The 58,019-nt window shown below is 45.3% G+C and overlaps 2 protein-coding genes across 4 annotated transcripts; both read left to right on the top strand.

Annotated features, from left to right (window-relative positions):
* The first annotated feature begins 10,026 nt into the window (after nt 1-10,026).
* On the top strand, nt 10,027-37,841 carry SLC12A3 (solute carrier family 12 member 3). Of its 2 annotated transcripts, none has more exons than XM_081872416.1 (26): nt 10,027-10,383; nt 13,171-13,317; nt 14,251-14,326; nt 14,546-14,641; nt 15,390-15,529; nt 17,014-17,124; nt 17,473-17,584; nt 18,284-18,414; nt 19,822-19,906; nt 21,314-21,468; nt 22,879-22,986; nt 23,848-23,971; nt 24,192-24,293; nt 25,726-25,881; nt 26,204-26,303; nt 26,834-26,945; nt 28,349-28,489; nt 29,104-29,210; nt 29,583-29,665; nt 31,216-31,278; nt 32,622-32,723; nt 33,659-33,770; nt 34,167-34,253; nt 35,028-35,163; nt 36,371-36,438; nt 37,135-37,841. In XM_081872416.1, the coding sequence occupies exons 1-26, from the start codon at nt 10,081-10,083 to the stop codon at nt 37,274-37,276; spliced, it is 3,099 nt and encodes a 1,032-aa protein (XP_081728542.1). In that variant the 5' UTR covers nt 10,027-10,080; the 3' UTR covers nt 37,277-37,841. The 2 variants fall into 2 exon arrangements, with proteins under 2 accessions (XP_081728542.1, XP_081728541.1); XM_081872415.1 differs by having other exon boundaries at nt 31,216-31,284.
* A 5,215-nt stretch (nt 37,842-43,056) lies between these two features.
* On the top strand, nt 43,057-57,026 carry HERPUD1 (homocysteine inducible ER protein with ubiquitin like domain 1). Of its 2 annotated transcripts, none has more exons than XM_081872466.1 (8): nt 43,057-43,297; nt 48,539-48,616; nt 48,728-48,790; nt 49,911-50,038; nt 51,024-51,131; nt 51,414-51,770; nt 54,400-54,505; nt 55,443-57,026. In XM_081872466.1, exons 1-8 carry the CDS (start codon nt 43,118-43,120, stop codon nt 55,596-55,598), a joined length of 1,176 nt encoding a protein of 391 aa, XP_081728592.1. In that variant the 5' UTR covers nt 43,057-43,117; the 3' UTR covers nt 55,599-57,026. The 2 variants fall into 2 exon arrangements, with proteins under 2 accessions (XP_081728592.1, XP_081728591.1); XM_081872465.1 differs by having other exon boundaries at nt 43,058-43,297; nt 55,440-57,026.
* Nucleotides 57,027-58,019: the final 993 nt, after the last annotated feature.

The following is a 58,019-nucleotide window of genomic DNA, read 5'->3' as shown; positions in this document are numbered from 1 at the left end:
GCTTATGGTCACCATGTTGGCAATTCTTTTCCTAGGAAATTGATGAAGCTTAATTTTCTACTGCTATGAGATGCGAGAGATGTGTTGGTCCTAAATTATATCATATAATTAACTCTTATCTGCACTGGCTGCAGGATATTTGAATCCCAAAGTGCTCTTGCACAAATGACATATCTACTAGCTGAAGCCCACCCCCTTCTTGCAGCAACCCCCCCCCCCACCTGTGCATCTCTGGTGGATCTTCCAGCCCTCAAGGGTGGCTTTTCAGGGGGTACAGAGGATGGCAGTGTGGAGAGGGGCAGGCAGGGACTCCTTGTTGCATGAGTAGAGTCCCATTCATGCATCCTTGGGTTCAAGCCATCCTGCTGCTTACGTTCTGCAGCATTCCCTCACATGCAATGGCATCTACTCCTTTGGAAAGCAGGGAGGTGCAGTTGAATATTTCTAGAGCATGGGTAGGCAAAATAAGGCCCAGGGGCCTGATCTGGCCCAATCACCTTCTAAATCCGGCTGGCAGGCAGTCCAGGAATCAGTGTGTTTTTACATGAGTAGAATGTGTCCTTTTATTTAAAATGCATGTCTGGGTTACAGTGGTGCTTCGCAAGACGAAATTAATCCGTTCCGCGAGTCTCTTCGTCTTGCGGTTTTTTCGTCTTGCGAAGCACGGCTATTAGCGGCTTAGCGGCTTTTAAAAAAAGAAAAAAAACTCGCAAGAACTTGCAAGACGTTTCGTCTTGCGAAGCAAGCCCATAGGGAAATTCGTCTTGCGGAACGACTCAAACAACGGAAAACTCTTTCGTCTAGCGAGTTTTTCGTCTTGCGAGGCATTCGTCTTGCAGGGCACCACTATATTTGTGGGGCATAGGAATTCGTTCATTTTTCCCCCTTCAAAATATAGTCTGGCCCCCCACAAGGTCTGAGGGACAGTGGACTGGCCCCCTGCTGAAAAAGTTTGCTGACCCCTGTTCTAGAGGCTGTTTAGGCCCATGATTCTCGAACAGTGGGGTCAGCGTCTCCAATTTCAGTGTGGGAGGCAGCATCCTCCCTGCCTCCTCATAGTCTAGACCTTGTGTCTAGACTTCAGTGCTTCTGTAGATCAGGAAGGTGTAGAGTGAAACTATAAGAACTGCCATTGAAAACATCGGCATCTGGGGTTCCATTCTTCCCCTCCATAAGATATAGTACAACTGGTCCTGGTAGCATTTCATGCCAAGCATTTCTCCACTTCTGCTAGTGATGACTAGTGATCCTTAGCAGGGAGGAATGCTCATCGCCATGACATTAGGACACAAGGTAAGTTACCAACTTAGTGCCCCCTGAATGCTTAGTAGGTGGAAACTGTAGTCTGAAACATCCAGAGGGCACCAGATTAGCAAAGGCTGTTCTACCTATTATGGAGGGAAGGGAGGGAATTTGAGGTGGGGCTGCCATAAAAAAAGCAGGAGCCCCACTTCATACAGAGTTGGCTTCTCCCTTCTTTGTGGGTGTTCATGGGAAACCCAGAATCAACAATCAGAATATGATTAAGCAAATCAGCCTCAATTTCTCTGTTGGTTTGGTTTATTTAAAATATATCTTAACCACCTTCATTAAATGATTCCAGGGTAAAACACAAGTCGAAACATACAAATAGATTTTAAAACCAACAAACTTAGCAAAATGCAACGAGTCAAAAGCAAACAGAAATCCAACAAAGCCAAAGAGTGGAATAGGGCCAACAAAAATCATCACTAATCTACAGCGTGATTTGCTAATCAGCTGCTTTGTCATGGCTTATTCCAAAAGTGATTTTTTAAAAAGTCAATAACTGAGAAAACATAAAGAAAAGGGGGAGGGATGGGATTAAGAGCTGGAGAGAATATGATAGGAATTCTTGAAGGGAGATCTGTGCGAGTGCTGTGGGTGCCAGTCACAGAAAGAAAGTTGTGTATGGAATGACATAATACAAAATGGCTACCACACCTAAAAGAGCAGAAAAAGGGACAAGTGTGCCACCTGAATAAATGGGGGAGGGAGAGATGTGAATGCCAGCCTCTGCTACTCTCACAAACAAACAATTTCCTTTTTTCAGAAGGTGGGGAGCGGGGAGCATCCCTGGCATCCAGTGATATGAAAGCATGTTTAAGGGAGCATGTTCAATGGAGGAGAAGTTGAGATAGGGCAAACAGCCTTTTTGGCAGTGTGGATTTTGGAGGATATATTTACTGAGACCTTTTTGCAGATGCCAAGAGCTGCTGGTGAGCACATTGGTGCCCATGGGCACCATGTTGGTGACCCTTGGCCAAGAAGTCATGGCTGTGTGGCAAGTGACAGTAAGTTGCTAAACCCCATCCACATGTACGTACATACATACATACATGGGGAACCCAGGTGCACAAGAAGTTGCCTGGAGTAGCGCCATGTTTCAGATGATGCTTGGGCACAGCTCTTGGGATAATACGATACAGGCTCATGCAGTGTCAGGTGTCTTGGGTCAGCCTTGCACATGCACACCCCAAACCACATTACATTTTTACAGTAAAACCACCATTCTTTAAAGGTGGACTAGTTTATTGAGACATGAACTAGGCAACAGCCTACGTAGGTGCACTGGGGTGGGTGGTGAAGATGCTGGACAGATAGATACCCACACAGGTCAAGGTGGGCAGGTAAGGTGAGACGAAAACCCGACTGCAGTACCTGTGAGTCAATCAGCTGCTCAGAGCTTGAATCACAAAGGATCAATAAACCCCATAGCTGGGGTCAGTTGAGGATTAATTTCCATGACGCCCTCACGTGTGAGATGATGGGTCTTTGTAGGAGAAGACAGGCCAAAACCATGATTTAAGTCCTGATAAAATTGAGTTGGATCTGTCAATGAGCCCAGTGTGTTGAAAACTCATATTTGTGCCATTTCTACTGTCAGGAAAAGCGCAGCATAATAGCCTGGGGTTGGAGCTGGATATTCTGAGCCAGTAATTTATTGCAGTCCTACTCCCATTGGGTTTTAGCAAAGGCTTTGAAATAATGGCTGCTTGTGTTCCATAAAAATGATTCTAAAAGCATTTAAGATAAATACAGAGCTAAACCCACTTTGGGTATCTCATAATAACTTGTTTGCCTGGTGAAATAATGCAGGGTGACATCTGGCTAAATCATTGTCAAATTGACCTGTTGAAAGCAATGGATTTAAGTTACTTGACTAATAGGCTCTTTTTAATAGGTCCTTCTGCAAACAGAAAAGCACAATTACACACACACACACACACACACACACACACACACACACACACACACACACATATATATATATATATATATATATATATATATATATAATTGCTAGAATACAAACCAAAATTAAAATATACAATGGCAAACTGTTCAGTGAAAAAAAGAAATGTTTACTTCCAATCAGTCAACAAGCAACTATCTCAAATCTCAGTCTGGAAATCTACCCATTCTTCTCTATTGACTGGAAAATATTAGGATTACTCCATCCAGTAACTCAGTACCAGTATAAAGGGAACAAAGGGAGGGTGTTAACTTACTATTTGCATCTTCCATGTTTAAGCCAGAACTCCTGCAGGCCTTTCCCCCTCACTCACTCACTCACACACACACACACACACACACACACACATGAAGCTAATTCTTAGCTAATAATAATTGAGCAATAATGTACATGTGTTCCTTTCAACCCTGCGTGAACTACAACTAGCTCCCAACCACCTGATTTCAGTAAAAACTGGCACGCATCACTGGTGTGGCCCCTGTCCATTGAGACATCACAGGGCAGGACCAGTTAGTGTGGATTGAACTAGTCAGCTCAGCTTTGCACAGCCTGCTACTCTCCAGATGTTGTCAGACTGGAACTTCCATCATCTCCCACCAGGCACTTTCACTGCATGCTCACGACAGCATCTTCCCTCCTGATGCCAAACAAATGAATAATGCTTCTTTAATTTCAAAGATGTATGAAAGGTTCTGCTGAAAGAAGAAATGGTCATTCACAGTCTGTCCTCTAAAATGTTTTCTGTGCATTTTTCAGGGAATGGGACCATGTTCCTAAGGTCTTCTAGTAAATTTATTTTGGCACAACATCTCCACAGTGGCTGGAAGCGGATTTGTGTCACCTGACTGTTCTCATTGGATTTGGGAAGAATTTGGTTCTTCCTTTGGCAAAAGGGAATTGGGAGGGTCATTTATCCCACGGTAGCTTAAAGCAGGCAGGATGTAGCATCCATTTTCTTTATTTCAACCATTCTAAGTTTAATTTTAACCATATTGAGGCTAATAGCCCTAAAACTTGCTTCATTCTGAGAAATTAAGAGACATCCCTGCTTTAGGTAACAATCCTGTGCATTTGGTGGACTGGGCACAATCCACTCATGACTGAAGCCCTTTTCGGGTCCGTTGATTTCAGTGGGAATCTTAAATGTGTGCATAAATCCCTCCCATTGAAAACAATGCAGTGCCAAAGTGCCTAATTCTGAGTGGGTTGTGCCCTTTTCTCTGGGATAAACCCTACAAATATCAATAGGTTCAAATAAATGTTCATAGAATTAGGCTGGATATTGATGGAGGTCAGTATAATCACCAGCAAAGGAAAGTTGGTGGGTTTGGAAAAGGAAATATTAAAGACTGCTTCCTCCTTCAAAAGGTAAAAGTATGGAGATTTGGTAGTGTTGTTAAAAACAAACACATATACTGAATAAATGGTAAAAGGTGGATGATCTCAAAAGGAATTGACAGTTTTAAACATATTGTTGTTTTTATCATTCACTGTTTTTTCCAACTTCTTTACATGATAATGCAGCTGTGTGGCTCACTTTGCAAAGGACAGTCTTTTGCTGCTGTTATTAACCATTTTTTAAACTTGACTTTTCCAAAATCAAAAAACAATTACAACAATATACATTAAATCATAATAGTAGATGTAAGGGAGTAGAATAGCTGGAGGTCCAGCCCAGTGCCCAGACAGTCAAGCAAATAGAGCTGTACTATATCAGAGAATTTCCCATTTTTCTTGTGGTTATGGTCACCTTCTCATTTGCTGCCGGGTGGCGCTGTGGGTTAAACCACTGAGCCTAGGACTTGCCGATCAGAAGGTCGCCGGTTCGAATCCCCGTGACAGGGTGAGCTCCCGTTGCTCAGTCCCAGCTCCTGCCAACCTAGCAGTTCGAAAGCACATCAAAGTGCAAGTAGATAAATAGGTACCGCTCCGGCGGGAAGGTAAACGGTGTTTCCATGCGCTGCTCTGGTTCGCCAGAAGCGGCTTGGTCCAGCTATATGCTGGCTCCCTCGGCCAATAAAGCAAGATGAGCGCCACAACCCCAGAGTCAGTCACGGCTGGACCTAATGGTCAGGGGTCCCTTTTACCTCTATGTCCTCTGTCTACTGTATGATTGGGAGGGATAGACATCTGATTCCAATATTGAAGTATTAGTGGTTTAGCCACCATGAGTACCCTTAGAAGCCAGCTAAATTGTCCCTCTGTCAGGTTCCAAAGGACTGGTACGTAATTCAACAGAACATTAGTATCCATAAATCTCATGGTGGTGTCCAAAACCATATTCATGGGGCTGATGACTTCTGACCTAAAGGACATTGCTCTCCTTGAAGGGCCTTCCCCATTCCAAGTCCAGTTTAAAGATAAGAAAGGAAAGCTAGAGGAACCTTGAAGGTGCCCATCAGCAGTTTAACTCCCTGACAGACTGATCAGCCACATCTGGCCTGTCTTCCCCACTATGATGAATAACATGGATTTTGTTCCTGTTTAAAGACAGTGGGCTGTATCCAATTAAATTGTATTCAGGTCAAGCCCACTAAAATTAATTAAATTACTTAGGTGTAGAATTAATCTATTTGACTTCTTCTTGGTTGTCATCATTTACCTGTTGCTTGCATTAGATCCTGTGATGTGCCTTGGGGTTTGAATGAATGAAATTGTCTAAGAAGAAGAGTAAAAAAATGCAAGTGTGTTGTTGTTGTTTTTTTTAAAAAAAGTAGTGTGATTTGTTCTTGAAACGAGACATCGGCAAGCTGTTTTCCAAGGTGGATCAAGAGCCTGGCAGCCCCCAGCCTAGAGTCACGGTATCGTTGCTGCAGCTGGTGTTGTGAATCAGGCCGACACAAAGCGCATCTTACTATCCGGCTATTTCACTACACCAGGGTTGCATCATACCACTTGCCTTCCCTACGCATCCAGCATCGGAGAGGCTGCAGATTTACTCCAGTGTCATTTCCATTGACTCTCTTCTGTTCCTCTTCTCTTTTGCCGCAGACTCTCTTCCCTACGCAGCTGGGATGTGAGTTTTAAAAATAAAGCTGCTTCAACGGCAAATGTGTGCGTATTTATATGTGTGTTGCTTCCATGATATTCTGAGTGTGAAAACCATGGACTACTCTATATCCAGGCTTTGGAGAGCCACTGGGCAAGGGTGGTCATAGTCCTCTCTCTGAAGGGCTGCCTGATAAACATCTGGTTTAGATATTGTTAAGGAGAGAGAGCAGGACCAAAAGCTGCAAATTCTGCTGGCGCTTGCATCACCTGGTCAAAGCCCTCCACACTAGGGGGAGATGGGCTGTATCTCTTATTGCCCATTGCGTGTCTATGCTCTTTAAATTAGTAAAGACACCTTTTAGGCACATCTTGCTCCATTTTGAGGAGGTGGTGGCAGTGGTTATGGTGATGTGCAAGTAATTCCTAACTCCCCAGCTTTGCTGTTCCACTGTTTCCCCGCTGTGCTGTGAGCACCTTTCAGCTGGGAGGCACATGCCACACCAGAAAGTAGAGAGAGTTCTTCAGGGAATAGACCACAGCTCAGAGGCAGAGCCCAGACACTGTACACAGGAGGTTCCAGGTTCAATCTTTAGCATCTCTGCTTTAATAAGGGACAATTCAACAAGTAATGGGGAAGACTTCTCTTGGCCTGAAACCTTTGCAGTGGGAGGAGTTAGTACTAGCCATCCTGGCTATGCACCACCTCCATAGCTATGTTCTACCTCCAATGTCAGAAGCAGTGTGCTGGGAATCACAAGTGGGGGGAGAGCTGGGAAGCTTGCAGGCTTCCAAGTGTCATCTTGTTGACCACTGTGAAAACAGAATGCATGGGGCTTTGGCCTGATCCAGCAGCCAGGCTCTTCTCACATTCTTGTGAGTGTGGTTTCCCCCAAAGCCCTAAATGAGAACAGCCTGGCATTACTTTGGATTTCTCCCCCTGCCTCTCCAATTGGTATCTAAAAGCCGAGTCCCAAAGCTGAATTGGCCCACCCTCTGAAGCCAGCTGTAATTTGCAAAGGCCATTTCCATCTGTGAGAGCAGCCTTGGCTTCTCAGTGGTTATCTAAGTGCCCCTGGAGACATGAAAAATTCAGCCATGGAGCCATGCAGTTGTAGCAGTTCTCATGATGGTGGTGACTGGCGTGGGGAGAGGCTGTGTTTGTGGGCTGGTTCTTTGGTGTCATGGGAAGTACTGTAGTTCTTTGTCCAAGGTTCAATACCCAATGGCCTCTTCAGGTAGGGCTTAATACCCAAGGTTCAATACCCAATGGCCTCTTCAGGTAGGGCTGGACCGGTGGTCTAAGGCAAGGGTGAAACAGCAATACAATCAGTAACCCCAAGTAGGAGCTTGCTAACACAACAATCAGGACTCCTTAATAAAAACTTGCAGAACACAGTAGCTAAAATATATCCTGTTTTTAAAAAAAAATAAAATAAACATAAAGCCTACTGCATTCAACAAACACCCCAGAGGAACAGCAGAAAACATTTTCCCATTAACCTGATGAAATGAGTCACAGTGCTGAATTTCAAGTGGCTTTTCCAGAGCCAGAACCGAGCTTTATGGCTGGGCTTTGACTGGCTGTCTCTCGAGATCCTTATCTGCCACTGCTTTTAAATTGCCATGTGACTTTGGAACTCAGGCCTCCCAGTGCAATGGGCAACAGCAATCTCGCTTTGCATATTTTCCTGGCAAATTTTCTTAACTAGGAATGCTCATGATAGGCTATCCAGTATGCTCTGGAAATGAAACATTTTCAATATTGCTGTTTATACTTCTAAAAGTGGTTGAGAATTGGTGTAGGAAGAAGAGGAGGAGGATATTATTATTATTATTATTATTATTATTATTATTATTTGCATTAATAGCTCACCTTTCCTCCAAGAAGCTGAAGGCAATATACATGGTGTCTGCTCCTTCCCCATATCATCCTTACAAGAGGCCTATGAGGTTGGTTAGGCTGAGAGAGACTGGCCTGTGCTCACCCCATGCCTGAGAGCAGGATTTGAGTCTGGGCCTCCCCATTCCTGGCAGCGCCACACTGGCCTTAGAATGGAATGAGGGAGGGTATGAATCTAGAGCCAAAACAATTTTGCTTCCATAAATTCTCAGTATTCCCCACCATAAATTTTGATGCAAAATATATCCCAGCTGTACTCTAAATACTGAACATTTTGTTGAATGTTTGACATCTTGATTTGAAATTGCAGGGTACTTGATTTTAAACTAGGCAAGTTGGCCTGTGCTTAGGCCTTTAAGATCTGAAAGCTGACCTGCAATGGCAAGTGATGCTTTCCAGGGGAATTAATTCAGAGGTGATTTTTTTGTGAGAATGGGGTTTGTTTGTTTTTTGCAGAGAAGGATTAATCCCTCTTCCCGCAAAGTGTGGTCCCATTCAGGATTAGTTCCCTCAATGACTTAAACATGGGAGGAAAAACAAGAGAAGCACGTTTGGCTTTTAAACTATAGCACAGAAAATGTACTTGTTATATTTCCTTTCATATCTGCTGTTTATTTTAATTCTCTTTTTAAAATCCATTGTTAGATGTAAAAGGGGGGCATTTGAAAATTGTAATTTGTTTTATTTATTATATTTTCCTACCATTTCTTGAAGGAACTGAGCACAATGTGTATGCATTTAATTCCTTGTATCTTCACAACAGCCCTGCGAGGTAAATTAGGCTGAGAAATGGTAGCCAGTACAAGGTCACCCAGCGTACTTCATGGCTGAGTAGGGATCTGAACCCAGGTCTCTCCACTCCAGGCCCAATCCACCAGGCAACAATGAAACGGAGTTTTCTAGCTCACTTGTTCTTTATTAGAGTTAATTATATCACAATATTAAAATGTTGCTGGAACTTTTCATGTTAATTGTGTTTTTTTTAAACATTTCAATAGCGAACAAATAAAGACCATTTGCTTGTTCATTGTTTCTTTCCTTCCATTAATCTTTTCTTATATTAATGTTGCAAGATTTAAGGATTTCTGCATCTCCTTTGGTAAGAATGAATGCATGGCTGTTCTGATCTCATCTGCCTTATGACACTTCCTTTCCATCTGCAGTCCAATAATTTGCGATGAAATGGGTCCGTGACTCTTATATCTGTGGCATAAAGTGAATTTAAGAGATTTGCCACAACAACCCCTTTTAAAAACGGACATTTGTGATTAGGAAAGTGATGGGGAAATGCCCCCCCCAAAAGTGAGATAATGGTCCATTGACAGGAAGACATATAACCTTCATGGAAAGAAATCAGGATAAGTGTCCATTGCTGTATAACTTCCCTGCAAACAAATCAGGGCAAATGCTTTATAAGCCTCCATGGTAAGCTTTGTGCAAGCAAATCAGGATGAACACTCAGCCAGGAGGTCAACTGGAAGAGACCCTCTTCTCCTTCCTCCAAGGACATGTCTTGCCTGACCCAATTATAAAGGAAACACAATGTACCCAAACAGAATGAATCAGAAAAGTATCTCCATTCCAGCGTCCCACCAATACTGTATTTTTAGCTGATATGTCCTCAGGACCTAATTCAAAATCTGTTATCATAGACTTGATCTAGAATGCAAGTTGGCGAGCAAGTCTTTAGAAATCCCTCCAGGCTACTCTTTTCAACAACCAGCTCAGGATGGTTTGCGCCAATTACTTCCCTCTGTTAAGAGTTAACTGAGCAGGAGGTCGGCCAGTTTTTTCTGGTTTCGCGGGGTATAAAGTTTCCATGCCCCCCTAGATGTTGCAGTAGATGCTCAGAATCTGCGCCATCCCTTGCCTGTGAGTTGAAGGAGAGGCAAAACGAAGAGCAGAGGGCCATGAAATGGCTGAATCGCAGGTGATGGAACGGACTGCCGACCCAGCAAATTCCAACGGCAGGTTCACCATCAGCACCCTGATCAGCACCGAGGACAGAGGCAGGCCTCACTATGGCCAGGGGGACACGGTTGCCTACGACGCTGCCCAAGCCAACCACCTCACCCACAACAACACTTTCTACATGCGGACCTTTGGCTACAACACCATCGAAGTTGTCCCCACTTACGAAAACTATGCCAACACAAAAGTCTCCGGTGAAGCCAAGAAGACCAGACCTACCTTGTCCGATCTACACTCATTCCTCAAGGTAAATTGAAGCCAGTTTGGTTCACAGAATGTCTGTTGCACAGAGTCACGAACATAGGAAGCTGCCTTATTAGTGTATCTATCTTAGTATATCCAGCTCAGTCAGGGGTCTCTCCTGCCACCAGGGATTCCTCTTGGGACCTTTTGCATGCAAAGCAGGTGCTCTAACTACTGTTCTTTACAGGTCTGTCCCTGCCTGATCACAATCTCCATTAGGTCTTGAGCCAGGGGGACAAAGCATTGAATCTTGCCCCACATTCTTTCCCAGCTGGAAGAAATCCTCATTGGTCTTTGGGCACTTTTCCTGATCTGCATTACTTGGATCACAGAATCATTGAATTGTAGAGTTGGGAGGTATCCCAAGGTTCATCTAGTCCAAGCTCTGCCATGTAGGAATATGCAGGTGGCCCATATGGGGATGGAACCCACAATGTTGTTATCAGCTCCACACTCTAACCAATTGAGCTAACCTCAACAGTGGGTGAGGATGGGTAGCTCAGAATGTTTTTTCTTTGGGGGACTCTTTCTTGAGGTCTTTAGCAACTCTGATTTCTTTTTTCTGCCTTTTCCCACAAGCTCTTATGGAAATAAGCAATACTGGCCAAGAGCCATGGATAATATTTTTAAAATAATAATAATAATAATAATATCATAGAGCTATTTTGCTCGTTGCACTTTAAAAAATGCATATAGAGAAGTGGCATGAAAATAGCCCCATCTCTGTGCCCTTTTGACATCTGTGGTGTAGTGGTTAAGAGCGGTAGTCTCGTAATCTGGGGAACCGGGTTCGCGTCTCCGCTCCTCCACATGCAGCTGCTGGGTGACCTTGGGCCAGTCACACTTCTCTGAAGTCTCTCAGCCCCACTCACCCCACAGAGTGTTTGTTGTGGGGGAGGAAGGGAAAGGAGATTGTTAGCCGCTTTGAGACTCCTTAAAGGGAGTGAAAGGCGGGATATCAAATCCAAACTCTTCTTCTTCTTCTTCTTCTGCATGCTTGGATCGAGTTTTCCACCTGACAGTCTGATCACACATTCATTTGAGAAGGTGGGAAAGGGAGGTTCTCAGGGCACAGATCCAACTTCTATTTTCTTTTTCTTCAAACAAAGTTTTTTAAAAATATAAAAGCAACAGCATAAACAAAAAATAATCAGTTACAAAACAGAGGAGCAGGAGGCTGCATTTCCCAAATAAACAGAGAACAGATAATTAGAAAAAAATAAAAGCAGAAAAACGCATCAAGAAAGCCAGATTTCGCAATTTGGTGGGGGAAGAGAGTTTTGTATACCTGAATTTGACACATAAGCAATCAGATCCTGCCAAACAGTGTAGAAATGTTCGGCATCTTCCTTATCCTTAGAAATGCATAATGTGTGTGTTATTTTCTCTGCTGCAGCCAGAATATCCATATTCCTGTGCCGCAACAAGAGGTTTAAGTCCTAAAGGTCTTTGACTCTGGGTCAAAGTATTCATGTAAGACTTTCCATAGATTGGGAAATTGCTTTTTGATCATCCCATAAATTCAAAAGAGCAGGATTGTGGAGAATCCTTGACATCTGTTTTCAATATCAGATTAAATCTGTGCACATGAGAAAGAAGATGATGCCTCTGAGCATGTGCAGAGAACTTTCCTCCCCCAGTGCCAATATGTATTTTTCATGGCTAACCTTCTAGAGGTGCAGTAGATGTCCCAGAGCCTTGTGACCCCTTAAAAGACTAGCTGGTTTAATGTGGCATCATATTTTCTATGCCAGCCTTCTCCAGCCTGGCACCCTTAATATGTTTTGGGCCACAAAACATATTAAACATATCTGGCAGGAGCTGAGAGGAGCCATAGCTAAGAAGAGTTGGGGCCACCAGGCAGGGCCGAGACTTGTGGGAAGTTTTAACATGCTTTCAGGCAGGTGCAAGAAACTTAACCAGCTTTTTTAACCAGGGTGAGTGTCAGCATTAAGCCTGGTGTCCTGAGCAGGACCAGGTGGCTGGTCTAGTTAAATAACAACAATAATAATTTCCCACAATGGCCAGGAGAAGTTCCACATCAGGGGCATTGTGGGAAATAAAAATGGTGGCTACATTCAGCTGCCAAGGTCTGCTTGGAACCCTGCTGTACACCATCACCACAGCCTACCAGGGTTCACTAATGTAGGACAGGGCTGGAGAACTTCATGCTGAGGGGACAAATGTGGCCCTCCAGGCCTCTCTACCTGGCCCTTGGAACACTCCCCAGGCCATGTCCCTCACTGGCCCTGTATCACATCCTGAGCTGGACTCTAATAATGCCTTCTCACTTGTCTGGATGGTGGATAGATAAAGGTTTGTAGAACCAACCTGTGGCACAAAGAGTAAAGTTTCATTTGTTGTTCCGCCCACTTTCCCCTTTGAACCTGCCCACCAATGGCCCTCAGAAGGTTACCCAGGAAGGAACATGGCCCTCAGGCTGAAAGGTTTCCCCGGCCCTAATGTAGGAGAGGGAACCCAGAGAAGGTCATTTTCCCAGGTCCCCCTCAACCCTGGAGTGGGCCTCATTCTGCACCAGCAGGGCAAAGCCAGTTCATGCAGCAGCCATTTGGGTTCTGGACACAACCAGGTCATGGCCAGACTGTCCACTATGTCCCAATAGAGCCATACTCCTCAGCCACCCAGTTCTGATGACCTCTGCATTGTCCTTGCTGGCTGAGACAGGATGTTCTGTACCTCAGGTGTCTCTTTATCCCATAACTTTTCTCGCTTTCCTCCTGCCCCCAATTTTGCAGTTTGATTGCCATCAGTTGTTGTTGTTTTGTTCCAGCAAGAAAGTAGCCATCTCCACCCGCCAGCGTACGAGCTCCACAGGGACATCATATTCCCCGAAGAAGGAACTGAGGAGGAGGCTGGTGAGGGGGATGCAAAGCCTCAGGAGGAACCTGTCCGTTTTGGGTGGGTTAAAGGGGTGATGGTGAGTACCGTTACTTAGTTCCCCACTCCTGGCTTAAAGGATGTCCTGGGCCAGGGCCTTTTCTGTAGTGGCTCCATCCCTTTGGAATTCTCTTCCCAGGGAGATATGTATGGCCCCCTCTCTACTGGTTTTTAAGGGAACCCTATTTTATTTCAGCCAGCTTCTGAGTGATCATGCCCCTCAGTTGTCTGGATGGAGGAGAGAGAGAAGCATATGAGTGTGGAGAAGCTAGGCTACTATACAAAGGTAGAAAGTGCATTTGTTGCTCTGCCTGCTTTTGCCTCTGGCCCTGCCCACCAATGACAGGTGGCCCCTTGGAAGGCTGCGCAGGTAGGAGTATGGCCCTCAGTCTGAAAAAAGCCTTGCTACTCCTTGCTATAAATCATGGTATCAACATATCACTCAAGAGTTCTCTTGGGTGAATTGCAAAGGGGGTTCATGGAATCACAGAACTGTAGAGTTGGAAGGGACCCCAAGGTTCACCTAGAGCAACCGCCTACGATGGAGGAGTCACAGCTGAATTGCCAGGCCACAAACTGCGATGGAGAGACAAGGCAAGGTGCAGGGAACTGTCTTCCTTCCAGACACCCCTTGTGACATCTTCCTTTACCAGACAGATCTCGTCGCTTATGCCAGGGGTCCCAGTGCTCCTTTTCTGACTAGTGAACTTCAGGCACTAGGTATCTTTTAAAAGAAGGAAATGTTTAAACATGTGCACCCACCTTCACATGCACACCCTTCAGTCTGAAATGGTACAGTCCAGGGAAGACTTGACCATATTGTTCTTCTGATGCTATAAGCAGACCCAGAGGTGTCAGGGCACTGGCTCACAGGTTTTAAATGACTAGGTCTCTGGTCCTCTTCACCGGCCCTGAGGTGCCTACATGCTTCAGTTATTCTCAGTTACCAATTGCTGCTCCCATAACTTTCCAGATCCGTTGCATGCTTAATATCTGGGGTGTGATTCTGTACCTGCGGCTGCCTTGGATCACTGCACAAGCTGGAATAGGTAAGTCCTGTTGAATCTAACTGCATGGTTGAGGCAAACATATCTTGGTATATACATGACGGCTTATCCACACTTCCAGCCTCAGCAGTTGGAGAGGTGGCAGCCCAATAGAGGACATTTTCATTGAGAGCTCCCAAGTTGTGGAACCCCTCTGTGGGAATCCAACCATGGCCTTAATGTCTAAGCAGTATAATTCAATACAACTGCTTTTCTTCACAGCACTGACTTGGGTGATCATCCTGCTTTCTGTGACAGTGACCACCGTCACAGGGCTGTCAATCTCAGCCATCTCCACCAATGGCAAAGTTAAATCAGGTAGTGTTTTGCATATCACCTGTAGAAATATTGACAAAGTTGCACGGGTTGGGTTGGCAAGTGTGTGTGTACACATTGAACCTCTGCTTCACATAGACAAGTCTCATCATTTTTCAAAACAAACAGACAAACAATGTCCCACCAGCTTCATCTATCAGAACCAGATGAGACTTCCTCGAGGGGGGCGGGCGGAACCATTGCTGGCATGGCTGAGGCTCAGGAGGAGTGGGAGGCATTTGCAGAGGTGGACAAAATGACTTTGCCACCTAGAAGATTCTCCACTCAAGAGACTGACAGATTCAGGGGATCCACCATTTTTTGCCATTTCTCATCGGCCAGCTTCAAATCCCACCAAACCGCTCCCAGGAGGAGGGATCTGAGCAGGGGCCCAGAACTAGATGACCATTTAGGTCCCTCCCAACTCTACAATTCTATGATTCTATGCCTGCCCAATTCCTGGGTACCAGTGTGGTGCAGCAGTTAGGATGCTGGACTAGGTCATGAGAGACTAGGGTTCAAATTCCCACTTGGTCCATGAAGGTCACTGGGTGACCTTGAGCCAGTCAGCCTCACCTACCTCACAGGGTTGTTGTGGGGATTATATGAGGAAGAGGAGAACCAGCTTGCATGCCACCTTGAGATTCTTGGAGGGGAAAGTGGGATAGCAATGCAATAAGATCAAATATATAATTTGCAGTACGTGAGCTATACAAGCCTTTGTGATGGTCCTTGTGTTCCTATATCTCAGGTGGGACTTACTTCCTTATTTCACGAAGCCTTGGGCCTGAGCTGGGAGGCTCCATTGGCCTCATCTTTGCCTTTGCCAACGCGGTGGCTGTGGCCATGCACACGGTGGGCTTTGCAGAGACTGTGCGGGACCTGATGCAGGTAAGCCGGGGCAACTGCTGCCACCAGGCTATGGGGAAATCTCTGCAATCTTTGAACCACATCAAGGACAGCAAGAGGAAGCCTGGTGCAGTGGTTAGAGTGATGGAGCAGGACCTGGGACACCAGAGCTTAAATCCTCACTCAGCCATGAAGCCCACTGGGTGACTTACCACACAGGGTTGTTGTGAAGATTAAAAATGAGGAGGGGGAGAACCATGTCGGAAAGGCGCAGTTTAAACACAATAATAAAATAAATAAATAAGGATAGCTCCACATAGAGCACAATGCCATAGTCTAAGGCTCTAAGCAATAGGTTACTGGCCCATAGATCTGTGTGAGCAGGCTGTCCCAGGAACATCCAGAGCTGAAAACAGGCACTGTGCGCCACTGAAGCCACCAGGGCTCCCAGCAGCGGTAGAGTCTAGGAGTTTCCCCAGACCATGAAAGGTTGGCATCAGAATTTATAGGTTGAATCAGAACAGCCCAGGAGATTCTACCTATTTTTACATTAAAATGGTCCTCAAATAATAACTTCTTTAACTGTGTCCAGACATTGCAGCTAAAAAGGATTGATTTTCAGGCCAAGGATTCAAATCCCACTCAAACAATTATTGGGGGCAAAATGACACAGCTGTGTGAAGTCTTGAGCACTCTTACATTTTGGGGTAGATTAGTCAGCACTGATCTTTTAACCAAAGATCTTCCTATTCTAAATGCAAGCTTTTCTCTGCAGATGGGAAGCTGTCATATCACAACTCCTTTCATCTCCGACCATTGCCTGTGCTGACTGGGGCTGATGGGAGTTGGGGTCCAGCAGTTTGTGTTTTTTAAAAAACACATTAAAAAATAATAATAACCGGTTGAACGAAAAGGTCTTCACTTCACTTGGCACAGAAAATACCATAAAGAAGGTGCCAAGCTAGCCTCTCTCAGGTGGACATTCCGCAACCAGGTCACCACCACTAAGAAGGCATAAGCATATAATTGAGCCATGTTCCTTCTGCTCTGGCATTGCCTCTTCCAGATTTCTGGCACTTTTAGGTGACATTTAGTTATTTACTTTAAATGATTTCTAAATGACTTAATATCGAGAAAACAGGATTCCGAAAACAGAGGTGCAATATACAAGTGAAACAGTAGCATAAATACGTACAATGGCAGGAATCCAGGAATAACAGTTTCTGATCTTATGGGTCAAGGAAAGCCTGGGCAAAAAGGTATGTCTTTGCAAGACGTCTGGAGCAAGTGATGGATGGTGCTTCATGCATGGCAGAGGGAAGGGCATCCCGAAATGGAGATGCCAGAGATTGAATCTAGAGCCTTCTGCCTACAAAGTACCTTTTCTGCTGCTGAACTACGGCCCCTTTCCAACCCTGTGGATTTCTCTGCATCACGCCCTTTCCCAGATTGTGCCTTGAGTCCCCAGTGCACTCATTCTGATGCACCCTGTGAGCACTGACCGTTGGTGTTTTTTTCTGCCCAAGGAGCACAACTCTACCATGGTCGATCCCACAAATGACATTCGCATCATTGGGGTCATCACAGTGACTATATTGCTTGGCATTTCTTTGGCTGGGATGGAGTGGGAAGCCAAGGTAAGAGCTTCGTTATGTACGTGTTTGTTTTTTTAGAAGGCCTGGGGCAGAGGCAGGTCCGGCTAATGGGGAGAGAACCCTATTCTGGTCATGAGGAGCAACCCATGGGGCAAGGCAAGTCAGTGATCCCAGCACTACGGAGAGCTCCAAGGGGCTGGGAGTAGACTGAGGTTTCTGCCTCCAGCCTGCCTCTATTAGGCTCCTCCCCTTTTGGAGAACCAGGGTCTCTTAAAAGACCAAACACACGGCCTGAAGATGGTCTCCTTGTGTTGAAAGGTACCTAGTACAGGAACACTCAGTTCCCAGTAGGGTTGTCATTGTCACAATGGATTTGCTTGGTCTTTGCAGGCACAGGTTCTTTTCTTCTTTGTCATCATGATCTCCTTTGTAAACTACCTTGTGGGAACCATCATTCCAGCCAGTGAGGAGAAACAAGCCAAAGGATTCTTCGGTTACAGGGGTAAGATGCTGGCATGAGTGGCTGAGGGAAGAGAGGACTGTTCATGAACTGAAGTACTCCAGAAGAATTAAGTTGGTGTAAGGAAGCAGTGGCGGTTGGAAATGATGCCGAAGGGCCATAACCCAGCATGAGGGCATCTGTTTTACATGTGGAAAGTCCTGAGTTCCATCCCCAGTGGCATCTCCAGGTGGTCCTGGGAAAGACTGCCTGCCTGAAATCCTGGAGAGACCCTGCCAGCCAGTCCGTGTAGACAACATTGACCTAGATGGACCAATGGTCCAATTCAGTGTAAGACAGCTCCCTATTCTGGTGTTTAAACAGCATGTAAAGTAGCTCTAAATAAATAAATGGGCTGAAGTTGTGTTTGTGACTAGCAAGTCAACAAGCTAAACTAGATTTGTTTTAAATAATAACAACAGGAACATTTGAGTTTGGTTCTCTTGCTCAAGGAGTGCATTCAATCCTCAAAACATAAGACGAGCCCAGCTGGGTCAGATTAAAGTTCTGGTAGCTGTGGTAGAATAATAATAATAAATAAGTTGAGATGGTGTTGGAGTGACCAGACAGGTTTACATCTCTCCACCCAGTCCAGTGCCCTGAGGGAGATGGAAATTGCCCTCTCCCACCTCATTGGATTGATCATCAGGTGTAAAGTTTGCATACACAAACACACACGTGACAAAACCTTCTCTTTTCCAGCGGACATCTTTGCGCAGAACTTTGTGCCAAACTGGCGTGGGCCTGATGGCAGTTTCTTTGGTTTGTTTTCCATCTTTTTCCCATCAGCCACTGGCATCTTGGCAGGAGCCAACATTTCAGGTGATTTGAAGGTAGGCGGGTCTGGCTGCTGAAGCCCAGGGGGTGGGGTGTTGGAGTCAGCAGCCTCCTTTTGGAAACATGGCCCAGGGCAATAGTTGGTGTGAGAAATTCTGGGTATTGGGACAGAGGGTTTGGTGGGTCCCATTCCAGACTCTTTCTACATATAGCCTGTTGTGGATGCAGAGGGACAAGTCTTTGATTACATATATTTCTCTCTCTCTCTCTCTTTCAGTGAGGGGTGACTTAATACAGCTAAGCATGAAAAGTTGCATATGCTTTCCCCACCGCCAGCCTCCAAACCAGGTTGGGTTTGGAGGCTGCTATACGCAAGCCTTGGGAGCCCGGCAGGAACTCTCACCGGGCTCCCAAGGCTTGCGGATAGCTTCATGAAGCCTGGAGAGCGAGAGGGGTCAGTGTGCACCGACCCCTCTCGCTCTCCAGGCTTCAGCGAAAGTCTGCATTCGCACCATAGGACACACACACATTTCCCCTTCATTTTTGGAGGGGGAAAAGTGTGTCCTATAGAGCGAAAAATACGGTAAGTTCAATCTACTTTCCTTCCACCCATGTTTCATTTGGGAGAAGCCAAAGCCCATGCAGTTCTATGCAAAACTGTGTGTGTTTCTGTGTGTTCCTATATACATAGAAATGTAAGGTGTCATAACACTGCAGTTTACCAAACACAAACTCCAGCATGACAACAGAACATCAGGCAAGCAAGTGAGTAAGGAGGGGGAGTTGCTTCAGAGAGAAGTTTGGCAAACCAGTCTCTGGGGTGCCTTCCCACCTCCATGAAACCTCACTGCAGCCACAGGCAAGCAGGAGGAGCAAGTGAGGAGGCAGGCAGAGTGGGGACTCATCCACACTTAGCTTTTGCCTAGCACTTTCCAGGCAAGGTCCGCACTTTAAAGCTCCATGTCGTAGCGCCCCTTTTTTTTCACCCTGAAGCACAACAAACAGTGATTTTCTGCAGATTGCCATTTGCTCCTGTTCAGTGTTAAAAGAGCAGGTTTTCACCGGGAAAGCTCCAAAGCAAAAGAAGAAGAAAACGAGTGCTTGGGAAATGGAGCTTTGTTAGCATGGGCTCTGCCTGGAAAGCACAGAGGAAAGGTAAAGTGTGGGTAGGCCTTAAGTGAGTGAGCCAGTGGCCCAGGCAGGCAGGTGAGTGATGGAGAGGCACAGGTGAGCAAAAGGGAGAAGTTGAAGGAGCTGTGTGTGTGTGTGTGTGTGTGTGTGTGTGTGAGAGAGAGAGAGAGAGAGAGAGAGAGAGAGAGAAAGGTTTGGGTGAGGTGTAAACGGGTTGGCAAGAGGGGAGGGCAGGCGAGGTTGGTGAGCCCTTAGTAGTATCACAATTACTGGTTAATGTGGTGGTGCCTATGGAAGGCATTTTCCTAAATCTCATTTATTCCGTTGGGTAGGATCCTGCTGTGGCAATTCCTAAAGGGACCCTCATGGCTATTTTCTGGACGACTGTGTCATATCTGATTATATCTGCGACTATTGGTAGGTAATGGTCAGGCATTAATCGTAATCAGTAAGGTAAATGTAATACGTTTCCAGGCACAATTCCAAGTGTTGGTGCTGACCTTTAAAGCCCTAAACGGCCTCGGTCCAGTATACCTGAAGGAGTGTCTCCACGCCCATCATTCTGCCTGGACACTGAGGTCCAATGCCGAGGGCCTTCTGGTGGTTCCCTCACTGTGAGAAGCCAAGTTACAGGGAACCAGGCAGAGGGCCTTCTTGGTAGTGGCACCTGCCCTGTAGAACGCCCTCCCACCAGATGTCAGAGAAAAACAACTACCAGGTTTTCAGAAGACATCTGAAGGCAGCCCTGTTTAGGGAAGCTTTTAATGTTTGACAGACTATTGTATTTTAATATTTTGTTGGAAGCCACCCAGAGTGGCTGGGGAAACCCAGCCAGATGGGTGGGGTATAAATAATAATTATTATTATTATTATTATTATTATTATTATTATTATTAATCAAGTGAAGCAGGGAAAGCCAACATGCTTTCCCCCTGGATGTTTTTGGACTGAGCATGGACTCAGGAGCATTATGTCTTAATTCAAGGTGTATTTCCTGAGCTACTGCTGTCCACCTGATTCTGGTTGGTGGGCTTTATCTATTCATTCTGTAGGATTTGTAAAGCATTTAATTGTCAAGACCAGTGAGCAGTTTACAAGGGGTCCTGGTAGTCCTGCTCAGAGTAAACCTACTAAAGTTCAAGTTGTTTTTAATGTTTGGTGTTTTATCGTGTTATTAATATTCTGTTGGGAGCCTCCGAGAGTGGCTGGGTAAACCCAGCCAGGTGTGTGGGGTATAAATAAATTATTATTATTATTATTATTATTATTATTATTATTATTATTATTCAGAATTAACTAATTTCAATGAGCAGAATTAACTAATTTCAATGGGTCTGCTCTGGATAGAACTTAGCTGGATATGTGAAAATTTCAAACATTTCAAAATATAATCAGCAGCTTTAAAATATACATGATAAAATAAAATTGCATATTAAAATGCATGTCAAATTTACATATCTGAGTAGGCTTGGTTAAAGAAAAAGAAAAATTTCAGCCATTGTCAAAAAGAGAGCAGCGAAGGCACATGCCCAGTACCAAAGGGCAGAGAATTCCAAAGTGTAGGCACAGATAGCCCGAAGGACTGAATCCTTGCAAATGTGGAATGAACATTATATGGTTTATTTAACAGGATTTATACATGGCTTAATTTCCCAAGGTCTCTAACTGGATTGGGGCTCTGGTGAGAAAAACAAAGTAGATCCAAGCAGCCTGAATTTTGCCCCCCTCTGCTTAGAGTGGCTCATGGGTCTTTGAAATTAAGAGCCCACATTGTGGAGGAAAACTGTCAGAAATGATGCTAAATTATCATGGTCCCTTTCTTAGGGGCATGTGTGGTCCGGGATGCCTCTGGAAACGTGAATGACACCATCTCTGTTGGCTCTGTGGGCTGTGAAGGGATCGCTTGCAACTTGGGCTGGAACTTCACGGAGTGTGCTCAGAGCCACACCTGTAATTTTGGGCTTATCAATTTCTACCAGGTATTATCAGCCGTACTGCCATGGGGAAGGATGTTTTTTATTTGACACCTGGGCCTTGGGGATACTTGGAAGGGGGACAAAGACACTGCCTTCTTCCATTTAAATCTATTGCAGCCCAGGATCCAACCCTACCAGATGGGTTGCAATCTCTGATCAATCATGGGCATGATGGCTGGATCCATCACTTAGCTATGATTCCTGCATTGCAGGATTTGGACTAGATGATAGTTTGGGTCCCTTCCAACTCTACAGTTTTATGATTCCATGACTACTGGTGGCTTCTCTGCTGTGAATAGATCTCCAGACTGGGTTGGGGACAAAGCCAGCTGCCTTTGACAATGGGGAGGCACAATGCAGGGAGACTGGTTTAGTGCCTAGACCCAGCAGGAATCCCTGAATAATCCATCAATCTGCCATATTAGCCCATGAAGCTCAGTATTCGATAACCTAGTGGCCATGAGCAGCTGAGCTCCCTAACTTCAGATTTGGGAAGAGGCTTGTGGACGTTGCCCTCTCTGATTGGCTCTTCCTCATTCCACCAGTGCCCATCCCTTTCCCCACTTCCCGTGGGTCCAGGCTGAACTCCTGAGAGGTTGTGGGAAGTGGGCGATGCTTCTCCTCCTTGCTCTGATCAGGGCCCGCATGTAGGGAGAAGAACCCTAGAATCACAGAACTGCAGAGATGGAAGAGACCCCAAGGGCATCTAGTCCAACCCTCTGCAATCCAGGAACCACATTCAGAGAATCCTTGACAGATGGCCATCCGAACTGTGTTTAATAACTTCCAATGGCAAGGCAGCAACAGCAAAGAGGCTCAAGAGCGGGACCCCTGATTGGGTGGGGGCCATGACAAGTGTCAAGTGGTACACACACACACCCATGCTGGCCTGTGAGAAGAAGCCAAGGTGTCCTCTCTTGGTTTTGACAGAGCCCATGGGGGACCACACAGGTTGGTAGTTGCAGCACCAAGGACAGTTCCAAGCGAGAGCCCTTGCTCTGATCACATTGGCGAATGAACCAGTGGTGGGTTTTGTGTTTCTGGGGGCCGGATCTGAAGGTTTGAAAGAGTATCCTCCATCTTTGGACTGGAGTATCCTCCTTTCTAATAAGTCCTTCTGTGTGCATCACATGCACTGATATGGCGAGCTGGGAACATGGGTCACTGGTGTGGAGGGGATTGGTTTCTCGGGGGATGTAGGCTTAGAGGAGACAGACTTCAGGGGCTGCTCTGGGGTGTCTTGGACTCCAGAGGCCATGACCTAGGTTTGGGCTGTGCCTCAGGGCTGGCTGTAACCCTGGAGCCTGGGCTGCTGTGCAGATAGATTGGACTGGTCTCTCTGAGTTTTTGAAGTCCAGTCTGCTGCTCTGCATCATGCACAGTGCATATGTGATCCGTTGTGTTTCCTTGCAGAGTATGAGCATGGTGTCTGGCTTTGCACCACTAATCACAGCTGGGATCTTTGGGGCCACCCTCTCCTCTGCTCTGGCCTGCCTTGTGTCAGCCCCCAAAGTCTTCCAGGTGAGAGACGGGGCAGCTAACCAGGAAATTTGGATTCCCCTCCCAACCAAAAGCTAGACCACAGTGCTAGGATCTGATTGCTTTGGGGCTGAGCTTGAACCTGCAGGAATGTGCTCTGAATCTGAATACAAATGACCACAACTGTCCACAAAGTGTGAAAAACCACCAGCCTTATTTCCCCCATCAGTAAAAGAAGATGACTCCACATCTTCCTTGGGATGCTCTGAAGTTGACTGTGAGATTAGATTGTGATATGTCAAACTGTGATACATCAAGCATTTCATTGGGTAAAACTGCTCTAAAAATGATGATGAGTTTGAGCATGTTAATGAAATACAGAGCCCAGTCCTTTTATAAATGACAGGCAGTGGGTCATGATCCATTCGAACAGTTAAACTCCATATAGAGGTTGATATTCTGCCTGTTGTAAATGTATTTTATCTTCTACAAAGATAGATTTTATGTGGACTATTGACACTTGTATCAAATAAAATTTATTTAGAGAAGAAAATTAATTAGAAAGAAAACAGCAGCAGGGCCCCCCAAAATGGATACATACCAAACCAGAAGCTACTCAAACAAAATGAAAGCTAAATTTCATGAAAAGTCTGAGAGAACAGCAATTATTTCACCTGATAACTAAAAGACATTGATGAGTGTGCCAGGTACATGTGTTTAGGAATGGAATTCCATAATTCCAGTGCCACCACGGAGAAGCCCCCTTATCCAGTCATCGCCCCACTAACCTCAGGATGTTAAGGACACAGAGAACTGTCTCCAGTTTAAACCTTGACATTTCTGGGCATGTTCCTGATGGCTCAAAACCTTGTCATGAATAGCCATTTTGCATCTCCCCAACAGTGCCTTTGTAAGGACCAGCTCTACCCCGTCATTGGCTTTTTTGGGAAGGGTTATGGAAAAAACAACGAACCTATCAGGGGTTACATGCTGACGTACGTCATTGCAATTTGCTTCATTCTTATTGGTAAGTAATTCAGGGGGTCATGAAGTGGGGGAGGGGCAGAGTCTGATTTGACTCAGGGTGGAGCAAACAATGGCAATAGGATGGTCTTTAATTCTGTGTTGAAAGTCCCCAATGTTATGATTTAATAAATAACAACTACCCTACAAACACCTGATTCTGCACTTTGAATAATTTGCACAAATGAACGGAACCTCCCTCCTTCTCTCTCCTATCCCTGCAGCTGAACTGAATGCCATTGCCCCCATCATCTCCAATTTCTTCTTGTGTTCCTATGCACTCATAAACTTCAGCTGCTTCCATGCGTCCATTACCAACTCCCCAGGTAAGGGATGCTATTTATTCATTTATTCATTGACTCTATATCCATCATGTTCTCCAAGAAGTTCAAGGTGACACACATGGTTCTCCTCATCACAACCCTGTGAGGTAGGTCAGCCTGAGAGGCAATGGCTGGCCCAAGATTACCCAATGAGCTTCATGGCTGAGTGGGGATTTGAACCCTGCTCTCCCAGGTCCTAGTCGGACATTCTCACCACCATACCACCACTGGCTCACGGTGCTTAGCATCAAAAGTAGTGCACCAGGTCAGGTCCTACGCCACTTCCAGAGCCTCACTGTCCTGAAGCTGGGAGGCTGTTCCTAGCAGATCTAAACAGGTTTGTGGGCCATGCACCTGGAAGCAGGATCTGAGCCCTTCAGTTGGTATATGGCCTCATTGTCAGCCACAGCATCCAGGATGGTGTAGTGATGAGCAAGCAGGGCTGCAAAATCTGAACGTTGGGAAGCCTGATTTGGTTCATCCCTATAGCCCAGCTGCCTTTCCATATTGGGGTGTTTCTCTCCCTCCCCATTTAAATTTTATTACATGTTTACATTAAGCTAACATAATTTATCCAACAGTGTCCTAAATAGTAGATACAGTGGTACCTCGGGTTACAGACGCTTCAGGCTAGAGACTCCGCTAACCCAGAAATAGTACCTTGGGTTAAGAACTTTGCTTCGGGTTGAGAACAGAAATCGCACGGCAGCAGCGGGAGGCCCCAGTAGCTAAAGTGGTACCTCAGGTTAAGAACAGTTTCAGGTTAAGAACAGACCTCCAGAACGAATTAAGTTCTTAACCCAAGGTATTGTGCATCAAATATATGTGGCTGAATGGATAGATTGAGAGATTGATCTGCATCAGCTACTCGCCATTGAAATTTGTGTATGAAGTACAATAAGAAAAAATCAGGTTGCACTCATATCCTGCCATTGTGAGAACAGGATGCTGGACTAAATGGACCCTCTTGAGCCCGATCCAGCAGGATCTTCTTATGTTCTTAACACAACTGAGCAAATAAAATGGCCAAACTAAATTAAAAATTACGCAATTTAAAACTAAGAGAGCATCTCTGGGCCTTTATTTTAATGACAGTCACTAGAAACTTTCCATTCTTTGCTATCACCAGCTAATCCAAGATCCTCATGGAGAAAAACGATATAATAATCAGCTGGATGCCCTGGATGAGATAATAATAATGTGAATGTGTGGGTAATCTAGGCTCATGACAGGTATTTAGGTTCTTTGCCCTATTTTACAAAATTACTCCAACGGCAAAAAAATAGTTCCCATGTTTCCCCTAAAATAAGATCCATTGATATTTGGGGATGGCAGATCAGTATTACCTGCAAGGCAGTTGCACAAGAAGATAGTGTGTGTGCAGTGATTTGATTGCCAATTATTCTGGTTCTCTTTCATTGTCACATCCACCCAGGTTGGAGGCCCTCCTTCAATTATTACAGCAAGTGGGTGGCTCTCTTTGGAGCCATTGTGTCCGTGGTCATCATGTTCCTGCTGACCTGGTGGGCTGCCCTCATTGCCATTGGAATTGTGGTCTTCCTGCTCGGATATGTTCTGTATAAGAAGCCAGGTATGTAACTGGGGAACCTCAGGCCTGGCGGGGATGGGCAAACGTCTCTACATCTGGCCCTCAGAACTCTTCCTGCATCAGGCCCCCTCCCAGCCAAAGCCCCTTTCCCCCTTTTAATGACCTGCCCACTTTTGCCTCTGGCCCCACCCATCACTGGCATGTGACCCCCCCCCCAATGTGGCTCAGAAGGGAATGTGTACAATGCAGGAGGTTGGACTAGATGGTGCCTAGGGTTCCTTCTGACTCTGCTGTGATTCTGTGAACACCAGCTACCATTAAGCAAAAATAAATGCTCTGATCCTGCTTGGCTGTTTCTCTCTAGGGGTGAACTGGGGCTCATCCGTGCAAGCCGGTTCCTACAACATGGCCCTGAACTATTCTGTGGGACTCAACGAGGTGGATGACCACATTAAGAATTATAGGTGAGGAAGTGTACAGTGCTTTCTTCTTGGTGCTTATTGAAGACCCTCCTTTTCCAAGAAGCCTTTTAGGTCAATATTGTCTGTGGGCATGCAGTAAAGCTGAATGTCAGGCAATTCAGGACTGCTTCTTCATGCAGTGCAGAGTTAAACCAGCAGGCTCTTCTGATACACTTATGTTCTGTATTGGACTTGAAATTATTTTTAATGTGCTTTTTTAGTAATGTTTTTATTATTACATTATTTTGGGATTTTTTATGGGAAGCAATTCAAAATAAATGATGTCAACAGTCAGGGAATGCAGTTGGGTAAACAGAGAGCTCTCCAGCTGCCTGAGAAAGTGCCCCACTGTTGGTTCTTGTCTGAACTCCACAGGGAGCTCATTCCACACAGTGGGAAGAGCAACAGAGGAGGCCTCAGCCGGCACAGTCAAACCAATCACATCAACGTTGGAGGACTAGATGGGAATAGGCCTTCCGAGAGATAATCTGGTCCCAAGTGCAGCCTATGACTTCTCATTTTTTCTCCCTCAGACCTCAATGCCTGGTGCTGACTGGCCCTCCCAATTTCCGTCCAGCCTTGGTGGACTTTGTGGGCACCTTCACCAAAAACTTGAGCCTGATGATTTGTGGGAATGTGTTGATTGTGAGTATTTATCACCATAGGAGAATCAACTTTGCAGGTTGTGGACATCTATCTGCCTGCCTGCCTGCCTGTCTATTGTATACTTCTGAAGGCCCCAGGCTAGGAATGGTTTCATCTAGGAGCTCTTTTGGAGACAGTTGATTCTCTATGAATCAACCACCTACAGTGAACCCATGAGGTGTGAAGGCTAGCATACAGAACCCATGGTCTCAAAGTAGGGACCTTGGTGACAAGATTGGGCCACTTCAGACCTCCAGGTCAGTTTGTAAGCTAGTTGGGCTGATCTCAACTGTGCTACAGCACTGTAGGTGGATTCTGCAGATTCTGGCTCAGCAGGGATCAGGAGGCCCCAAAAGCCAATAGAATCCCAGCATGAGCCTGTCAAAATGATGGCTCTGGCTTCCTCAGTTCGATTTACTTACTGCTGGACCACACAATCTACCTGTGGAACCTGCTGCTTACTTATGCACAACCAGCCCCACCAGGCAGATGCCTAGAACACCCAAATGGCCCCCAATGGGAAGCTGGCAGTAACCCCCACCCCTCAACTCCCATCTTCAGATGTTTAGGAGAGACTGGAGCACTTGCCTTCTTTACACATTGTGTTCGCAGCAGAAGACAACTGTGTTCACGCTGGAGTGGCCGCAGCAAATCTGGTTTCCCCATGAAAAGCATAATGAAAGCTGCATTTGATTCTGTTTGTTCCCCCTGGAAGGATAGTCAGCTAATTAAGCAGGACTGAATGATAGGCTCGGAAGATATGGAAGGCAATCACTTCCAGCTGCAGCTTAATTGCCAAGGCAAAGATCAGAAGCTGCTTTTTGAAAGCAGGGCACATTAATCACAGGATGGCATTCTGTTTCCAGATTACCTCTTATTCTCTGCCTGAGGTGCAGCAATTGCAGATGTGGTGGCTGATCAATGGGGAAATGATTGGCCCCTTTGCATTATTAAGCTGGCCAAGTGCCAAATTCGAAAACAACAACACAGAGGTACCCCTTAGCTCAAACTTCCTGGGCTCTGAAGGCCTTTCTTCAAACTGCAGACATGAGGAAGTGGCATGTATAGGTATAGGAAGGAGCCCCTGTGCATGCTCAGAGGGATGACTTACACCTTTTGTGATTGAAATAGGATTCTAGGTGCAGGTGGCACCCATGAGACAAGCCCAGGGATGGGATCTGATCATAGGCTCTGTGTCCAGCTTGGACTTTAACTCCCATCAGCCCCATTCAGCACGACCAACAGTTAGATATGGTGGGAGTTGTAGTCCTAAACATCTGGAGGGTGCTACATTAGTGAAGTGCAATTTGGATAACTTGATGGTCACACGAGTCAGGAAGGATGTGCCTGTTTTAAGCCAGCCGCCCTTGGGTCTCCCACTGTTTTCTTCTGCTTTCTCACAGGGGCCAGGCAAACAGATGATGTCTGAGTTCCGTCTTGCTTCCAGAGGCCACGTCAAGTGGCTGACCAAGCGCAAAATCAAGTCTTTCTATACTGATGTCTTAGCTGAGGACCTGAGAACTGGAGTTCAGATTCTTATGCAGGTAAAAATCAAACAAAAAGAAAGAAATCTTGAAATGCTGAAGGTAAGTAGGCAGCCCATGTCTACAACGACTGCTACATTGAAGAATCCTTAAAACGATTATTGTGAAAGTTCAGTATTCATTGGACAAATTAACTGTTGTTTCTTACTGTCTGTTTTCAGCAGCCGTACTTTGTGGCAGAATGCAGCATGCTGGTGGCATTACTGAGGGCATTGTCCTGCTGCTTCCTCATGAGGAAAACTGCTCTTTAGCACTCAATCAGAACAAATGGCAATTTGAGTTTTCTCTGGCTTGACGTTTCCTTTGATTTAGCACTAAAGAGCAGGTTATCCCTGGGAAAAGAGAGGAGGAAGGGGGGAACCATTCAGACCCGTGGTTTCTAGGAAAAGGACAAGTGTGGATGAGCCCTGAGTTAAGTTTAGAGAAAAGGCGAGTAGGAGGTGACAAGACAGAAATTTATAAAATTACGCATGGCATGGAGAACTTGGCTAGAAAATCCCCACCCCCCGCCCAGTTGTTTCCACCCAAGTTCTTAGTTCAGCCCCTTGAGGAATGAGGAGGGAGTGTCAGTTTGGTCTATAATGATACCCCCCTTGTTCTCTGCTTTGATAAAGGCTTCTGGTCTTGGGAGAATGAAGCCCAATGTCCTTGTGATTGGTTACAAGAAGAATTGGCAGGCTGCCCATCCACAGACGGTGGAAGAATACATTGGGATTCTGCAGTAAGTTGGGTCATGGCATGGGATCCATTTAAATGATTTAGCGGCTGCAGCTGTCTGTGGCCACCATTAGCACCAGGGATGGGCAGGTGTGTCTGTTTATGACTTGGGCAAATTTTTCATATGTTCATTTATAAATTGGCTCCCGTCTTGACCAACACTGAGGCTAAGGAAGAGGAGGAGGCTGACAGGCAGGGCCATCCTGTGAGCTGCTTGTAAGTAAGAAGGCAGGTGGGGGGCTGGCTGCAGGGCAGATGTGGGTTGGTGGGCAGTGCCCCATTTGCCTTCATGGAGACCAGCCTCTGCTGATTCCAACCAGGACTTCTGAGATCTGTCTTACACTGACTCTGGCAGCCCTTTGGTTTTGTCTTCCAGTGATGCTTTTGACTTCAAGTATGGCGTGTGCATGATGCGGATGAAGGAGGGGCTCAACATCTCCAGTCTTGTGCAGTCTCACAGTGAGTTCCTCCACCACATCCTGTCTGGACCAGAGGCTTCCTAAAGTTCAGTTGATTTGCCTAAAAGGATGCAATTAGGAACAGAGGATAATAATAATAATAATAATAATAATAATAATAATAATAATTTATTTATACCCCGCCCATCTGGCTGAGTTTCCCCAGCCACTCTGAGCAGCTCCCAATCAAGTGTTAAAAACAGTACAGCGTTACATATTAAAAACTTCCCTGAACAGGGCTGCCTTAAGATGTCTTCTGAATGTCAGGTGATTATTTATCTCTTTGACATCTGATGGGAGGGCGTTCCACAGGGCGGGCGCCACTACCGATAAGGCCCTCTGTCTGGTTCCCTGTAGCCTCACTTCTCGCAATGAGGGAACCGCCAGAAGGCCCTCGGCACTGGATCTCAGTGTCCAGACTGAACGATGGGGGTGGAGACGCTCCTTCAGGTATACAGGACCAAGGCCGTTTAGGGCTTTAAAGGTCAGCACCAACCCTTTGAATCGTGCTCAGAAACGTACTGGGAGCCAATGCAGATCTCTCAGAACCGGTGTTATGTGTCATGTGGTCCTGGCGGCCACTCCCAGTCACCAGTCTAGCTGCTGCATTCTGGATTAATTGCAGTTTCCGGGTCACCTTCAAAGGTAGCCCCACGTAGAGCGCGTTGCAGTAGTCCAAGCGTGAGATAACTAGAGCATGCACCACTCTGGCGACACAGTTCGCGGGCAGGTAGGGTCTTAGCCTGCGTACCAGGTGGAGCTGGTAGACAGCTGCCCTGGACACAGAATTAACCTGCTCCTCCATGGACAGCTGTGAGTCCAAAATGACTCCCAGGCTGCACACCTGGTCCCTCAGGGGCACAGTTACCCCATTCAAGATCTGGGACCTTCTGCATGCAAAAAGATGCTGTAACCACTGAACTGTGGGACACAGAAAAGAACACAGGAAGCTGCCTTTGGCATTTGGACCATTGGTCAATCTAGCTCAGTGTTGTCTACAATGACTGGCAATAGCGCTGTAAGATTTCAGAGAGGGGACAATTCCTAGACCTGTAAAGACACTGCCGGGAACTGAACTTGAGACTTTTGCATGCAAAGCAGATGCAAAGCAATGACCTGTTCCTTCATCCTAACTCATGAGGAAGGTAGGCCCTTCCCGGATGATATGCTGCACTCAGCATTAGACAGTGGCTCATCACAAGCCACTGTTCAGTGTTAGGCACCAGGCCAAGAGGCGAGGCAAACAAACACAAAAATCAAATAAATCTGATCTTGCTTCTTTTGGTCCTTCTCACTAGTGTAAGGAGGAAATGAATCACAATCCTTGTTACCATCCAACTGCTAAGGGGGTGTTCTTTTGCTCCAAGCCAACTTCCAGAGCAGCTTTTCCAAACTTGATGCCCTCGTGATGTTTTGGACTACAACTCCCATCAGCCCCAGCCATGGCTGTGTTAGCTAAAGCTGGCAGGAGATGTAGTCCTGGGCAGCTGGAGGACACCAGGCTGAGGAAGAGTGCTCCATTGTGTTCATTGCATATTCTCTTTCCTCTAGTTAACCCCGTGTTTGACCCAGCAGAAGATCCACAGAAGAACATTGAAGAGCCTCCTGTGATAAGTACATGTCAGTTCCCAGCAGGTTCATTTCTGTGACCTCTAGTGCTCGTCTTTCTGTTAAGACTGTCTTACCTGTGGGGAAAGTGACTGACTTGGGCCACAGATGGAAGGCCTTTGAAATCAGAGTGTGCCGACTCAGAGGTTTGATTTCTTCTCCTACAGCACAGGAAGAGAAACCTGCCATCTTGGGCCCTGTCTTGACCATTCTCCTGTCGGGTCCTGCTTGTGACCTTTCCTCATCGATCTGGTTTGGCCACTGTGAGAACAGGATGCTGGACTGGATAGGCCTTAAAAGGATCTAGGGCAGTAGCCAGAGTAGCCAAGATGGTGCCTTCCAGATGTTGTTGAACTACAGCTCTCATCATTCCTGCCCATTGGCCCTTTTGACTGGGGCTGATGGGAGTTGGAGTTCAACATCCGGAGGATTACAAAGTGAATATTTAATTCTGTTGGTTATGCTTACTCCTAGGATTTATGATTTCTACCCTAGCTTTGCAAATGAGATGCAAATAAAAAACAATCCCACATTCATTTTGCCCCCCCCCCCTGCCCAATTTGGTTACTCTCTGAGTCAGGACCACATCAGCCCCATGTAAACATCAGTTCCAAGTTGCCATCATGTTCTACTGTCTCCTACAAGGCCTATGCCAAAATTATTGAAACACATTTTACCATGTGATAAGAGCTGCCTGTGAGACTAGGGATGGCATTCTCTGAAAACTTCCATGCTCTGTTTCTCAGCACATATTCCCCCCCCCCCCCCCCCAGTTCCCATCTGGCTCCTAGATTTCAAGAAGAAATGAGTTGTTTATTTACCAGTCACACTAAAAATACAAACTATTATCAGATTATATATGCACCGTCATAGTATAGTATGTATAATTATATTACATATGCATAATATATATATATATATATATTCCAGGTTTCCTAAACTAACCAGCACATAAGCCGATGCATACAGCAATGCATATAAAAATACATACATATTAATACTTGTAAAAAAATGTTGCAGAAATACATGGCAGCATGGGACTTGGCTCTTTTATACATAGTTAGTCCCACTCAGAGGAGACCCACCAAAACTGATGGCCTAACTTAGGTACATCAGTTCTGACGAGTCTATTCTAAGTAGAATGTAGCTGGATACAACTCAATATATAATTTACATATTTTTGCATATAATTAGATGGTTTTTTTTTAAGTTTCCTAATGAACAGAATGGGAAGTAGAGTATCTCAAGAGGGATTTCATAAGCTTGCAAATTCACTTGGTGAGTGGCGTTTGAAATCCTGGGCACTCTCTTACTCATGCAGTGGGGATCCTTTTTATTATTATTCCTAGTGGACCCTGATGCCTTGGTAGCAGAACAGCAAGCAAGCACTGCCTTCCAGATAGAGCAGGGCAAGAAAACCATTGACATCTACTGGCTCTTCGATGATGGAGGTAATTTCAGCATCCTTCTACCACATAGGTAAGGATTTGTGGTACCAAAGGAGCGTTGCACCTTCTGGTCCAAACCTCTGCTTGGACCCATCACTGCCATTTTTGCTTTGGGGCTTCTGGGTCAGTGGCGTCCCTTTTTCATAAGGGAACAGTTAGGGCCACAGGCGCCAGCTTATGAGGATGATGGAAGGGGAAACATCACACGCACAATGTCCCAATATTACACACGTGAGCATTGTGCATGCCTCAATAAACTGGGTAGAAGCTTCCCAAGCTTTGGGAAGGAGGCAACACGCTTTAATACTTTAATACTCTAATTTACCAGGAACATTTAGGGAACTAGTCTACTCCCCCTAAGGCCTGAACCAATGGATTCAAAGTACGAATAACAAAAAAGGAGATTCCAACTAAACATTAAGATGAATTTTCTGATGGTCATAGCAGTTCAACAGTGGAACGGACAACCTCAGAAGATGGTGGACTCTCTTTCATTGGAGGTTTTAAAACAGGTTGGATGGCCATCTGTCAAGGATTCTTTAGCTGTGATTGTCGCATTGCAGAGGGGTGGACCAGATGACTCCTGAGGTCCCTCCTCACTCTACAGTTCTACGATTCTTTGGTCCCAGGGGCTGATCTGAGGCACATGATGCAGCAACCTTGCTAAAGCTAAGCTGGCTTGGGTTTGGCCACTCCTTGGATGAAAGGCCACCTGAGAACCTTGCCTATAGCCACCACAGGCTCCGTCTTGGAAGTACAGTGTGATATAAATCACTATTTGCCAACCTGGGGCCCTTGAGATGATGGGAGTTGTAGTCCAAAACATATCTAGGGTACCAAGTTGAAAAAGACTGAAATAAACGAAGGATTCCCAGACTCCATTTTCTCCAGGGTTATAGCTATTTGATGAAGAGCCATTCTGTGTTCTTACTTGGCAGGCCTGACGCTCCTCATCCCTTACCTCCTTGGGCGCAAGAAGAGGTGGGGGAAGTGCAAGATCCGGGTGTTTGTCGGAGGGCAGATCAACAGGATGGATGAAGAACGCAAGGCGTAAGTCTAGGACTGCTTGTGCCCTTGGTTGGATTTGTATCCCTTGTGCTCTGGGAGAGGGCTGTGGTAGTGCTCAGGCCCTTCTTGAAAGCTTCCCATTGGGGCATCTAAAGGCTATGGTTACAAGAGTAATTAGGCTATCTATAGAATTAAAACAATGCAAAAAAAAAATGTATCTATTAAAATGCAGATTGTGGGAGAAATGATAGGAGGGTGTCAGGTTGAGGAAGGCTGGTCCAAGATGCATAGCAAAATTCCTAACATGAAGAGAGGTTATCGCATTTTAGTTATCCTCAGAATGTAAAGAATCAGTGTGTGCACTGGGCATAGGAAAACATAAACACAAAACCGCTGCCCCCTGCAAAAGGTACTACTGGTCTCTTTCTCCTCTTGCAGGATCATCTCCTTGTTAAGCAAGTTCCGACTTGGGTTTCACGAGGTCCATATTCTTCCTGACATCAACCAGAAACCCCGACCTGAACAGTAAATCAAGACTAACTGTAGCTTCATGCTCATCCAGTTTAATAATCTGCAGTTGTCTTTTTTATTGTTATTTTGTTTATTTAAACTTTGATGGGTGGTGGGGTTTGTTTTGTTTTTTTTACTTATTCCTTAAATTTTAAGGTTTGTTATATAAATAATAATAATACAGGATGACTGTGTTAAATGCATAACACGACCTCCTGTTTTTTGCAGTGGTTATGCATATACATTAAAGATTGTGTAATAATTTGTATCAGAAGCACCTAACATTTTACATTAGAAAAATTAGCTATAAATATGACTTTTTACACTATGTGGAAATGTGGTGAAATTAAGGCTTTGATGGAGGATAGGGCTGTCAGTGGTTACTAGGCACAATGACTAGGTTTCTCCCTCCAAACTGTTGGAGGCAGTTTGCCTCTGAATCCCAGTTGCTGGAAACTAGAGGGGAGGGCAGGGGGCTCTCGTGCTCAGGTCCTGCTTGTAGGCTTCCCTCAGGCATCAGGTTAGCCACTGTGAGAATGCTGGCCTAGATGTGCCACTGGCTTGATCCACCAGGGCTCTTCTAATGTTCTCAAGGCTAGAAAAACAAGAAAGTGCAACTGAGATTTGTCCCCAGCTTGGTATTACAGACCTGTATGAGTCCCCACAGCTGACAGTTTCATGTTGGATGCTGGAATGTTCTGGGGAAGAGAGGTCCTAGATGGTCTCTTTGGTTCAGGCAGAAACAATACCACCTGGTCACTTACAAGATCTCCATGGTTTTGTTGACAGTGTGAAGAGATTTGATGACTTAATCGCCCCATTCAGACTGAACGATGGCTTCAAAGACGAGGCAATGGTGAACGAGATGAGGCACGGCTGCCCATGGAAGATTTCCGATGAGGAAGTCATGAAAAATAAAGCTAAGGTCTGAGGGTCTCACTGGCCATGTGGAGAGTGGGCTTTGCCACCACAAAAAGTGAAAAATAATTGCTGTCTCCTCTCAATGGGTCCCAAGGCCTTTAATGCAGGGGTGGCTGACCTGTGGCCTTCGAGATGGCACTGGACTTCTACATTGTTGTAGCATGCCCTTCTTCCCTCTCCCATTCACGAAGCATCACCCGTCAATTGCTTCAGGCAACTCAGAAAGGCATCTCTTTTTGCCCTGACTTTCCTTGACCCACAACATTGGACTATCTTATTACTGAATTCCTCCTGTTGTTGTTTTTTAATAACACTCTTTTGTTGGCTTTCAAATTGTATCTCTGTTTTTATATTTTCATTGTTTCTATGTTGCATTTTTGAATACAGTGGGCCTGCAAATTACATGGGGCGGGGAGCAGTCCACGAGCAAAGGCAAAACTGTGTAGAGTCAGCATACCCCTGGAATCTCCCTCCCAGCTGCGCAACCATCCCTACCTATCTGGAGTGGGTATTGCCCTCTATCTCCTTTTCCAGGCTCTGGTAAGGTCATGTGACCTTCCCAGTACCCAGTAAGCAAGGCAGATGGCCCAAAAGCTCTACTTTTTAAGCCCCCCCTGTCTTGCTTATTGGGTTCTGGGAAGGTTGTGCAAGATCTTGGGTGGCTCCTTCTGACTCCTCACTCCCAGTTTCCAGTTATTTATTTTCCCCACACAAAGCTGCAATGATGTAAGTAAATTACATGTAAATTGTGGGACCACTGTACCGTCGAGAGATTTTTTAGTGGTTTACAATGCTTTTAAATAAAAAGAAACAATAATAAACCCCAGTTGGCATGGCCAACAGTCAGGGGAAGTATAAGTTCAGCAACATCTGGGCTTTAAAGCACCTTCGTAGCATATTCATTCCCTCAACAAACTCTGGGCACTGTAGTTTACGCCTCACAGTTACAATTCCCAGCAACACTTAACAAACCACATTGTTCAGAGTGGTTTTACAGCCGGCCCCTCTTCCCAAGGAACACTGGGAAATGTAGCTCTGTGAGAGGTAACAGGAGTGTCCGAAGAAATCTCAGCATGCTTAACAAACCGCAGCTTCCAGGAACCTTTGAGGGAAACCATGGCTGTTTAAAGTGCTTTCAAAGCTTTAAATTCATGGTGTAAATGTGGCCTTAATCTCTGCATTTACTGTCTATTCTCTCTTCCGCCCTTCAGTCACTTCGACAAGTAAGGATGAATGAAATCTTGCTGGATTACTCGCGAGATGCAGCTCTCATCTTCATGTAAGTAAGACAAGCCACCAACCAACTGACCAACCTGAGTTTTTGCATGTGCTTTGTGAAATGTTGACCTTACAAAGAAGTATGGCTGGAAATGCATTGATACGGGCTAGGCCTGCACAACCCAGCAAGCTGAAGCAACCATGCATGGTGGCCTCCAAGGGCCTTGGCTGTTGTGGAGGTGGGGGAGGATTAACAAAATCAATCCTTAATAATAAAGAAAACTGTAACAAAACATAATGAGAGACACTAAATACAACAACAGGAGGCAACACGCAATGAAGGGAGGGGCTGGTTTTAGAGCAAAACACACAAGCCCCGCCCACCAGATAACAAGCACTATACTATTCAAATTAGGCCCCAGTGTTTTTCTTACATTGACAACTCTCCTGGGACTGCAGTCCCGGCAGGCAGGATTTGCAGGTGCCCCCTCTCAGGTCTCACTCAGGAGGGTTGCCATGCGTAGCTAGGGTGGGCTGCATTCAGCAAAGCACAGCAGATGTTGTGCAGGCCAGATTTAGATTGAGCAGCTGCGTCCCCAGCCTGGTAAACCTCTAGATGTTCTGAGCTATAGCTTCCGTCAGCTCTTGCCACCCAGCTACTACAGGTCTCTGGCCGTGCCATAAAAATAAGAAACCAGCTGTATTTACAACGAACAAACCCAAGCTGTCCTCTGCTTTCTCCACCTTTTTTTTCTAGAACGCTGCCGATAGGCCGAAAGGGAAGATGTCCTAGCAGCCTCTATATGGCTTGGCTGGAAACCCTCTCGCAGGACCTGAGACCCCCCGTCATCCTGACCAGGGGCAACCAGGAGAATGTCTTGACCTTTTACTGCCAGTGATTCTTGGGCAGCTGAATCAAGATGAAGTTGTTCCAGGCCAGATCCTGCTCTTAGGACTTGGGCCTTCTGGAGGGTTTGTTTCTGGTGGTGTAAGGTCCACAATAAAAGACTTGTGGTGTGAATGATGAATATTCCTGAGCTGTGGTGTGAATGATGGATATTCCGCCCTGCCACAAGTTGTTAAGAGGAATAATCTGACCAACGGTCTCCGGTAGATTTTGATGGATTGCTGAGGGGAAGTGGTTCGCCATGTGTCCTGCTGTACAGAGGAGAGTTCTTGAGTTGAAAGCATCCTCTACTTCAGGTGTGGTGGTATTTCCTGCCCCCCATATGTTGCTGAACTACAACTACCATCACCCCCTGGCCATGTTTGCTGGGGCTGATGATGGGAGTTGTAGTTCAGCAACATCTATAGGGCCAAAACTTCCCAGTTTAATGGTTGCTCAGTCTAAGTTAAATAGGGTTGCCATATTTCAAAAAGTAAAAATTCCTGACATCTGCAAAGTTGGGTGTGTTTTTTTTTGGGGGGGGGAATAGTGATTTTAATCTTCTGGAGCTGTTCCTGCTGGTTGGTTTTCAAATTGTATCTCTGTTTTTATATTTTCATTGTTTCTATGTTGCATTTTTGAATACAGTGGGCCTGCAAATTACATGGGGCGGGGGGCAGTCCACGAGCACATTGACATACATCCAGGTTTTCCATGACATTTCCCCTGATGCCACTTTTACACCTGAAAACCAGGATGTGTCAGGAATTTTCCTGATGTATGGCAAGCCTAAAGTTAAAGACTAATAAAATTATGGGTGGGGGCGGGGCTCACAGTAGTCCATCATTAAATAGAACCCGGATGGCAGATTGAGCAAGTATAGAGGTTGACACCTTCCCCACTATGGTGAAATGGATTGTATTTCTATTCAAACTGTAGCAATTCTTTCCAAATTTGCATCTATACCTATAAAATATCACATGCACTGTTCACGCAAATCTGCGTCCTCTTTTTTGCCAATGCACTAGTGACCACCCTATGAGCAGGAGGGAAGAGCCTGCCCTCAAAATGTTGCCTAATTGGTTGCCCCCCCCCCCCATTCCCTCAAAAAGCTTCAGAGTCGTCAAGGCAACCAACCTGCATCAAGTAGGTCCATCTCCTGACTATCCCACTGGGCACTCGTCATGGAGAGGGGCTCTGGGCAAAAGGCCCTCTGGTGGGAGTCCCCTGTTCCAACCCCTGGTTGGCTTAAACCTGATTGGGTAAGAGGGCCTTGCTTCAGCGCATGGGACACATTCTCTTCTGGGCTACCTTCCACAGGGCAGCTATGGGTGGGGCAAGAAGCAATGAATGTAAAATTTTGCCTTTTGTATGGTGAGCTATTTTCTACACCCACACACTCCTCAATCCCCCTTAAAAGGAGCAAGAGGCACAACCAGAGAGGCCTGGAGGGACATATCCAGTGCCTAGGCTTAAGGTTCCCCACCACCAGCTTACCTGGTGCCTACAGTGGGTGGCAGTGGTAGCAGCAGTGGTAATGAGCAATGCCAGGGGGCTGGGTCTTGTTGCCACTTTACTTCCACACAATAACCCTCCACACTGTATCATCCTAGAGCATTGTGGGAAATTCAAATGGTAGTTACATCCAGCTAATCCAAAATGCAGCAGCCAGACTGGTGACTGGGAGTAGCTGCCAAGGCCATATTACACCAGTCCTGAAAGACCTACATTGGTTCCCAGTACGTTTCAGAGCACAATTCAAAGTGTTGGTGCTGACATTTAAAGCCCTAAACAACCTCGGCCCAGTATACCTGAAGGAGCGTCTCCATCCCCATCGTTCTGCCCGGACACTGAGGTCCAGCGCCAAGGGTCTTCTGGTGATTCCCTCCCTGCGAAAAGTGAGGTTACAGGGAACCAGGCAGAGAGCCTTCTTGGTAGTGGCGCCTGCCCTGTGGAACGCCCTCCCATCAGATGTCAAGGAAATCTGACTTTTAGAAGACATCTGAAGGCAGCCCTGTTTAGGGAAGTTTTTAATGTTTTAAGTTTTATTCTGTTTTTAGTCCTCTGTTAGGAGTCGCCCAGAATGGCTGGGGAAACCCAGTCAAATGGGCGGGGTATACCATAAATAATAAAATTATTAAATTATTACCGGTATTATTATTAGCTATCTGGTGTTGCAGTTTAGAATCTGGGATGCATTTGGAGACCTTCTTGCTCATTCTGCTGAGTGGGGTGGGGCCATGGATTGTTGTCCCAAAGCTCTACCCTGATGGGGCAAAGTCTCCAGGAATTTTTTTTTTTTAATGGTGTGTGTGTGTATTAAATAGAGTAGGCATCTCAAGGGCACAGAGTTCTGGGATGGGGCTCAGGATGATAAGATCCTGGACACCAGTTTGGAAGGTGACTTGGAAGTCTTTGTGATGAAGAAGAGCAAAAGATTATTCACAACCTAGAGCCCACCAGTCCATCTCATATCTGCTGAGAGCTCCACAGAGCCCCTGTGACTCTTCTGGGTATGAGAAGGGCAGGCCTTCCTGCAAGCAGAGATTCCCCTTGGCCTAGAGCCAACACCTACAATCCCACAAGGAGATCAGTGTGACATTTTGGCAATGAACTTATGTACAGCCCCAGGGCGACATGTGGGGCCTGCCAGAGAACACACAAGGACCAAACAGCAGTGGGGAAAACAATTGCCATGGTTCAAGGAAATAAAACAGCTGTCTCTCTTTTTTTAACCACATCCTGGCCTAGACCCAACCAAGCAGTAGCTCTTCTCCCTATTTTCCAGTGGCAGATCACTGGGGGGAAATGATCGTTGTCCCAATGCACTCTTGCATCATTTCACATGTGTTGACAGTGGCAACTCTCTCTGCCTTATTCTGCCCACCTGTGCCTGTCTGTCTTCCCTGTTGACTTGCAAAATCCCAACCAGTTAATCACATCCATACCATACAGCTGAACCACATGGTTCTCCCGCCAAAAAAAAAATCCTGGGAGCTATAGGTTCTTAAAGGTGCTAGGAACTGTAGTTCTGTGAGCTATCGCTCCCACAATATTTTTTTTTTCTGGGGTGGGGGAGGGGGAGCTATGTAGTTTAAATGTGTGGTGTGGATGTGACCTGAGATTTACAACAAAATGATGTTGTGTAGAGCCAGCCTGTCATGCCCTTTTTCAGGACACTCCATTCCCTCTCCCTTTATTATTATCAGTTGTTGTTGTTATATTTGTTTGCTTTTTACAAAACATCTCCAAGCAACTTACAAAATATTAAAATACATCACTGCCTCCTGTGGGAGCAAATTCCATATTTTAGATTATGCACCATGGAAAGAAGACTTTCTTTGGTCTGTCCCGAATCCTCTAACATTCAGCTTCCTTGGATGTCCACCAGTTCTAATGTTATGAGAGGAGATTTTATTCTCTACCCACATTCTCCATGCCATGCATAATTTCATAAACTTCTATCATGCCACCTCTTACATTTATGTAAACTGAAAAGCTCCAAATATTGTAAGCTTTTCACATAGTGGAATTGCTTCTTTCCCTTGAATATGCTGGCTAACCTGTGAGTTTCATTAGGGCAATCAAACATTTCAAATGTTTTTTGCTCAGAAAACAAATGTTTTAATGCTTGGTCACAATCATCAGTTTGTTGGCCAAGATTCAGACTTTTATTTTTCAGTTACTATGATTTCCTTTAGGGTGTATTCACAAACATTGAACACTGTACATCTTCACCCTTTGTCAGCATAGTGTGTGTGTGTGTTCATGTACTATTTATGTGTGTTCATATATCTTTGTAAATAGTTTCAGGATTGCATCAGCCATTTTAACCTGTGGTGGAGGGTAGGGGAGCATATCCATTATTGAACAGTGTGAAACAAACAGCTGCTCACAAAGTTCTGTGCGGGTTTCCAGGACACTTGCTTTGGAGATTGCTGGCAATGGGCTGCGCTCAGCATGTAGATAAGCAGGTGTCAGCTTTCCCCTCAAGTGCACCCATTTAACAGGTATGACACACCACTGGGTGTTCTCAGACAAAGTGGAACAGCACACAGTGGATGCTCCCTACAAGTGCAGTCAATGCTGGCAAGTGAAAGCAGCAGTTTTGAGGCCATAGGGAGATGCCTTCTGCTACACCTGTCTTAAATCTATCCAGCTCAGCATTCTCCACACTGAAAGGTTCCAGACATGGTTTCCAGGGTTTCAGAACGACACCTACCTGGAGATGCTGGGGATTGAACCTGGGACCTTCTGCATGCAAAACATGAGCTACCGCCAGCATGATGGCTCCCCAGTACACCACTGGACTTTCCACTCCCTAGCACTTAATTAATCTACACCTATGCCTTTGCAGGACGTGGTGGCGCTGTGGCTTAAACCACAGAGCCTAGGACTTGCCGATCAGAAGGTCGGCGGTTCGAATCTCTGCGACGGGGTGAGCTCCCATTGCTCGGTCCCTGCTCCTGCCAACCTAGCAGTTCAAAAGCACGTCTAAGTGCAAGTAGATAAATAGGTAAACGGCGGGAAGGTAAATGGCGTATCCGTGAGCTGCTCTGTTTCACCAGAAGCAGCTTAGTCATGCTGGCCACATGACCCGGAAGCTGTACGCCGGCTCCCTCGGCCAATAAAGCGAGATGAGCGCCACAACCCCAGAGTCGTCCGTGACTGGACCTAATGGTCAGGGGTCCCTTTACCTTTATGCCTCTTGCTCACACCATTTTGAACCAGGAAATCATTCTCCCCTCTTCTCAAAACCTATTTGCTCATATGCTCCAAAGCATAAGAATATAAGAAGACCCCACTGGATCAATCCAATGGACCACCCAGTCCAACATCCTGTTCTCACAGTGGCTGAGCAGATTTCTGTGGGAAACCAGCAAGCAGGATTTGCGCACAAGAGCCCTCTCCCCCAGGCGTGTAGCACTGGGGGGGGGGGCTGCCAAGACAATCATCCCAGGAGGCCACTCATGCCATCCTCCCTGAGCCAGCCCTGCGCCACTTTGAGAGGCTGGGGAGGGCAGTGTAAGAAGGAGGCAACAGCCTTGCGCCCTTCAATCCCAACCCCTTGAGCTAGATGGACCAATAGTATAAGGCAGCTTACTATGTTCTTGGGGAGGGCTGTAGCACAGCATCTGCTTTGCATGCAGAAGGTCTCAGGTTCGATCCCCACCATCTGCAGATAAGGTTGGAAATGCACCCTATCTGAAACCCTGGAGACCATTACTAGCCAGTGTAGTCACTACTGACCTTGATGGACCAATGGTGAAAGGCAACTTCTGCGATGCTTATTTAAAAATCAGCCCCCCTTCATTTTAGAATCATGAGGACTAGAAACTTATTTTTAGGTCCAAGCCCATAGCTCAGAGGTAGAGCATGAATAAGATCGCTAGTTCAACCCCCAATGGCAGCATCTCCAGGCAGGCCTGGGAGAGACACCCTGACTGAAACCCTTGGAGAGCCGCTGCCGATCAGTGTAGACAATACTAGATGCACGTAAGGTTCTGACTCAGTAGAAAGCAGCTTCTTACGATCCCACGGCAAAACAAGGCATCACGTGACATGTAAATATAGAAAACTGCATGTCCCGGCCGAGTTTGTTTCCTTCCCCCTTTTGGCCACGCCTCTCCCTTTGGCCACGCCCAGATAGGCCTGGCTCTCTTTCCTACCCCTCCATCTGCCTCCGGACAGACAGGCGGCTTCTGATAGGCCCACGTTTCGAGCCGGCGGCCAATCCGTGGAGGCCACAGCGGCGCCGCGAGGAGGGCGAGGCTATATAAGGAGGGGGCCGCGGATGAGGAAGTGAAGCGTAGCTGTTGGAGTGGTGGAAGCGAGAATTAGAAGCGGAGACTCGATGGCGGAAGCCCCGGTAGGGCCCGGCCGGATTCCGGGAGGCGAGGCCGAAGGGGAGGAGGTCTCGCTCGTGGTCAAGAGCCCCGCGCAGCGGCACCCCGACCTCCGCCTGACCGCCCAGCGCTCGTGGAGCGTCCGTCGCCTCAAGGCTGAGCTCCGCCGCCGCCACCCGGATGCCCCGGTGAGTCTGCGAAGACTCGCTCTCCTCCTCGTCCTCCTCCTCATACGGCACTTCCCCACCTCTTCCTTCCTTCCTTCCTAATTAATTAATTAATTATCTGTTACGGGCTACACTGCTCCTGGGCGGGGAGGCTCTGTTTGAGAAAACACTCTCCTATGGAGCCTCCAAATTCAGACGCAGCCTAATTCGGAAGCTGCCAGGGTGGGACAGGCTGGGGTTTTTCTGCCTTTGTGCTCGGCTATTGCTGGCGACTTGGGAGATGTGAACTTTTAAAGGGGCGAGAGTAATGTCTGAGGGGTGTTGATAGTGACTGGGCGGGGGCCAGAGGCTGAAGGCATGGACGGACGTAAAAAATACCATTAAGCCAGCCTTCCAGATTTTGGGGCTACAACTCCTAACGCCCCCCCGGGAGCGCTGGCTGTGGCTGTTGGGAGCTGTAGTCCAACAATATCTAGAGGGCTGCATGTCTGTTTATTTGCATTTATGCCCCAGCATCTTCTCCAAAGATCTCAGGTGGTACATATGATTCTCCCTCTCCTCATTTAATCCACATAACAACCCTGTGAGGTAGGTTGAGTGAGTGACTGGCTCCCAAGGTCACACACAGTAAGAGCTTCATGGCCAAGTGGCGATTTGAACCCTGATCTTCCAGGCCCCACTCTATGCACTACACTGTATGAAGCAGAACAGGAGATTGATTTTTAATCTCTTCCCACAACCCTCCTTTTTGAAAATTTAGGACTCTGAAACCAAATATGGCCTTGAATGACAGCCTTCCTGGATCACATCTGTGGCCCTTCTAGCCCAGCTTTCCGCCACCTACAGTGGCCAACAAGTTGTTTCATGGAGGGCATGAAGGCAGAAGTTTTTTCCTGCAGTTGCTCTCCTGAGACTAGTATTCAGTGGCATACTGCCTGCACCTGGAGGTTCTATGTTGCTGTGGAGTGGCTGGTGATAAACCTGGTTGTTGTCTAAGATCTTCCCTCTGTCATGGAATATTAGTTGCTGGGGAGACTTATGGAGTTGCACTTTTATTCCACTTAAAAGATTTCCCATAGGCATCTGGCTGGTTACTGTCAGAAGAGAGTGGACTTGAAGGGCCTTCAATCTGATGTAGCAGCACTCTTAACACTATGAAAAGATTAAGCTTTGCTCTTGCATTACTCATTTTTATTTATTTCATGAAATTTATACAACACTTGATTGCGGGAGAACGCTTCAAAGTGGTTTGCATGGTACCTGCCACCATATTCACCATAGTTCCTTTCTTTCAACTCTTCCCCCAGTCACTGATTTTTGAAGCCTTTATCTCTCTTACGCGCAAAGGCTTTTTTCTGTTTTCTGTTTGCTTTTTTATGTATCCATTATGTACCTTGGCTTTTCTCCAGTGATCTGAGTACATGGTGATATCTGCTCTTTCTACCTGCAGGTAGGTTAGGTTGTGTGGTGGAGAATGGCTCAAGGTGCCTCTATGACCTTCATGGCCAAGGAGAGGTTTGTCTCCGTGGTCCAGTGTTCGTTCGCTGCATTGGCTGTTCTTCCCCCAGTTCTACCTCTCACCTTATTTCTTTTTCCTCATCCACTTTCCCCCTCCTTTCATAGTTGTTCTTTCTGCTTAGGCTGGTATCTCTGGTTTCTGCAGCCTTCTTCCTGTTCATGTTCTCTCCAGGCATCTTGGCCTGTACGTACTCTCTAAACAGGCCTTTATATAGCAGCAGTTGGAATCTTAACATTTCTCACCAAGGACTAGGAAGCTGCCAGTAGTGTTTTAACAGACTTTGGAGCATAGAATGCCTGCAAGTCCAATGTGGTGATTTTGATTAAAGTCATCATTGTGATCATATTGACCTTTGTCCCCCCTTGCTGTTTATCCGCTTAGTACTGGGGTGATATATTGCTTTTGCCAAGTGTGATTTTTTTCCATCACCCATGCCCAGAGCAAAAGGCTCCCTCCACATCAGCAAGCAGTGTTACATAACCAAACAGTCTGGGCACCTCTTGGCAGCTGGTCATTCTGTTCTGGGAGCCTAAGCTTCTTTGAACAGGGTTTTTTTTCACTCTTCTGCCAAACAGATGATGCAATAGGGCTTAGGTCTTACTCACTTGTCGCTCTTGATTTATTACATTTGGATGTCAAATGCTGAAATTGCTGAATTCATGGCCAAGGCAAATGACTTCATCATTTTGTGGCTTACAATAAATGATCAGAGATCCTCTGTCTGAAGAAGCTTAAAGCAGCAAAAATCCCCTTATGAACATATGGGGTTATTTTTGTTCCATTCTATTTTTCAAATTAAGAAGCAACAGTACTTTGTCACTTTCTTTGCAATGCAAATGACCCAGCTGGTAGACCAGTTTGCTATTTTGGCAAGGATGATTTGAAAAACTAAAAAAGGATTATTAGTGCTGCTTTTCTCTAGTACAACTAGTAGCAAATGCTGTGTTTGAATTCAAAACAGAGTGGGACAGCCACGTAAATGTTATGAAACTAACTCTTCCCTTTTGGTCTGATACTGACACTACTTCACAATGATTTAGTTTGTTAGCAACAAGAAAGGATGGATCCAGCTAGTAAGTCTAGTTTATTTTATTCTTCATTCAGTTTACAAGAATGACATGACCAGCATTTGATCCTCCCATTGTGCTAGGCGCATTTTGCGACAAGAATTTCATTAGCACGAGCAGTTTCTGAGCTCTGGGTGCAGTACTGGGCCTAAGATTTCAGATTAAAACTGCAGAGTGGAAGGAAAGGAGGACCTTTTTCTGTCTCCCCACTTCCAGCCACTCTCTGAAGACTGGAGAAGAGACGCTCTTAAGAACGTTAGGGGGGCAGGCAGGGGAAGCATGGCTTTGTTTTTTGCAGTATTCAGATGAGGACTAGACCATGTGAAAAATGAACATAACTTTAACTGCAGTTCATTCATTTTCAGCTTTGTAATGTTATATTTAAAAAAGTATGCCTAGACTTTCCATTGTTGTGCCCATAACCTAGGTTTAAGGTGCCATTTAGCTCCTAGCTCTCATATCTCAGTTTCTAACACTTAACATGACTGATACATTTTGGCACAGCAGTTAAAATATGGTATGTTAAAATAAAAATTTAAATACCCTAATTCCCAGATTAGGTCCTGGGACATGCTAGTGTACATCAAAATTAAATTAAATGCTCCTGTGCATTGAGTACCCACCCCCAGAAGATGCCACCCACTCTATCTTATAGATAAGTAAAGCTTACCTTGTTATTTTCTAACAATGAAAACGGATTTGTCTTCACATCCATTCCCTCTGCTAGCATGGTTGCAGCGGTGGGGGTTCCTGCTGTGGAATTCATACTCGACCCTCCAGCAAGTAAATTTGTCTCTCATAACACTTCAGTCAGGCCATTTTGAAATTTCCAGTAATGCTGCGGTGTCAAATTACTTCTTCACAAGAACTGCAATTTCAAAGAAGTGTGGCACAGTTAATTTACTTAAGAGCAAAATAGGGAGTTACCGGTAATTCTGAGATTGAAATAGTCCTACAGAAACCCCATTTGCAATTAGAGAAAAGAGTTATAATAAGGTTCCTAACTAGAGATAGTGATTGATACTGGCTTCTGTCAACTTGGCCAAGGTTTCTCATTGTTAACTGGAGGTAGAGCTTTGGTCAAAGTGGACATTCTTGTCTGATTTTCCAAGTGGCTGACCATTGCACTTGTCCAAAACACAAAATAAGGACACAAAGCTAGGGCTAAAAAAATGAATTAAAGGCTTGCTGATGGTGGGTGCCTTGTCTATCAACATCAGTATCTTGGCTTATATTAGAGGGTTGTACTTTGTGCCCCATAATAATATAATATTTTTTTATTTATACCCCGCCCTCCCCAGCCAAGGCCGGGCTCAGAGCGGCTTACAAGCAATAATAAAAACAAGATGAATGATTACAACTTAAAAACAAAAATAGAACATTAAAATAATGGAACATTAAAATATTAAAATGTAGCCTCGTCGCAGGAGGAGAAGGAAAAGAAAAAAGAAAGAGAGGGAGGGAGGGAATCAAATTGGCTCCAAGCCAAAGGCCAGGCGGAACAAATCTGTCTTACAGGCCCTGCGGAAAGAAATCAGATCCTGCAGGGCCCTGGTCTCATGAGGCAGAGCGTTCCACCAGGCCGGAGCCAGAGTTGAAAAGGCCCTGGCTCTGGTTGAAGCCAATCTAACTTCCTTAGGGCCTGGGACCACTAGGGTGTTGTTATTTATGGACCTTGAGGCTCTCCGTGGGGCATACCAGGAGAGGCGGTCCCGTAGGTATGAGGGTCCTAGGCCGTGAAGGGCTTTAAAGGTCAAAAGCAGCACCTTAAATCTGACCCTGTACTCCACCGGGAGCCAGTACAGCTTGAAACGCACTGGGTGAATATGCTCCCATGGCAGAGACCCCGTGAGGAGCCTCGCTGCAGCATTCTGTACCCGCTGGAGTTTCTGGGACAGCTTCAAGGGCAGCCCCACGTAGAGCGAATTACAGTAGTCAAGCCTGGAGATGACTGTCGCATGGATCACTGTGGCCAGGTTGGGGCGGGAAAGGTAAGGGACCAACTGCTTGATGCAGCGAAGGTGGAAAAATGTCGCCTTGGCTGTTGCTGTAACTTGCGCCTCCATGGAAAGGGAGGCGTCAAGGATTACACCCAAACTCTTAACGGAAGGCAATGGCACTAATTGGGCCCCCGCAAGACAAGGGAGTTGGTCCCTCATCCCCATGCCATCCCGACCTAGCCATAGGACCTAGCCATAATGTAAGTCCAGTCTTACTTTTCACTCTCACTCAGTCACCAGGTTGATGAAACAGGTGTGGAGTTCTTAGATGTGGGTACGTCTGAAACTACATCTTCCTTTTTGGGAATATGTATCCCAAAAAGGTCTTCTCTGACCTGACAGCATGCATCTGTTCTGCCTCCTAGAAGTCCAGCAAGCAAATCCAAAGTAGTTTCTAAGCATTACTATAATTGAGGATCTCAGAAATGCTGAAATGCATAACTTGTTCATGCAGTAGCTTTGTATTACAAATAAGTTTGCTACAAGAAGGATGGAATGTAAATACTCCAAATCAGACAGTTGTGTTTTTTTTTTGTTTTTGTGTTGTTTGCAAAGGTGCTTTGTTAAGATGGAAGTTGCATAAATAAATATTGCACATGTTAAGTTCTGCATGGCTGTTCTGCATAATTCAACAGAATGGGTCCTGACCAACCATTGTGTTCTCTTCCTTTTAAAGCCTGAAGACGTTCAGAGACTGATTTATTCTGGGAAGCTGTTACAGGACCATCTTTACCTGCGAGATGTGCTTGCCAAGGTACTTGGATGCTGCATGCTACCAGCATTGCTTTTGTTAACTCTAGTGGATCAGCAAGTAAATGCAATAAACTGAACTCTTGTTTGAAACTTATTTTGGTTTATATTTCAGCAGGATCTGGTGCATGCTCTCCACCTGGTGTGCAACTCAAAACTGCAAGAAACAGACGTGAAGGTATTTATAAACTGATAAGTTGTTCAGATTTCTACCTTATCTTTATCCACAATTTAGTTATAGTTCCCCTTGGAGCTGTTACTACAGCCTTGTAAGAGCATGAATATTGCATTACTCTGTAAACCATAGCAGGCCCACCACTTGCATCTGTTAGAGTCCTGGGAAGCTCACTATTAGGCCACAAGAGAGGTAACCACTCCCAGAGGTTTGGTGCCTTTGCTGCAGCTTTGTTTTTAGCTGTCATGCTATTGACACACCCAATCCTCAAAGACTTTGGAGCTTCAGCTTGAAAACCATCTAAATTAGTAGCCATCTCTGAAACTTGTGGCCTTCAGAATTAAGCTGTAATGGTTCTCTCCCTTACCTGGCGGAATGGAGAGAACCAGTGGGATTTGGTTTAGCTCTGGATATAAACTCTATAGGAAGGACAGAGAAGGGTGATGATTTCAACTTGCTGGTTTCACTTTTATCCGTGTGATGGTTATATTTATCATAATGTTGAAGTAAAGCTGTTGCTGGGATGTAAACATATTGCACCCGTCAATTGATTCTGCTTGAATAGTTGTTACCATACTTGCTATGCACATTTGTGTCTGCACACCTGAAACCTTCTTCTTTCTGTTTGGGGAATAGGCCCTCAGGGAACATGACTGACAAGGGGATTTCATTTGGATGCCAGGGGGACTTCTCCTCAGCTGTATTCTGCTATTCTGTTATCAGTCTGGTAGAACTGTCTCAGAAACCAGCACACTTACCAAACGAAACAGGAGCAACTTATGTGTAGCACTTAGGTAGCAGAGTGCCCTCATAAGGTGCTTTGGTGGGAGCAATCGAGATTCAAGCAGAACTTTTCCAGAAAAAGTTGTTATTGAAAAATTGTGAGGCAAATTACTAAAGTCTTGTCACAGAAGGTGGTGTGGGGAGGGAGAAATGAGGTGAAGGCAAGCCAAGAGCGGTTGTGTGGTGGTGTTTGGGGGAGGAAGGAACAGGGGTGAAACCATGGGGGGAACAAGTTATACCTCCCCTTCCTCGCAATTTGTCTGAAAATCCTCTTAAAAGGGAGGGAGAAGCTGCCATGCAGACACATTCTTAAGTTTCAGCTGATCAATGTTTTCCTCAGGTTGTTGAAGCCAAGCATCAGCCAGCAGCCTTTAGCCAAGCCCCGCCTTTGCTTCCTTCAGTTCATGCTTTGAGTCAGACGGACATCCTCGGCAACCAGCCCCTTGCAGCAGAGAATGCTGGCAATAGGTAAGTGTGGTGTGAGTGGCTCGGTTCTGCCTGTTGGGTACCTGCCTGTTGCCTGCTTGTTCAGACAACTTGCTGTTGAATCTGTGTACCCTTGAGATGGCATCTATGTACTCTCTTGGCAGCAGCTGGTGCCACTGGCCTACTACTGGAATGGGTGCCTAGCAGTGCACCCTAACTCCACATGTGAGGTACCACTTTGGGGAAAGCAAAGAACAACTGTGCAAATGAGAGAAATGCCTGTCTCTCCTTCAAGCCTTTGGCTTTGACCTTCTCCAGCACCCAGCACAAATAAGTAAATGCCTCCCTTCTCCTTGCAAGCCTGCTTGGCATGTGAGAGGCCTTGGGGAGGAGAGAGAGAGAGAGTTGGTGGTGAGCATAACTAGCAGCTGGCTACCAAGCCAAACCAAAGACTCCTGAGCCCCTAGTATAGGGATAGTCAACTTGGGGCCCTCCAGAAGTTGGACTACAGCTCATGCATCCCTGATCATTGGTCATTCTTCTTGAGGGTGATGCGAGTTGTGGTTCAGCAACATGAGGCCCAGTACGTCAGCATGTTTTCCCCAATGGAACTTTGACTGCAGCACAGTTTAATTCTTCCTTCTGATTCGTTGGTGATGCATTTTATTTAAAATGTTACAATCTAAAAGGCCTGACACACAAGGATTGGGGAAGAAGGGAGGGTGAGGAAGGACACCCAGGGACGAGTTCCTTGTTGTAAGGACTATGTAACCAACAGCTGGAATGGAAAGAGCTTAGAGAGAGGAGCCACAAATAGTTAGTCTTTTACCAGAGCAGAGATGCAGAAACCCTGCCAGTCCATTCTCTTTTCCACTTCAATAGCCTGAAGATTAAATGCTGATAAAACATCCTTGGCCTGGAGGGTACAGCATTACAAAATCCTTGCCATATAATTTTCAGTGAGGGCAAGGGAGAAAAAATAGTATGCCTGTCCTGATTAAGCATGTTTTCTTCTCCTCTGCATCAGATCTGCACCGGTGCAGCACTGCTTTCAAGGCTATTCATCCTATACAACATACCGCATGCTGCAGTTCTGGTTCCATCAGTTTTATGCAAGACAATACTACATGCAATAGTAAGTTGCTGTCTTCGTTGTGATCTATTTCTACAAGGAGCTAAATCCCAAGCATTTTGACAAATTTGCATACTGGTGTGATGTGGCTGAAAAGCTAGGGCTCTCGCCTGTATGTATTCAGTGTTAGCTTATATCAAACCCCTGGCACAAATAAGCTACCCTTGAAGTGCTCCTGTTGTTGGCTTGCTATTTTGAGGCTGCCAATTTGTTTCATGCACACCAAAGTTGAGCAAGCTCTCACCAGCTTTCTAACTGAGCTCATGACTTTTATCTTGCATCTAGCATCGCTGCCAGTGCTGTTTCTGGTGACGTATCCTCTACACGAAGTACGCAGGAGATCCCAGTTGCAGCCCCGGTTGTGGCCCCAGCTCCTCTTTCTGGTCCTTTTCCTGCTGAAAACCAGGCCGGAAATCAAAACGTTCCCCCTCAGGTAAACCCAGGGGTGAACCAGAACCAGAACCTTCGCATGAATGCCCAGGGAGGGGCTTTGATGGAAGAAGAAGAAGAAGGCGGCAATCGGGATTGGCTGGACTGGCTCTACTCAGCAACCCTCTTCTACGTCTTCATCAACATTGTGTATTTCTACTCCAGTATGAGCAGGCTTCTCATGGTGATGGTGGGCACCCTGCTGATGTACCTGTAAGTTTCTTTTTTTTTTTAATAATTTTTTATTAATTTTCCAATTTTTAACACTAAACAACAACACACAAACATCAACAAATACGAACACACACACAAAATATCATTTCTTAACCTCATTTTCATACACCTCGTTTCTCGGACTTCCCCATACCTCACCCTTTTTGCATCCTTATTTTACAGTTTTTCAACAACCCTTTTTGCCAATTAAATTTAAACTCATTGTCATTCTCAATTTCACCTTAAATCATCAAACAGTTTTAGCTGCAATTCTGCATCTTCCTTCCCCTTGACATTTTATCACTCCTCTATTTTACAACAGTTTTTAAGATATAGTTTAAACTTTTTCCAATCTTCCTCCACTGTCTCTTTCTCTTGGTCGCGGATTCTGCCGGTCATTTCTGCCAGTCCCATAAAGTCAATCACTTTCGTCTGCCATTCTTCCAGTGTGGGTAATTCTTGTGTCTTCCAATACTTTGCTAGAAGAATCCTTGCTGCTGTAGTGGCGTACATAAATAAAATCTTATCCCTCTTTGAAACCAATTGGCCAACCATGCCCAGGAGAAATGCCTCCGGTTTCTTGTGAAAAGTACATTTAAGTACCTTCTTAATTTCATTATAAATCATTTCCCAAAAGGCCTTAATCCTTGGGCAAGTCCACCAAAGGTGAAAGAAGGTACCTTCGGCTTCATTACATTTCCAACATTTATTATTGGGCAAATGGTAAATCTTCGCGAGCTTGACTGGGGTCATGTACCACCTGTAAATCATTTTCATAATATTTTCTTTTAAGGCATTACATGCCGTAAATTTAGTACCGGTGGTCCATAACTGTTCCCAGTCCGCAAGCATAATGTCATGACCTATGTCCCGTGCCCATTTAATCATAGCTGACTTAACAGTTTCATCTATTGTATTCCACTTCAGCAAGATGTACCTGTAAGTTTCTGCGGCCTCATCTTATCTCTCTCACTTTTTACCACTAATCTTGGTGCACATTATTTTAAAATAAGTGTCTGCTGGGGGAGACTAGTGGCCAAGTGTGGACATGATGTCAAACTGTGATCAAGGCTTCGGGGTTGCACAGTTGCTCAGCCTGGCCATGAGAAGATAGTGAGAACGTACCACCTAAGAACACAGGAAGCTACCTTATATATGAGCCACACCCTGTCAGTCTAGCTCAGTATTGTCTCACCTTGGCTGGCAGTCATCTGCCAGTATTTCAGGCAGGGCTGAAAGCCTGCCCTACCAGGAGATGCCATTGGGGACCTAGATGCAAAGCAACAGCCTCCAACCTATGGTTGGTTGACAAAATATCATTAACATCCAAAGTGGAGGGCAGGGCAGCTTAGTTTTAACCACAACTTGTTAACATGTTGGGATCATAAACCACAATTTAATTTGCTCCACTAAGCTTATTTCTTGGTAGGCTTTGGTACAGAAAACCATGGTTTACAACAAGAAGTGAAAATTTCCTATTATGGCTGGCAGGGAGCAGGCCTCTGTATATAAAGCTAAACTGTGGTTTCCTGTTTTATCTGAGCTGGCCCACAAACTCCCCTGGACATATTTCTGCAGCTCCCTTTAAATAGTTGTAAGGAGGCTAGTACTTCAAACATCTACTAAAATACCACTTGTGAGGGTTTAAAAGGAAACATGCACCACAGGTAAAAAATATCTTGTTTTGCAACCTGTCGCTCATTTTCACTGTTGCACATACAAGAACTGTAGGCTAAACACTGACGTCTGAATTTGTCCTAGTAAACTGTCCTCTCCTTTGTATGCATTTCTCACCTGTGGGACTGTAGCACAGACAGCTCTTTACTGAATGCAGTTTTTATACATTAGCAACAGTAAAAGCTCCTCAGCTTTTGCAGTTTGTTGGTAAACTTGGGTAGATAGCCATTCAGTTTATGTTGGCAGCCCTTTAAAGGGACACTGATTTGAACAAAATAACTGTCTTTGGTCTTTTTTATTTAGCAAAATTTATAAGCTGCTGGATTGTTTTAAAAAATGAAAACCTCTTCAGCAGTTTACAAAAATATAAAAAACTAATAAAATTACTGATAAAACAATTAAAACCTATTAAACAGTTTCAAAAGATGATTGCAATCAGCTGCTAAAAAGAAATGAAATGTAACTTCCACATGTCTGGATAGGCCTGATATCAATAGGCAGGGAGTTCCAAAGTGTGCTTGTAAGAAAATGGTATTTTAATATGGCTACAAGTATTATAATAATAATATAATAATTTATTATTTATACCCCACCCATCTGGCTGGGTTTCCCCAGCCACTCTGGGTGGCTCCCATCCGAACATTAAAAACACCTGTGCCAGTTATGCAGATGGAAGCAGTTGAGTGGGCATATATGGGATAAGGTGATTCAGCAAATAACATTTCCCACCTTGAAAGTCACATTACGGATGTCATGCAGTGCACAGAACTCTGAGCTGTCTTCTATGAAATAACTTGAAAGGCTTGTACAGCAGGGGCTAAGTCAGTTGCTCTCTTCCTGTCCTTGAATATTGAATGGAGACTCCCATGCCAGATGGGTTATCCTGACAGAGGGTTTTTTCAGACTTCCTTTTGGCATTCTGTCTTATACCTCACTGGTTTTGTCTTCTCAGGCACCAGGTTGGATGGTTTCCTTTCAGGAGGAGGCCAGCTCAGCCTGCTGAGAACAATATTCCTCTCCAAGCAGCTGTTAACCAAGACCAAAACAATAATTTACAAGTAAGTTCCTAACAGAATACAATTTCATTCATAAGCATAATTTTGAATGGTCTGATGAACTTTCCAGCTCAAACCTAAGCAGCTCAGAATGAATGCCACTCGTTCAGAGGGACTTGCTTCCTGGATAATTAAGCTTGTTTAGGGTTTCAGCATTGCCTCAGTACTGTACTGTTTCTAAAAGACCTCTGTATATTCTGTCCACATATCTTAAGTGGCTTGGCGCTTATGTACTGTAAATTGTTCTGTGTGACAAAATAATTTAGGATGCAAATTGTGCATTCGGTATTGGCTTCCACTTAGCACAGTCGACGTGCTAAAATTATGTTGTAGAACTTGAGATGAATCAAGATGTTGAATCATTTGTCGAGCATTTTCCTGATTTGGTGGTGCTGGTTCTACTGTACCACATAATGCACTCCATGCTTTGTATGTGAGACCCAGTGCTGGGCAGCACCAAATGTTTTGTTCCTTCTGGGGTGGGGCATTCCTTTTTTCAGGCAGCCAAACCATCTCCAGCTCCTGGCTCTTCCTGTTGACTGAAGGCTTTGGAGACCTGATGATGGAAAATGTCCATCTCCCAGGCCCTAGATGTCACTGCTAACGTTAAATGTGTTGTAATGTGTTGAATTAATGCAGCAACTGTGTGCTATCTCAGAAATGGTTTTTGTATCCTGCATGTTGTTAATACATGCTTGGAGAGCAGGTTGCTCCCAGCTTCTAATGAGGTCCTTGCATGAAGTGCTCTCCCTTCACAGAGTCTGCCTAGCCAAATATATCTAGTTCATGTGACTTATGGCAAAGTAAACCTACAACTGGTAATATTTGCCAGTGTCAAATCTAAAGCTACCCGGGAAGAAAGCCATAGCACTGCTGGAGAAGGTCAGTTGATGATCCTGTCAGGGAATTATTACATCTTTCTCTTTCCTTGGTTTAGCAGGAGGAAAATGCGGGGGGTCAGGGTGAAATGGAGGCACCTGACACCACACCAGAGAGTCAACCAGCACCGTCTTCGTTCATGAGCACTGCGTGGCTTTTCTTCAAGACTTTCTTTGCATCCCTCCTGCCTGAGGGACCCCCAGCTGTGGCCAACTAGCTGGCTGCTTAGCCACACAAATAGCCAGTAAACTGCAGCTGTCTGTTTGCTGTGAGACCTTTGGCTGAGCGAGGACTGGACTGGACACCAGTTTGAATGCTGGAAGTGGCCTGGTACCAATGGATGAAAAGGAATTACTCTGCTTTCAGAAGCGAAAGACAGAGATTGCAGCAGCCATAAGACCAAAGTACAGAGTGCCAGTGAATTGTATGGGAAACATTGAGTGAAGGCCTACAGCAGTGTGCAATTCTGTACTGAATGCAAGTAAGGCTGTTGATGGACCAAGAGTGAGAGAAGCACATTGCTTCTGCTGGTGTAACTTGATTCCTGTTGGAATGTATTTCATGCTTTAATTACACTGAGTGTAGTATCTTACGCAACCAGTGAATTGCTAGATATGTATTATAAGAGTTTTACAGGGAAGATTTATGCCAAAAATAATTAAAAGCTGTGCTTGCGCTCAATAAATGTAGGGAGCTGTTTGCATAAATAGCTTCCTACTGAAGATTCAGTTGAGCTTTTTATACTAAACAGTATAGCAAGAGCAACCAACCCACATGTACAGGTTCATGTCAAGAACTATCACCCAGTTTTATCAGTTGGAGTGATCATGTAGATCCAAGCATTCTTTCCCTTGATAAAATCTTCCAGGCTGCTTTCTGTTAGGACTTCTGATAAGCATCTAATCAAAAATATTGTCAGCTGTTTTTGACACCACCTTACAAACTCAAGATATCTGCAAACTAGAGTCTTTTGCAAGCAAGGCTTAGAAAGACGATGGCCCATCTGTCTGTTCCTGAATTTCAGCAGCGGAATATTTCTCTGCATTCTTTTTTTTGTGCATTGTATTAAATGGGTTTAAAAAAAGAAAAGTCTTCCAGAAGAAGTTCTTTAAAACATGCATTATGTTACTAGCTTAATTTCTAGTGGTTTGTATTTTAAAATAAGCATGGAACTATGCAAGTATAAAGAAGACCTGGGAAAGGAAATAGGTATTGAAAATGTCATATTCACATTTTAAAGCTTGTGCTTTTAAAGGGTAAATTGCTTAAGAGCAATATATTTTGTGCCTTTGGGATCTGGAGATGCTTTTCCTTTGCTCCTTATACTTTAGGAGGCATTCCTGATACCTCCATTTCTGTTAATCTTTGGCTTGCATCTCCTAAAACTTAATGAATTTGCATTGAGAATCTTTTCAGCTCAGGGATAATTTTTCTTAGATTATCTTAACACACAGGGCCATTGTCCTGCGTATACATTGTGAATATCAAATGATGCTGAATTTATATTTTCACTATTGCAGATTGTAAGCCTTCAGTTCATATCAACTTCATCTGTACAGCTGACCACTTTCTCTTGTATAATATCTGTTGAACAAAGTTTAACACGCAATGACTTAATTTTATTAAACTTAGATATTGCTGTCTAGCCGTTCATTTGTCGGTCACTGCACAGGTAAAACTGTATAAGAAACACTGTCCAGTCAGGCATTAAGGACAAATGGTATAACTGAGTGGCTGAGAATCTGAACTCCTTTCCCTCTACTTCTCATTACCTCGCTCGATTATCTGGCAGTCTGTTCCAACTTTACTCCAGGTCTGCGATGCTGAAGTCTGTCATCAGTACTTCATCATAAGATTAATAAGACAAGAAGAGCCCTGCTGGATCACACTTTCTGGGCAGTGCTGCCGGCAAGGCTGTTGAGAACTGTGCTGCTAAGACGACAAAAGCTCCCGTCCTTCACTTGTAAGGATAGAGAAAACACCAGTCTCTGGGAAACAATTGAGGAAATAAAGTGCATGTCGTACATACAAACAAACAAACAAACCCTCAATCAGTAGTGGCAAACTGCTGGATATATTTTGTGAGATGCAGCCATGAAATTCGCTACTTGCCTCGGGAAGGTAGTGGATGCAGGCAAGTAGCTATGCGGCAAAATCTTCCACTGTTCCTCCTTTGCCCCCTCCCCAAGTTGGTACGGTCTGTGCAGCGGTAGGTGCATATGCAACTCAAGTTCCCCGGATGGTGGAATCTGCAGGGGGTGGGTTTTCAGCTGCTTTCTGGGCTGCTCACAGTAAACGGATGGTGACCCTTTGCAACAAAAGTGTTTTGCATCAAAATTGTGAAATAAACATATACAAATAATTACAATGGAGCATTTCATTTTCAAAACAGAGCCTGAGTCTGCAATTGAAGAAAATTCTCTAAATGAAAAGGCAGCTGCTGATTTTTGGGGTGTCCTGAATTTTGTTGGTGTATTTCTTGTGGGAATTTTCTGCTCAGGTATAAATATAACTTGGCCAGCCTTGGCAACCCTAGCAGCTGGACTTGGTTGGTTGAGGTGATGCCATTTGCTCATTACCCTCCAGGCTGCAAGGAGCTTGGGCAGGGTAGCTGTGTCTGAGTCTAAAGCACAGGCAT

The sequence above is a fragment of the Podarcis erhardii genome (genome assembly GCF_964252035.2).
Source record: "Podarcis erhardii genome assembly, chromosome: 7".
NCBI classification, from domain to species: Eukaryota; Metazoa; Chordata; class Lepidosauria; order Squamata; family Lacertidae; genus Podarcis; species Podarcis erhardii.
Note: the sequence above shows the minus strand (reverse complement) of the source record. Positions and strands in the feature narration are given on the sequence as shown.

What these genes read in the sequence shown, in the direction of transcription:
- SLC12A3 (XM_081872415.1), top strand. Translation starts at nt 10,081, where the DNA reads ATGGCTGAATCGCAGGTGATGGAACGGACTGCCGACCCAGCAAATTCC. An exon ending in CAATGGCAAAGTTAAATCAG is followed by an intron (nt 14,642 to 15,389) that starts GTAGTGTTTTGC and finishes CCTATATCTCAG; the next exon opens with GTGGGACTTACTTCCTTATT. An exon ending in ACATTTCAGGTGATTTGAAG is followed by an intron (nt 18,415 to 19,821) that starts GTAGGCGGGTCT and finishes TCCGTTGGGTAG; the next exon opens with GATCCTGCTGTGGCAATTCC.
- HERPUD1 (XM_081872465.1), top strand. Translation starts at nt 43,118, where the DNA reads ATGGCGGAAGCCCCGGTAGGGCCCGGCCGGATTCCGGGAGGCGAGGCC. An exon ending in TGCAAGAAACAGACGTGAAG is followed by an intron (nt 48,791 to 49,910) that starts GTATTTATAAAC and finishes TGTTTTCCTCAG; the next exon opens with GTTGTTGAAGCCAAGCATCA. An exon ending in ACCAAAACAATAATTTACAA is followed by an intron (nt 54,506 to 55,439) that starts GTAAGTTCCTAA and finishes TCCTTGGTTTAG; the next exon opens with CAGGAGGAAAATGCGGGGGG.